Source organism: Leucoraja erinacea, chromosome 2, assembly GCF_028641065.1.
Source record: "Leucoraja erinacea ecotype New England chromosome 2, Leri_hhj_1, whole genome shotgun sequence".
Classification (NCBI taxonomy): Eukaryota; Metazoa; Chordata; class Chondrichthyes; order Rajiformes; family Rajidae; genus Leucoraja; species Leucoraja erinaceus.
The window spans coordinates 5715676-5787764 of NC_073378.1; the positions used below are offsets into that span (position 1 = coordinate 5715676).

At 43.3% G+C, this 72089-nt stretch overlaps 1 protein-coding gene across 2 annotated transcripts; it reads right to left on the bottom strand.

The window, feature by feature from the left end:
- Positions 1–6399: 6399 nt before the first annotated feature.
- Positions 6400–34606, bottom strand: LOC129706725 (small nuclear ribonucleoprotein-associated protein B'-like). 2 transcript variants are annotated; one of them, XM_055651162.1, is made up of 6 exons: positions 34149–34606; positions 23748–23859; positions 21056–21196; positions 15301–15424; positions 10117–10245; positions 6400–7801 (listed from the first exon to the last, which is right to left on the bottom strand). In XM_055651162.1, the coding sequence occupies exons 1-6, from the start codon at positions 34265–34267 to the stop codon at positions 7764–7766; spliced, it is 663 nt and encodes a 220-aa protein (XP_055507137.1). In that variant the 5' UTR covers positions 34268–34606; the 3' UTR covers positions 6400–7763. The 2 variants fall into 2 exon arrangements, with proteins under 2 accessions (XP_055507137.1, XP_055507128.1); XM_055651153.1 differs by lacking the exon at positions 6400–7801 and having other exon boundaries at positions 9985–10245.
- Between the last annotated feature and the right edge of the window lie 37483 nt (positions 34607–72089).

The following is a 72089-nucleotide window of genomic DNA, read 5'->3' on the forward strand; positions in this document are numbered from 1 at the left end:
ATTAATGATGCCCTGTGAATTTTAATGAAAGGAATGTGACGTCATTAATACTTGGTCAAAACACAATAACACTGAGGAATGTAGATCGATGCATTGACGACATTGAGAATTTCTTAAAACTCATCATCATGGTTGAGGGCTCAGACTCTTCTTCTTGGTTAGCAGGTTAGTCATTCACCTACCGACCCACGTTGTGTCTCTCTGTCTTTTGCTCTCTCCGTCTCTCCCTCCCTCCCTCCCTCTCTCTCTCTCTCGCGCTCTCTCTCCTACCTGCTCTCATTTCGTATCTCTCTCATTCTCTCTCGTTCTCTCACGCTCTCTCTCTCTCTCACCCTGTCGCCTCGGCATTCCCGGAATCATTGACGTTTTGTGGTGACGGCTGCAACTGCGGTTCCTTTCCATTGGGGGGTGCAGTGGGGGGGGGTCATTAACTTTTGTTGCCAAGGTTTTAGAGTAAAGCATAACTCACTTCCCCAATGTGCTGGACAAAACCAGAAGGTGCATTGCCCTGAACTGTTTCACAGACCTCCAATGAACTGGTTCAATGGTTGAAGGGTCTGAAGAAAGGCCTCAACCCAAAACGTCACCTGTTCCCTGTATCCAGAGATGCTGCCTGTCCCACCGAGTTACTCCAGCATTTTGTGTCAATCTTCGTTTCAATGGTTCAAAGCTTTCCATATTATTAGGAAAACTAGAGGTGAGAAAAGGTGCAGAACAGATCATTCTGTTCTGGGGTTTGATCTGTAACTTTTCATACCTCTAGTTTCCCTCTCCCCCGACTCTCAGTCTGAAGAACTGTGTGCAGGATAGTGTTCGTGTGCAGGGGTCGGTGCGGACTCGGTGGGCAGAAGGGCCTGTTTCCGCGCTGTATCTCTCAACTAAACTAAACAGATAATCTATGGAAAGAAAATAGAGCATCTTTGTTGGTTCATTATGATTTGACGGGGCTTTCAAATCTCGCACGAGAAACCTTAGCGGCACGGTGGCACAGCAGTGGTACAGTGGCTGCCTCACAGCGCCAGGGACTCGGGTTCTTTCCTGATGACCGGTGCTGTCTGTACGGAGTTTATATGTTCTCCCCGTGACCTGCATTGGTTTTCTCCGAGATCTTCCGTTTCCTCCCGCTCTCCAAAGACGTACAGGTTGTAGGTTAAGTGGCTTAGTACAAATGTAAATTGTCACTAGTGTGTGTGGAATAGTGTTTGTGTGCGGGGATTGCTGGTCGGTGCGGACTCGGTGGGTCGAAGGGCCTGTTTATATCACTAAACTAGAGCAGATAATCTATGGAAAGAAAGCAGAGCATCTTTGTTGGTACATTATGACTAGATGGGGATTTCAAATCTCGCACGAGATAGGTCGTCATATCAAGGTCGTCATATCAAAGCAATTGTTTTATTTTTGCTATCGTTCGAAGCTGGAAGCTAGCAGCTAGCTAGCTTTTCCCACAGCAGTGACTTGTTTGTCAAATTTCAACGCCGAGTCAAATATCACGCCAAGGTTTTTGACGTGAGGTTTGATTAATGGGGTAAGGTTCCAAGGCTGCCTCTATTGTTTTGATGGATTCCGAGGGGCCGAGTAGGATGACCTCAGACTTAAGGGCCTGGCCCGCTTGCATGCGATTGCGTGCGTTTGGCGCGACCAACCGGAAGCGGAGGTCACGCTAAGTTCGTGCATGACGTCATTTACGTTATGCTTACAAATCAGCTGGGCAGGAGGCGGGCCGACTGAATTTGGGCGTCGCATGGCGTTGGGCTGTGACGTCATCACGCAACGCCATGCGCTAGGCATATGCCGTCAAGACGCTGCATATGACGTCAAGAAGCTGCGTACAACGTCAAGACACTGCAATACCACTGCAATGCGCCTGCATGCGTACGCTGGCCGACAGGACGTTGGCGTGCGAAGATTTCGGTCACTGCAGGAAATTCAGAGCCCCGCACAACTCCATACCCCTCCATGCTTCGAAGTGGGACCGGCCCAGCGCGGACATACAGCGCCCACACGCCTCAAGCGACCACAAGGTCGTGTAATTTGTGAGCCAATGTCACGTAAGTGGGACAGGCCCTTTATTCTCGTTTAGTTGGAGGAAGTTCTGGGCCATCCAACACTTTATATCCTCGAGGCAGTGGGTAAGGCCGAGTAGATTAGATCATTTGTTGGGTTTGAGGGGGAGATAGAGTTGTGTATCATCTACATAGCAGTGGAAGGAAATGCCTTTGGTTGACTTGGCCTAAAGGTAGCATGTACAGAGAGAAAAGAATGGGGTTAAGGATGGAGCCTTGTGGAACCCCGCAGCAGAGGCTAGCTGGGGAGGAGAAAGAGTTGCCCATGTTTGTAGAGAAACTCCTATATGATGAAAGAATGGGTCGACTGGGCTTGTATTCTCTGGAGTTTAGAAGGATAAGATGGGATCTTATTGAAACATATAACAGTCTTAAAGGATTGGACAGGCTAGACGCAGGAAAAATGTTTCTGATGGTGGGGAGGCCAGAACCAGGGGTCACAGTTTAAGAATAAGAGGTAGGCCATTTTGGACTGAGATGAGGAAAAACTTTCACCCAGAGCGTTGTGAATCTGTGGAATTCTCCGCCACAGAAGGTAGTGGAGGCCAATTCACTGGATGTTTTCAAGAGAGAGTTAAATTTAGCTATTGGGGCTAAAGGAATCAAGGGATAAAGGGAAAAAGCAGGAACAGGGTACCGATTTTAGACGATTTGCCATGATCATATTGTATCATGGCTAGAAGGGCCGAATGGCCTACTCCTGCACCTATATTTCTATGTTTCTCTAGGCGAATCATGCATACTGGACAATGGCATGGACTGATACTTCTGGCAGCCTGTCTGCACGGAATCAACACCTATCTACCAACGTACACCGAGTGGGTATATGCAAATGTCCCACATCACAGTGACAATAGGACCACTCTGGGGCTAGTGCAGGCAGGACAGGCTTTCGTTGAGCGGCAAAACAAAATGAATGGTCGCCTTGCAGAATCGCATGGCCCTGGACTTCCTACTAGCCAAGAAAGATGGGGTGGGGGAAACAGACATACCATCCTAGAGAGAGAATGCTGCACTTACATACCAGTGAAAACATTACAAATCTCATGGCCCACTTGCAATAACAGGTTGAGGTCATGAATAAAGTTGGATGCACTAAAATAGTTGCACAACGAGGCCACAGAGAGCGCAGGGTGGAATTGGTGGTCTTGGGGGCATATAATGGCTGGCGAGTGGGCTTGTTTAGCAGTAGCTGGCACAATATCCTGCAATTGTGTGCTGCCCTACTGCCACGTGAGGAGTGCCACGAGGTGCCACGAATTTCTGCAGTTTGATAAGAAGGCATAAAGTACTGATATTGATTCAGTGCTCTTGCACATGTTTTTGCACTGCTACCAAAAGAACTCAATGAACCAATCTTGTGAAATGTCCAAACCAGAATATACCCTGTGGCATAAATGTGAATCTCTTTTATGTATTAATTAATGCTTGCCTGTGGCCCTAAAATGCTTCACTACATAATTATATGCGTGGAAATTATAATTGCAATAAAAGACTGACAAGATCAATCTACAGTTAGTGTTCAGCTTATACCTTGACCACAGGTACACTACAATGTTTATTTTATCCTCCATAAAATAGAAACATAGAAATTAGGTACAGGAGTAGGCCATTCGGCCCTTCGAGCCTGCACCGCCATTCGACATGATCATGGCTGACCATCCAACTCAGTATCCCATCCCTGCTTTTCTCTCCATATTAATACCCCCTGATCACTTTAGCCACAAGGGCCACATCTAACTCCCTCTTAAATATAGCCAATGAACTGGCCTCAACTACCTTCTGTGGCAGAGAATTCCACAGATACACCACTCTCTGTGTAAAAAAATGATTTTCTCATCTCGGTCCTAAAAGGCTTCTCTCTTATCCTTAAATTGTGACCCCTAGTTCTGGACTTCCCCAACATTGGGAATAATCCTCCTGCATCTAGCCTGTCCAACCCTTGCAAGAATTTTGTAAGTTTCTATAAGATCCCCCCTCAATCTTCTGAATTCCAGTGTGTACAAACAGAGTCTATCCAGTCTTTCTTCATATGAAAGTCCTGCCATCCCAGGAATCAGTCTGGTGAACCTTCTCTGTACTCCCTCTATGGCAAGAATGTCTTTCCTCAGATTAGGAGACCAAAACTGTACGCAATACTCCAGGTGTGGTCTCACCAGACCCTGTACAACTGCAGTAGAACCTCTCTGCTCCTATACTCAAATCCTTTTGCAATGAAAGCTAACATACCATTCGCTTTCTTTACTGCCTGCTGCACCTGCATGCCTACCTTCAATGACTGGTGTACCATGACACCCAGGTCTCGCTGCATCTCCCCCTTTCCCAATCTGCTACCATTTAGATAATAGTCTGCTTTCCTGTTTTTGCCACCAAAATGGATAACCTCACATTTATCCACATTATACTGCATCTGCCATGCATTTGCCCACTCCCCCAGCCTATCCAAGTCACCTTGCAGGCCCCTAGCATCCTCCTCACAGCTAACACTGCCCCCCAGCTTCGTGTCATCCACAAACTTGGAGATGTTGCATTCAATTCCCTCATCCAGATCATTAATATATATTGTAAATAGCTGGGGTCCCAGCACTGAGCCTTGCGGTACCCCACTAGTCACTGCCTGTCATTGTGAAAAGGACCCGTTCACTCCTACTCTTTGCTTCCTGTCTGCCAACCAGTTCTCTATCCACATCAATCCTGAGCCCCCAATATATGATAATGTTCTTGAAAATTGCACTTTTCTTTTGGTTTGCTGAGAACTCTTCATTGCAATAGGCTGATCAGTTATCTCAAAGGCAACACTGCTTGTTGTACGAGCTGAGCTTATGACCAACATCTATCTATTTTAGCAGTGGGAAGGGCTACACCACAGACATCAATAATCACAGTGGCAACTTTCATCAAAGTCAGAGACAAGTGCTGCCAGCACACTTCTGACTACAAGCTGTACAAGTTCTTAAACTTCAAAACCCAGATTTGAAGCCCTGTAATTGAACCTTAGTGACAAACTTGGCTGTCGGTAGTTTCATTCAGTCATAGCATAACCAAATATTTTGAGCCACCAAGGATCACCATCTAGCTGTTGCTACTATAAACTAATCTGATGATGGGGCTTCAAGAATTTCACTCCCTCCAGCCTCGTGGTCAGCTGTCAGCTCAACGCACTGACTGAGTTTACAGTTGAGAACCCATGAATGATTGAGCCACCAATCTTCTAACAAGCCATTCAATTTGAAACACCCACATTAAAGCAAAAACTGGGCCACCTCAAATACCTTAAGAAACGTCCAACAATAAACATCTCCCAGTGACAAAAGTTGAAATATTTAGTGAAATACAAAGTGCTGGAGAAACTCAGTGGGTCAGAATTCCTGGAAGACTGTGTGTAGACAACATTTCAGGTCAGGGGCCTTCTTCATAATGTCAGTCTTAAGAAGGCAGAGTCTGAAGAAGGGCCTCAACCTGAAACGTCACCTATTCCTTTGCTCCAGAGACACTGTCTGTCTGACCTGCTGAGGTACTCCAGTTTTGTGCTTAGATGTCTGTTCATTTTCCTCTACAGATGCTGCTTGATGCATTGAGTTCCTCCAGCACTTTGTTTTTAACAGAAACATCTCCAATTATATTCCCACTAGGGTAGAACCTTCACCTCACCTTATTCAGAAACTCCGCCTCTGAGGTATGATACAGGAGGTCAGTGTGAATGTTTATTGAGCTTGTGCAGGGATCGGGATAGGGAGAAATCAGTGATCTCAACTAGTATATAACTGTAATATAACTACAGCAACAAGGGGTTAGAAGAGGCCAATTGTTTTTAGAAATTTACGTTGTTGAATTTACTTCCAACAGTCGAGGCAAAAACCATCAATATTTGATGCTGGAGCGGACAAAAAATAATTTAAAAGACTGGGGATAGGTCATTTGGATTACTGCTTGGAAGTTAAAGCCCTGTCCCACTGTACGAGTTCGTTCAAGAATTCTCCCGAGTTTCCCCTGATTCGAACTCGGAGTTTTAGCGGACCCCGGCAACTCTAGGTACTCGGGGCTCCAAAGGACGATTTTTCAACATGTTGTGTGTCAATCTTCACGAGCGCTCCCGAGCTTGGCACTGCCTTTCCAGCGCTGCGACCTCGCCGACTCCCGACATACGCGCCGCTAAGAGACGTCCCCGAGCTCCGACGTACCCGCTACGTTCATTTGGAGCGCCTCGCAGCGAGGGGTGAGTTTTTTTTTTTTTTTTTTACAACTCGGGAGAGCTCTTGAATGAACTCGTACAGTGGGACAGGGCAATATCAACCATTTGAAGTATTGCTCATTGTGCAGCGATTATATACTCACAGTTTATGCTCATCCGCCCAGCTTACCCTTGAGCAAAACTGTATAATGCAGATGGCACCACTCAACCTAAAAGGTTGGAGTGAAAACTACATAATATAAAAGTCTATGCAAGATAACATTTAGCGTAAATTGTAACAGTACAAGGATAGGTGCATATTTCAGATTCTTATGGAACCAAGATGCATTTATTCAGGAATGTTGTTTCATCCAGAGTTCGTATGAATAAGTCATGATAATGTACTGAGAAAATAATTGGCCTCAATAGCAACATTGTATTTTTTGACACTGCCTTATAACTTTATCAACAACCTCTTAATTTTGGCTTTTGAATGGCCCCTTGTGGCTTGGAGGCATGGTAAGGTAAATATTTGGAAAATGGTCCAACCAAATTAACAAAACTCCAGGGCCCATTTATCCAATTACTTAATATTTTACAACAAAAATAGGTGATTATGCCCGTGTTTTTTAGTGACTCAGGTTCATTTCCCTCTGAGTTTAGCACTATCCCAACCCTGCTGAGTCAATACAAAACTTATGCATTTAATGCTAATTATTTCCTTGTTCTCCGGGATGGTATCACATGCCAGAATCTGATTCCAAGGCATTAACATTTCCTTAGTCAATGCCACTTTATTGAAAATGTAACAGTTACAGAGAGAAATTGAGTAGTCATTTCATTCCACTGAAGATACAATCAGAAACTGAGAACAAGAACATCAATTTAACCAAGGTACATTGAAACCAATTCAAGTGTTCTTGCCATTCTATAGAGCTGCCAACAGTTTGGAAGTGGAACTTTGTATCTTTCAGGTTTGTATTTTAGAATGGTATTAAATTGAAACTTGACCCTTCAACATCACAGCCAAAGTTTCATACAAGCTTTGGCGATCCCGAATTTAACTGTTCCATTCTAGCAGTCTGACAAAGCATGCGGTTTAAATGAACACTATTCCTCTTGTTTCTTTTACTATCAATCTATGCCAGGTTTAAAAAAATAATAAAATAAAACAAAATAAAAATGGGATAACTTTTATATTAAATACTCTTGTAATGCAGAGAATGTTATGAGTTCTGATTCCACGAAACAAAAATATAATAATTACGTTTTGCCCAATATTGTCAGAAATCTGCTGTTGATCAATGAAAATCGAAACAGATTAAAAAATCATGGCTGATTGAACCAGAGGACAAAACGGGGAGATCATCAGTCTCTCCTTGATGGGAAACATCTTTGTCGACAGGTGATTTTTCCCATTTGGAAAATCTCCAGCTCACATAAGTAAAGGGTAAATGAAAATAACTTAATTCCATGAACTATTCAGTTCACAGTTGAGTAAATGTTCAAAAAGTCCCTCGTCCCTTCTTCTAAGGCCTTGGAGGATTTGTTCGTGATCCAGGGAAACCTTGGGGAGAAACCAATAGACCTATGTGAATACAGCCATGCAATATAAAACACAGTAACAATACAGGTAGCAGCATCTATATATTTTCTGCTTTCTAAAGAACAATTTAGAAGTTTGGATAAGTAGAACAGCTAAATAAAATATTTCATGCATTTCATCTACCTTAAGTGAGGCAGCATAAATGGTTAATCAAGAGTGAAACAAAACAAGAACCACAATTGATCTGTAACATGGAAGTTAAATTACAATTAAAACACAAAGTATCTGTGCTATAACGCCAGGATCGGTGCTCAAGCAAGTAAACCAAACCCAAAACCAAAAAACATCTGAACATAATAACATTATCCATTTTGGTGGCAAAAACGGGAAAGCAGATTAGTATCTAAACGGTGGCCGATTGGGAAAGGGGGGAGATGCAGCGAGACCTGGGTGTCATGGTACACCAGTCATTGAAGGTAGGCATGCAGGTGCAGCAGGCAGTAAAGAAAGCGAATGGTATGTTGGCTTTCCTAGCAAGAGGATTTGAGTATAGGAGCAGGGAGGTTCTACTGAAGTTGTACAGGGTCTTGGTGAGACCACACCTGGAGTATTGCGTGCAGTTTTGGTCTGCAAATCTGAGGAAGGACATTATTGCCATAGAGGGAGTGCAGAGAAGGTTCACCAGACTGATTCCTGGGATGTCAGGACTGTCTTATGAAGAAAGACTTGGTTTATACTCTCTAGAATTTAGGAGATTGAGAGGGGATCTTATAGAAACTTACAAAATTCTTAAGGGGTTGGACAGGCTAGATGCAGGAAGATTGTTCCCGATGTTGGGGAAGTCCAGGACAAGGGGTCACAGCTTAAGGATAAGGGGGAACCCCTTTAAAACCGAGATGAGGAGAACTTTTTTCACACAGAGAGTGGTGAATCTGTGGAATTCTCTGCCACAGAAGGTAGTTGAGGCCAGTTCATTGGCTATATTTAAGAGGATGTTAGATGTGGCCCTTGTGGCCAAGGGGATCAGAGGGTATGGAGAGAGAAGGCAATACAAGATACCACAAGTGATCTGATGATCAAGTTAAATTACAATCATATTAAATGGCGGTGCAGGCCTCGAAGGGCCGAATGGCCTACTCCTGCACCAAAAAAAACTCTGAACATATGTTTCTATGTGAATTCAACACAAGAATGCCAGAAGGAATATCCAGAAGTTATTTAGAAAAACATTTGTAACTTGGGACCATTTCAGAAATGTAATCCTGAAGGGTTACATTTGGAGAGATGCAGGTATGGGGGTGCTAATTTCACACATTCAAAGACTGGAGAAAGGAACTGGAAGAGTAGTGTACCATACCAAAGAATGATGTCACTTCTTTCAACTGGCAAAGTTGGTTTTGATAGGATAGGGGTCACACACAACTACACACAAGAGTAGTTACTTACATTGAATGTGCTTTCCTTGTTCACCAACATGAAGGCCTGGTTGTGCAGCGGTAGAGTTGCTGCCTTATAGCGCCAGAGACCCAAGTCGATCCTGACTAGGGGTGCTGTCTATACCGAGTTTGGACATTCCCCCCGTGGCCACATGGGTTTTCCCTAGGTGTAGAAGATTGAGGGGGGGGATCTTATAGAAACTTACAAAATTCTTAAGGGGTTGGACAGGCTAGATGCAGGAAGATTGTTCCTGATGTTGGGGAAGTCCAGAACAAGGGGTCACAGTTTAAGGATAAGGGAAGTCTTTTAGGGCCGAGATGAGAAAAACAATTTTTACACAGAGAGTGGTGAATCTCTGGAATTCTCTGCCACAGAAGGTAGTTGAGGCCAGTTCATTGGCTATATTTAAGAGGGAGTTAGATGTGGCCCTTGTGGCTAAAGGGATCAGGGGGTATGGAGAGAAGGCAGGTACAGGATACTGAGTTGGATGATCAGCCATGATCATATTGAATGGCGGTGCAGGCTCGAAGGGCCGAATGGCCTACTCCTGCACCTATTTTCTATGTACTGGTTTCCTCCCACACTCCAAAGGTGTCTAGATTTGTAGGTTAATTGGCTTCGATAAAGATTGCGCGTAGGATAGTGCTCGAGTATGGGTCAGCATGGATTCGGTGGGCTGAAGGGCCTGTTTCCACACTGTACCTCTACACAAAATTAAGTCTGGGACAAATAGTGAAATGAGTAGAAAAAATGCACACTATTTACTGAGGAAAGAGATGTTAACAAAGACACACCATATCAGTGGAATCAAAATTAAGGTCCTCCAAACCCTTCAGAACAAACAAGATAGTCAGGAGAGAGCCACATAACCCAAGGTACAATACTATTTTGATACTTACCTCTCATCCTGGGCAACATTGGTGGTCTAATTCCAGGCAGAATTCCCATGGGAACTCCTCTGGCTGAAGGCATCCCCATTGGGAGTCCAGATGGAAATCTCAAGCCAGGAGGTGGCGATCCCAGAAAGCCTGCAGCATGAAGGATTGGACATTAATCGTCTATATTTCATGTTTTCTTTTTACATAATGTCACAAAAAGTTCAAAACTGACATGTAGGTACATGTGCTAGCTACCAGGCAAACAGCGTGATCTATGTTACTCTCAAACTTTTGATTTGTAGGTTTGTTTACCTTTTATAGAACCATTGCCTTTATGGCGAAAGTAGTTGATGTTCCAATGCAGAAATTAAAATTGGAGACGGTCATTGCTTGGCACCGTATGTGGTGTTGAGGTCAAGAATGGAGTGTTGAGGTCAAGAATGGAGTGTTGAGGTCAAGAATGGAGTGTTGAGGTCAAGAATGGAGTGTTGAGGTCAAGAATGGAGTGTTGAGGTCAAGAATGGAGTGTTGAGGTCAAGAATGGAGTGTTGAGGTCAAGAATGGACCCTCAGGCCTCCTCCTTTATTATAAAGGGTCCAGTTGGCCTCTAATGCTACTCCTCTTTCGAATTTTCTTATGTTTATGGCACAAAGGTATTGGCCACATGAACCCATGCCTGATACTGTCTTAGTCTTGCTGCATGGGAATAGAAGTGTGAATACGCACACCTTCAAATTCAGGGACAGTTTCTGCTCAGCTGTTCTCAGGCAACTGAATAATCCAACCACAACCAGAGAGCAGTGCCGAAATACTATCCACCTCATTGGTGACTCACAGACTATCCTTGATTGGTCTTTGCTGGCTTTACCTTGCACTAAACATTATTCCCTTATCATGTATCTACACACTGTAAATTGATCGATTGCAATTGTGTATTTAGAAGAGTGCTGGTTAGACTGCATTTGGTGAATTGAGAGAAGAATTTAGAAGATTGAGGGGGGATCGTATAGAAACTTACAAAATTCTTAAGGGGTTGGACAGGCTAGATGCAGGAAGATTGTTCCTGATGGTGGGGAAGTCCAGGACAAGGGGTCACAGTTTAAGGATAAAGGGGGAATCTTTCAGGACCGAGATGAGAAAAACATTTTTCACACAGAGAGTGGTGAATCTGTGGAACTCTCTGCCACAGAAGGTAGTTGAGGCCAGTTCATTGGCTATATTTAAGAGGGAGTTAGATGTGGCCCTTGTGGCTAAAGGGATCAGGGGGTATGGAGAGAAGGCAGGTACAGGATACCGAGTTGGATGATCAGCCATGATCATATTGAATGACGGTGCAGGCTCGAAGGGCCGAATGGCCTACTCCTGCACCTATTTTCTATGTTTCTATGTGTATTGTCTTTCTGCTGACTGGTTAGCACGCAACAAAAGCTTTTCACTGTACCTCAGTAAACTTGACAATAAACAAAACTGAACGGACCAATTCATTTGTGAAAGGAGTTGAAGATTGTACACACATCAGTAAACGTTTCACTTCAGATTATTTGATGAAAGGAAGGTCATTGATTAAGCTGTTGTGAATGGTTGGAAAAGCAGTTGATATATGATATGCCATTTATTGTCACTATACATGTACAATGAGATTAAAAGCAGCTCGTACTCAGTGCATACATATAATTTAGTACAAAAAACAAGAAACAGAAAACAAAACAAAAAGGGGGGGGGGAGATAGGTGCACAATTCTGCGGCGCTAAAATGGTGAAGGATGAATAGATAGTATTCTTAGGCAGATGTTTAAAGATTATATTAAAAAAAAATTTTTTTAATTAAAAATATTAAAAATTAAAGTTACAATACAGTTCCAAATTTCAGTACGTGGATAGAATAGATGGAAGTCCGGGTGTTGGGCTGTGAAGTCAGTGCATGTGTGAATTAAGAGTAGTTATGACTTTCGGAAAACAACTATTCCTGAGTCTATTTGTCCTGGATTTGATGCACCTATAGCGCCTTCCAGAGGGCAGCAGGTCGAACAGCCCAAACGCAGGATGGGAAGATAATTGTTGGATGGGGAGATAGTTGAAGATAATTAGTAATTAAAAAATGATACTGATGATCAAAATACAAACGGAAAATGTTGAAAATACTCAGCATATCAGGCAGCATCTGTGGAAAGAGAAACTGTTAACGTTCTGGATTGAAGACACTTCGTCAGAACTGAGAAAGTGAAAAATAGTGTAATAGCCCTGTCCCACGGTGCGAGTTCATTCCAAGAGTTCTCCCGAGTTTGCCCCGATTCAAACTCGGAGATTTATGGTAATGGCCACTCGTCGGTAACTCGGGGCTCTCGTGTTCATTTTTCAACGTGTTGAAAAATCTTCACAAGTCTTCCTGTGCTTACCTGCCGTTAGCGAGTCTTCCCGAGTACCTGCCGCTAGGGTTACGAGCCGGTAAGAGACGCCCCCGCTACGTTCATTCTCCGTGCTTACCACAAATTTGATTTTTTTTTTAAACTCGGGAGAGCACTTGAATGAACTCGCACTGTGGGACGGGTTTAAAGCTATAGAAAGGTGAAGGAAAGAACATGAGAGTGCACACTGTGGAAGTGAGTGTAGATGAACACCTTATCAAAGACGAGTAAGGAAATAGAAAGCAAGGATGACCATCACAAATGGGACAGATGTATATACCTGGATTCTGACAATGGGAACTCGATCCGAAACAAACTATTTTTCTTTTCATAAATGCCACCTGACCTGCTGATATTTTCAACAGTTAGTTTTTATTTCAGATTTATAGCAACTTGATATTTTGATTTTCAATCACTGTCCAACTCACAGCTAGGGATAAAAATCACCAATCTTGTAGTTCAACCTCTGTGTTTTCTTTCCCTTGTTTTTAGGAAGGTGTTGACCAAACGTGCACATTATTTATCTCGAGAGGACCAGAATACAAAAACAGGGGTGCAACGCTGAGGTTTTATAAGGCGCTGGTTAGACCGCATTTGGAGTATTGAGAGATATTTTGGGCCCCATATCTGACAATGGATGTGCTGGCGCTGGAGATGGTCTCGAGGAAGATTACAAGAATGATCCCAGGAATGATGGGGAGCGAAAATTGGAAGAGCAAATGTGTAAGGAGATAGTAGATATTAGTAGTAAGCACAAGGTAGTGATTGTGGGAGATTTCAATTTTCCACACATAGACAGGGAAACACATTCTGTAAAAGGGCTGGATGGTTTGGAGTTTGTAAAATGTGTGCAGGATAGTTTTTTGCTGCAATACATAGAGGTACCTACTAGAGAAGGGGCAGTGCTGGACCTGATGTTAGGAAATGAGACAGGTCAAGTGACGGGTTATATGGTTATATGGAATGAGTGGGTTAACATATGATGAGCATTTGACAGTGCTGGGGCTCTACTTGCTGGAGTTTAAAAGGATGGGGGTGGGGGGGGGTGAAGGCTTTGCTAGAGTAGATGTAGAGAGGATGTTTCCACTGGTGGGAGAGTCTAGGATCAGAGATCATAGCCTCAGAATAAAAGGACATTGCTTTAGGAAGGAGAATCTCTTTAGTCGGTGGGTGGTCAATCTGTGGAATTCATTGCCACAAAAGGGTGGGGAACCCAATTCAATTGATATGTTTCAGGCAGAGATAGGTAGATAGATTCTTAATTAGCATGTGTTTCAGGGGTTATGGGGAAGAAGACAGGAGATTGGGGTTAGGAGGGATAGATCAGCCATGACTGAATGGCTTAGTAGACTTGATGGGCTGAATGGCCCAATTCTGCTCCAATCATTTATGGATTTATAAATCGCATTCCATAGTAGATGTCCCCAGCTCCAATTAATTCCATGTAGATTCCACCCTCTCTCTAACCATCCTCATTTCACAGATTTTACATTATTAATGTTCTCTCTATTTAACCAGTCTTTAACCCATTTCTTTTCAACAGCTTATCCCCAGCATCCCATCAGAAATATTCCCTTTTCTATATTCAATACTGCCCCAACCACACTGTATTTCTTCAAGGTACAATTCTAATCACTGGAGTGATTTTGCCTCATTTCTCATTAAGTTCAGTTTTTCCAGGCCAGCTCGATGTTACACTGGGTCAAATACCAATTTGACACGAAGGGTAGTCATTCTCAATTCACCTCTGGAATATATCCGTTTGATCCATGTTTGGACTAGGGTCTGAAACCAAGTAGTCCAGGTGGAAACTCAAACTGGCTATTATTGAACAAGTTATAGTTGTGGAATTTGAGGAAGGACATCCTGTGATTGAAGCAGCGCAGCGTAGGTTCACGAGATTGATCCCTGGGATGGCGGGACTGTCATACGAGGAAAGATTGAAAAGACTAGGCTTGTATTCACTGGAGTTTAGAAGGATGAGGGGGTGGATCTTATAGAAACATATAAATTTTATAAAAGGACTGGACAAGCTAGGTGCAGGAAAAATGTTCCCAATGTTGGGCGAGTCCAGAACCAGGGGCCACAGTCTTAGAATAAAGGGAGGTCATTTAAGACTGAGGTGAGAAAAAACATTTTCACCCAGAGAGTTGTGAATGTATGGAATTCCCTGCCATAGAGGGCATTGGAGGCCAAGTCACTGGATGGATTTAAGAGAGAGTTGGATAGAGCTCTAGGGGCTAGTGGAGTCAAGGGATATGGGGAGAAGGCAGGCACGGGTTATTGATAGGGGATGATCAGCCATGATCACAATGAATGACGGTACTGGCTCAAAGGGCCGAATGGCCTCCTCCTGCACCTATTTTCTATGTCTATGTTTCTATGTTATAGGTGATCAAATAAACTTGGCAACACTGTTCTGAACTTGGTGCTAGGCTGCATCTCAGGAGGACTTGGATTTGTAACCTTTCAGGTCAGGATCCTTCTTTGGTCTGGAAAAGGGTTCCGACCTAAAACATCATGTGCCCATAGATATTTCCTGATTATACCCAGAGATATTGCCTGAACCACAGAGTTATGCCATCACTTTGTGTTCTGTGCAAGATTCTAGCATCAACATTTCCTTGTGTCAACATGGAGATCAGGCAGAGTCTGCAATAAGAAAATAATGTGTTCCACCATCTGAATCTGCAAACACGATGAAAGCATAGTTATTCACAATGCACCTTCAATTAAGCCCAGAAACTGATATTGGTGCCTTGTGCATCACATATGTGACAGGTAAATACTCATGTGCCCACCTGCTCTTGCTTCCACAAGATTCACAAGAGGTGGGACCCCTCTCATTAGTATGTGAGGTTGAGGGGCAGCAGAAAAACTAGGAACAGGTACACCTCCAGATTCTCCAGCCCGAGGTGTCATTACCTAAAGCAATAAACAAACACAAGGCAATAAAAGCTACAGAATCACCCAAGAACTTACTTCAAGAGGAATTACCCAACACAGAGAACAACATATCAATGTTGGCACAAATATTAAATTGTTCCCAGAAGACAGGGTTTTAGACAGAGACTGTACACTGCCATTCACAATCGTAAATAATTAACCAGCTTCAATCAATGGGTTCCTTTCAAAGTCATTGATACAATGTGTGCCATTTATACATAGGGTTGATTCACAAACAGCAATAAGATAATAGCATTGTTGAATGAGCAATAGTGATACTAGTGACAACTTCCCCATTCCCCAAAATAGTAGCATATAACCATATAATCATATAACAATTACAGCACGGAAACAGGCCATCTCGGCCCTACAAGTCCGTGCCGAACAACTTTTTTTCCCCTTAGTCCCACCTGCCTGCACTCATACCATAACCCTCCATTCCCTTCTCATCCATATGCCTATCCAATTTGTTTTTAAATGATACCAATGAACCTGCCTCCACCACTTCCACTGGAAGCTCATTCCACACCGCTACCACTCTCTGAGTAAAGAAGTTCCCCCTCATGTTACCCCTAAACTTCTGTCCCTTAATTCTGAAGTCATGTCCCCTTGTTTGAATCTTCCCTACTCTCAGTGGGAAAAGCTTTTCCACGTCAACTCTGTCTATCCCTCTCATCATTTTAAAGACCTCTATCAAGTCCCCCCTTAACCTTCTGCGCTCCAGAGAATAAAGACCTAACTTATTCAACCTTTCTCTGCAACTTAGTTGCTGAAACCCAGGCAACATTCTAGTAAATCTCCTCTGTACTCTCTCTATTTTGTTGACATCCTTCCTATAATTGGGCGACCAAAATTGTACACCATACTCCAGAATTGGCCTCACCAATGCCTTGTACAATTTTAACATTACATCCCAGCATGAAAACTTCCCGTCCAAATACGATAGGTACCAGATTGGGGTCTCAATTTAGCATTTTATCCGAAAACCTTGTGCCCTCAAGCAATCACCAAATCCACCCTTGGTTTTCAACAACAAAATTCAATAGACTTCTGACTTTGGGACAAAGACTTGAACCACAGATGACATAACACACCAAAACCTCTACTTCCTAAGAAGGCTGAGGAAGTTCAGCATGTCCATAACAACCCCCACCAACTTCTACAGATGTGCCGTACATATCTGGATACATCACATGTTGGTTTGGGAACAGCTCCATCCAAGACCGCAAGTAATAGCAGAGAATAGTGGATGCAGCCCAGACCATCACACAAACCAACTTCTCTTCCATTTACTCCCTTCATATGTCACGCTGCCTCGGCAAGGACAGCAGCATAATCAAGGATAAGTCGCACCATGGCCATTTCCTCTTCTCCCCTCTCCTAGCGACAGGTTCTTCCCATAGAAAAACATAGAAAAAGGTGCAGGAGTAGGCAATTCGGCCCTTCGAGCCAACACCGCCATTCAATATGATCATGGCTGATCATCTAAAATCAGTACCCCGTTCCTGCTTTTTCCCCATATCCCTCTAATCCTTTAGCCCCAAGAGCTAAATCTTACTCTCTCATGAAAACATCCAGTAAATTGGCCTCCACTGCCTTCTGTGGCAGAGAATTCCACAGATTCACAACTCTCTAGGTGAAAAAGATTTTCCTCATCTCAGTCCTAAATGGCCTACCCTTTATTCTTAATCTGTGACACATTTTTAAAGAATTTTACAAGTCTCTATAAGATAGCCCTTCATCCTTCTGAAATTCCAGTGAATACAAGCCCAGTCAACCCATTCTTTCATCACCCATTCTTTCATCATATGTCAGTCCCACCATCCCGGGAATTAACATGGTGAATCCTGGGAATTAACCCAGCGGTTATCAGGCAACTGAACCATCCTAACCTAACCAGAGATCAGTCCTGAACTACTATCTACTTTTGGGGAACCTTGGACTATCTTTATATAACCATATAACAATTACAGCACGGAAACAGGCCATCTCGGCCCTACAAGTCCGTGCCGAACAACTTTTTTTCCCCCATTAGTCCCACCTGCCTGCACTCATACCATAACCCTCCATTCCCTTCTCATCCATATGCCTATCCAATTTATTTTTAAATGATACCAACGAACCTGCCTCCACCACTTCCACTGGAAGCTCATTCCACACCACCACCATTCTGAGTAAAGAAGTTCCCCCTCATGTTACCCCTAAACTTCTGTCCCTTAATTCTGAAGTCATGTCCTCTTGTTTGAATCTTCCCTACTCACAGTGGGAAAAGCTTGTCCACATCAACTCTGTCTATCCCTCTCATCATTTTAAAGACCTCTATCAAGTCCCCCCTTAACCTTCTGCGCTCCAGAGAATAAAGACCTAACTTACTCAACCTATTTCTGTAACTTAGTTGTTGAAACCCAGGCAACATTCTAGTAAATCTAGTAACCCTTTGATGGGACATTGCTGGCTTTACCTCGCACAAAATGTTATTCCCTTATCACATTTAGAAGGATGGGAGGGTAACAAATAAAATTATAAAATAACGGGATGAGCTAGATGCAGGAAAAATGTTCCCAATGTTGGGGGAGTCCTGAACCAGGGGGCACAGTCTAAGAATAAAGGGGAGGCCTTTTAAAACTGAGATGAGAAAAAAACATTTTCACCGAGAGTTGTGAATTTATGGAATTCTCTGCCACAGAGGGCAGTAGAGGCCAATTTACTGGATGAATTTAAAAGAGTTAGATAGAGCTCTAGGGGGCTAGCGGAATCAAGGGTTATAGGGAGAAGGCAGGCACGGGTTACTGATTGTGGATGATCAGCCATGATCACAATGAATTGCGGTGCTGGCTCGAAGGGCCAAATGGCCTCCTCCTGCACCTATTTTGGATGTTTCTATGTTTCTATCATGTATCCACAGCTCGAGGTAATCATGTATTGTCTTTCCACTGGCTGGTTACCCCGTGACAAAGGCTGTTCGCTGTACCTCAGTACACGTGACCATAAATAAACTAAACATTTTCCAAATAGTCACCAGAGATGAAATACAAACCTATACACATCTGCCATTTGATCACTATGTGTGTGCTTCAAATTAACATATCAATACACCTGCAGTATCATCTTACATATGACATACCTCATCCTGATATTTGCTGCAGTGAATACAATTATCCTACGCTATGCTGGAGCAAGGCTCAAAACCCTTGACCATTTAACGCAGTTGGTGCAGACCAGGCATTGAAGAATGGTCTCGACCGGAAACGTCACCCATTCCTTCTCTCCAGAGATGCTGCCTGTCCCGCTGAGTTACACCATCAATTTGAGTCTGTCTTCTGTTTAGACCAGCATCTGCATTTCCTTCTTACACATTATAGTGTGTTCATTGTATGATTTATCATCATAATTTGGCTTTGTAAGCCACAGCTGTATTATACATATCTGCTTATTTTGAAAGTTGTGCCAATATTACAAAGCATTTCTCGCTCATTCCTTATACAAATATATAAAGACACCTTCTTGCTCATTTCTTCCCTCAACAAGAGTTCTGACCCAAAACGTTACCTATTCTTTGGAGCGCAGAAGGTTAGGGGGGGGGGGGGGGACTTGATAGAGGTCTTTAAAATGATGAGAGGGATAGACAGAGTTGACGTGGATAAGCTTTTTCCATTGAGAGTAGGGAAGATTCAAACAAGAGGACATGATTTGAGAATTAAGGGACAAAATTTTAGGGGTAACATGAGGGGGAAGTTCTTTACTCAGAGAGTGGTAGCTGTGTGGAATGAGGTTCCAGTGGAAGTGGTGGAGGCAGGTTCAATTTTATCATTTAAAAATAAATTGGATAGGTATATGGACGGGAGAGGAATGGAGGGTTATGGCCTGAGTGCAGGTAGATGGGACTAGGTGAGAGTAAATGTTCAGCAGGGACTAGAAGGCCCGAGATGGCCTGTTTCCATGCTGTAATTGTTATATGGTTATACCTTTTCTGCAGAGACTCTGCCCCCCCCCCCCCCCCCCCCCCCCCCCCCCCCAAAGTTACTCCAGCATTTTGTGTATCTTCCTGCTCACAAATCGTGTTTTCATTGAGAAACAGACTAGCAAATCTGAAGAAGGGTCTCGACCCGAAACGTCACCCATACCTTCTATCCAGAGATGCTGCCTGTCCCGCTGAGTTACTCCAGCTGTGTGTCTACTTTTAGCAAATTAATAGTGTGAATGGTGGATATTTATAAATGATTTTGGACTGGATTGCCAAGGTGTGAATTATATGTCGAGTATAGAATTAGTTCAGATGAAGTGAAATTCAGTTTCAGTGTACGTAAAAGAGTTATGATTGCAGTGTACAGAAAGATGTGTATGTTTACAATTGGCTTTTGATTTTATTACTGCTCCTTTTGTGGATCTGACGAAATTAAATTTCATCCACACCCCTTGGCTAGTTTGGAAATACCCCGTCTGACATGTAATAAGTAGAGCAAGATTGGTAACATTGTATTCAAAAGAACAATATACCACATGCCAATGCAAAATACTGCAACTGATAGATACTTTGATTAGATTGATTACCGAACCGAAGCTTTGGCTCCAGAACTTGTTGGTCACAAATTCTCATGGTGCAATCCTCATTTTCACACAAAATGCAGTGGGGTGTGTTGATTGAGGATGTAGCTGAGGCAGGGGCTATTGCAACTTTTAAGGAACAATTAGACAGATACATGGATAAGAAAGGTTTAGAGGAATATGGGCCAACACAGACATGAACTAGTGTGGCTGGAACATGTTGGTCGGTGTGGGCAAGTTGGGCCGAGGGATTTGTTTCCACATTCTATGACTCTAAGCAACCTGCACCTATCTGCATGGTGAACACCAGCAAGTTCAGGACTTTGACACATGCAGAGAAGTCTCCAACCTGCTGGCAGATATCGGTCACTCTGCTCTCCATGAAATCCAGCAGTGGAGGATATAATTCCTAACTTCCTCCTTTTTTGAATTCAGTGGCTGGTTAGAACTTGCAACAGATCCACGAACTCAGTCACCATCTGACTAGTTGATCAAATTAGAGAATCAGCGACTCACATTTAATTTGGTCAGCTTACAGCCGAGTGGTACGAATATTGAAGGTAGACAAAAATGCTGGAGAAACTCAGCGGGTGCAGCAGCACCTATGGAGCAAAGGAGGTATACAATGTTTCGGGTCGAAACCCTTCTTCAGACTGATTGAGGAGGGGGGAGGGAGAAGAAAGACAAAGGAGGAGGAGCCTGAGGGCTGAGGTAGAAAGGGGAGGAGACAGCAAGGTATGAATAGTGATTTCACTCAATTCACAGAGCCCTGACATTCCCTAACTCTAACCCTCCCCCACCCATTTTGACCCTACAAACGGATTACAATGGCCAGATTCCTTTATCACCATTACTTTTTTGCATATCTTTCATTGTTCTTTATTTCTCCACATCACCATCTATATCTCTCGTTTTCCTTATCCGTAACCACTGAAGGGTCTCGATCCGAAACGTCACCCATTTCTTCTCTCCAGAGATGCTGCCTGTCCCGCTGAGTTACTCCAGCTTATTGTATCTACCATTGGACGAATAAGTAAGGCGGTTATGGTCATGATTTACTCTTACCTCTTGTGAAGGACCGCCGACCCCCATTACTGGTCCAGCTAGACCTGTAGGTATCTGGATCATTGATATACTGACGGGTATTCCTCTCAATGCTGCTCTGCCAGCACCAGGACCACGGGCTGCAACTCTGGACATGCCAACCTGCGAATAAGCATTGAAAACAAAGATCACATACTTGTATAGACTTGCGAGTTAGCAAAACTTCCAAACATTTCATCAGAGTATTACCAACCGAAATTTCACAGTGACAGGGGTGCCAATTCTCACGCTCTGAGCGTGAGACTCACGTATTTCGCCCAATTCTCACGCTCGGTCGTGAGAAATTCTGTGATCAACAAGAATGTCAAAACTAATACCAATTGCTTGTGTGCGCGCGTCTGTTGACAAGACAGCAGCATTCTTATTCTCTGTTATTCTCACTTGACCGAACCATCACTCACCTCCAAACCATGTCCCCATGCACATTAACATTGAAAGACACGGACTGGGCAGTGAATGAGTTTCACCCGGCGCAGGAAGTAAGGCCATGTCCTGCTCTTGGCGGCAGACGGAATTTAAGGATTTGCGGGCAGCGGCTGACACGAGCGAGATCGGCGAGCGGCAGGAAAGAGGTGTTCACATGGGCCGCGGAAGCAGGGGAGCTGGGAGGGGCCCCACTTTTTTGGCTAGACATGTTTCAATATCTCTGGCTTTGGACGAGGCGCTGCTGTGCTCTGAGCAACCTGGTCGAGGGTGTTGGAGAGCCGGGATGGAGGGAGGGATGGAAGCAGAAGCAGCGGCGGGGGCAGATGCGGACGGGGTGCGGGGCTGGCGAGTGTTTGCCGGGCTGGCGAGTTGCTCACTGCAGCTCCGGCCATGGAGCAGCCTCAGTGCGAGAGTCCCGGGACGTCGGAAGCGTTGCACCGCTGCCGTGAGTCTCTCTGCCGAATTCGCCCTGGTGACTGGCATGGACCAAGCTGCGGCTTGGTGCATCCTGGAGGACAACCAGTGGCTGCTGGAAGTAGGTACCAAGCACTGGGTAGAAGCGGTGGAAGATAATGGCCTTCATATGGGGGTGGTTGGTGAAAGCATCCTGCTTGCCTACTAGATTTTCACTTACTGTAACTGCAGGAAAAATGTTCCTGATGTTGGGAGAGTTCAGAACCAGGGGTCACAGTTTAAGAATAAGGGGTAGGCCAGTTAGGACTGAGATGAGGACAAACTTTCTTCACCCAGAGAGTTGTGAATCTGTGGAATTCTCTGTCACAGAAGGCAGTGGAGGCCAATTCACTGGATGTTTTCAAGGGAGAGTTACATTTAGTTCTTGGGGCTAACGACATCAAGGGATATGGGGAAAAACGGGAAAGAGGTACTGATTTTAGATGAACAGCAATGATCTTATTGAATGGCAGTGCTGGCTCGAAGGGCCGAATGGCCTATTCCTGCACCTATTTTCTATGTTTCTATGCTTGAGTACATGGCAATAAAACTCGATCACGTGATTTTGAAGCATTCATGCATGGTGGAGGTATAATGTAGTCATAGAGTGATACAGTGAGGAAACAGGCCCTTCGGTGCAACTTGCCAACATGTCCCAGATACGCTACCTGGTCCATATCCCTCTAAAACTCTCCTAACCCTGTATCAGTCAACTGCTTCTTAAATGTTGGGATAGTCCCTGCCTCAACTACCTCCTCTGGCAGCTTTGTTCCATACACCCACCACCCTTTGTGTGGAAAAAGTTACCCCTTAAAAAGTTACCTTAAAAATACTTCAAACAAAAAACATTGAAATTATACTTTACAATGCACTAAAACACGATTTTAATACATGAAATTTCAAAAAGTCCCCACCATGGGAGGGTGGGGGGGGCAACCTCTCCCACACCCACCCCCCACTCCACTCCTTTGCCGGATACACCCAAGGCCAGCGATCAGTGATCGCTCAGCCCCCCACTTTCAAAAACGTTCCACTGCTCCTGGTTCAGACGGAGAACGCTGTCAGATGTGAGCGGGGAACTGAGGCCAGTTGGCTGTGATGTCTGGATCCCAATGCTCAGTGCTTCGTGTTTTGGAATTGGCTAAAGTTATTTATTTGTAATTAGCCCAATTTGTAATTAGTTGACAAAGCCTTAATTTATTAATCCGGAATATCCAGGGGGATGGGATAAGTGTAATATTATTAAATGACATGCAAGGTGTCAGGCTGTCTTTCACAACATACAGCCCCGACCGATAACCCATTATTTCTTTCAGTGAAATATTGGGAAGGTAGCACTATTGTCATTTGCCACTCAACTATAATGTTTGTTTACCTCACTGACTATTCCTAACTTCTATCTTCCCCAGCAGATATTAAGGCCTGATTGATGGTTGCCATTGGATCAAATATGAATCACGATTAATAGAAGACCGGTATAATTTCAGTTGGATGCAAAAGATTGGAATGATGCACGTGGACTAGGATTGGACTTCATGCTGAGGACCAAAGGCTTGCATCGTCCAAAACATCTATTACTCTATCAAGGTTTCAACCAAGGTCTTGTTTCGCACAGAAAACTCACTGATCTATTTCTTTGCTAATTGTATCATTCAGGTTATTTAAAGAAAAAACATCTAGGAAAAAACATCCATTTAAAGAAAAAGCTTCTAGGTTTTTTCTTGCGAAAGATCTAATTGAAGGGATTGAAAAAAAACCTATAAACTACACTTACATCTCTCACAGGAGGCCCTTCCACAGTCATTGTTACAAGTGTCTCTCCTCGAAGCAACACAAGTCCAAGCGACCTTCTTTCTTCCCGTTCTCCTAGCTTGGAATTCTTTGATCTACACCAATCCAGTCATTAGATAGGAAGAAAAATGCAATAACAAAATTTCGTTCACAACTTTTAAATTAAAGAACATTAAATTGTACACGCACGCAAAAAAATCCAATGTCTGATATTAAGTAGCTGAAAATGGAGAATATATTCTTAACTCTCACACTTTCTTACTTTTAATCTGTGGAAAATAAAGCCCTTCAGTAAGATTGAAGATAGACACAAAAAGCTGGCGTAACTCAGTGGGACAGGCAGCATCTCTGGAGAGAAGCAATGGATGACTTTTCGGGTCGAGACCCTTCTTCGTGGACAACTTGATTAGCCATCAGCAGAGGGTTTATTTTACTTGCACAAGGAGTGTCACTGTCAAAGGCTGTGATCACAACTCTAAAGTTACATAATGTTTGGGACAAAGACCCATCATTTACTTATTTGCCTCTGTACTCCACAATTTTACATTTGTAACAGGAAAAAAAACAAAAGAACATGTGGTTAAAGTGTACAGTGTCAGATTTTAATAAAGGTTATATTTATACATTTTGGTTTCACCAAGTAGAAATTACAGCAGTGTTTATACATAGCTACCCCATTTCAGGGCACCATAATGTTTGGGACACAGCAATGTCTTGTAAATGAAAGTAGTCATGTTTTAGTATTTTGTTGCATATCCTTTGCATGCAATGACTGCTTGAAGTCTGCGATTCATGGACATCACCAGTTGCTGGGTGTCTTCTCTGGTGTTGCTCTGCCAGGCCTGTATTGCAGCCATCTTTAGCTTATGCTTGTTTTGATTTGATTTGATTTGATTTAATTTATTTTCAGTGCAAAGAAATGGTTTAGCCTGCAGTCCTGCAGAATAACTAACAAATACTCAACACAGTTTAAAGTCCCAAAGTCATTGTCTCTTCCCTCCTTGCTCTCCCTCTGCGCTGAGGCAATCCAAGCCTCCGATGTTGTGACCCCGCCGGGTGATAGTAGGCAAGTCCCGCGGCTGAATCCGTGCTCCGCAAACGGGCCGGTTCAGACGACTTGATTAGCCATCAGCAGTGGGTTTATTTTATTTGCACCAGGAGTGTCACTGTCAAAGTCTGTGATCACATCTCTAAAGTTGCATCATGTTTGGGACAAAGACCCATCATTTACTTATTTTCCTCTGTACTCCACTAGTCCCCTTCAGTTTTCTCTTCAGCATATAAAAGGCATGCTCAATTGGGTTCAGATCGGGCGATTGACTTGGCCACTCAAGAATTTACCATTTTTTTAGTTTTGAAAAACTCCTTTGTTGCTTTAGCAGTATGTTTGGAATCATTGTCTTGCTGTAGAATGAACCGCCGGCCAATGAGTTTTGAAGTATTTGTTTGAACTTGAGCAGAAAGGATGTGTGTATACACTTCAGAATTCATTATGCTACTGCCATCAGCAGTTGTATCATCAATGAAGATAAGTGAGCCAGTACCTGCAGCATCCATACATGCCCAGGCCATAACACCCCCACCACCGTGTTTCACAAATGAGGTGGTATGCTTTGGATCTTGGGCAGTTCCTTCTCTCCTCCATACTTTGCTCTTGCCATCATTCTAGTATACGTTCATCTTCATCTCATGTCCACAAGACCTTTTTCCAGAACTGTGGTTGCTCTTTTGAGTACTTCTTGTCAAACTGTAACCCAGCCATCGTATTTTTGCAGCTAACTAGTGGTTTGCATCTTGCAGTGTAGCCTCTGTATTTCTGTTCATGCAGTCTTCTGCAGACAGTGATCATTGACAAATCCACACCCGACTCCTGAAGAGTGTTTCTGATCTATCAGACAGGTGTTTGAGGATGTTTCTTTATTATAGAGATAATTCTTCTGTCATCAGTTGTGGAGGTCTTCCTTTGCTATTAGTAAGCTCACCAGTGCTCTTTTTCTTCTTAATGACGTTTCAAACAGTTGATTTTGGTAAGCCTGAGATTTGGTTGATGTCCCTAACAGTTTTATTTTTGTTTCTCAGTCTCATAATGGCTTATTTGACTTTCATTGGCACAACTTTGGTCCTCATGTTGATAAACAGCAATAACAGTTTCCAAAGGTGATAGAAAGACTGGAGGAAAGACTAGGTGCTGCGAGCTCTCTTATACCTGCATTAAGGAGGCAATTAATCACACCTGAGCAATTACAAACACCTGTGAAGCCATGTGTCCCAAACATTGTGGTGCCCTGAAATGGGGGTATAAACAAACACATCTGTAATTTCTACATGATGATACCAAAATGTATAAAAATGCCCTGTAATACAATTTGACAATGTGCACTTTCACCCAGATGCGATTTCTTTCTATTACAAATCTCAAATTGTGGAGTACAGAGGCAAATAAATAAACGATGGGTCTTTGTCGCAAACATTATGGAGGGCACTGTAAGTACAGCAAGACATTTATACACCAAAAAAGATAACAACCAAGGAAGTGCAGATGTGAGGGAGATCGATATGTTACAGTAATTAAATAGAAACATAGAAAATAGGTGCAGGAGTAGGCCATTCGGCCCTTCAAGCCAGCACCACCATTCAATATGATCATCCAACTCAGTATGTACCTGCCTTCTCCCCATACCCCCTGATCCCCTTTAGCCACAAGGGCCACATCTAACTCTCTCTTAAATATAGCCAATTGTTGTAGTTCATCCATGCAGTCTTTAAATGCCTTCCATTGTATATCCGCCGTCAACCCTTTAAGAATCTCATACCGTCAAAGTTACCTTTCTTTAAGTTCAGGACCCTTGTTTCTGAATTAATTATGTCACTCTCCATCCTAATAAGAACTGTGACCATGTATGGTCACTCTTGCCCAAGGAGCCACGCACAACAAGACTGCTAACTAACCCTTCCTCATTACTCAATACCCAGTCTAGAATAGCCTGCTCTCTCGTTGGTTCCAATACCTGTTGGTTTAGAAAACTATCCCGCATACATTCCAAGATATTCGCTTTCTCAGCACCCCTGCCAATTTGATTCACCCAATCTATATGTAGATTGAAGTCACCCATTATATCTGCTTTGCCTTTGTCGCACGCATTTCTAATTTCCTGTTTGATACCATCTGCAACTTCACTACTATAGTTAGGTGGCCTGTACACAGCACCCACCAGCGTTTCTGCCCCTTAGTGTTTCGCATCTCGACCCATATTGATTCCACATCCCCCAAGCTAATGTCCTTCCTTTCCATTGCATTAATCTCCTCTCTAACCAGCAACGCTACCTCACCTCCTTTTCCTTTCTGTCTATCCCTCCTGAATATTGAATATCCCTGGATGTTCAGCTCCAAGCCTTGGTCACCCTGGAGCCATGTCTCCATGATCCCAACTATATCATAGTCATTAATAGCTATCTGCACATTCAACTCATCCACCTTATTACAAATGCTCCTTGCATTGAGACACAAAGCCTTCAGGCTTGTTTTTACAACACACTTACCCCTTATACAATTATGTTGAAAAGGCCCTTTTTGATTTTAGCCCTGGATTTGTCTGCCTGCCACTTTTACTTTTCACCTTACTACATATTGCTTCTACCCTCATTTTACACCCCTCTGTCTCACCGCTCACACGTTTAAGAAACCCTATCTCTTTTATCGCCAATAGTCAATAATCCTTCCTTTACCTTCTACTATAGTCAATCATTTGCACAATGTGAAAAGGATAGGTTGAATGAGACTTGTCCTGTTTTTGGAAAATTATTCTCATTTCAACAACTACAACTGAACCCCCAATTTGTGCCTTAATCAATATTTTAAATATCTTCAAATGTGTGGCTATCTGAAAAAGTACACAAAAGACTATCATAACATGACCCCAGATTTACTGGTCGAAGCAATGAAGACAAAGGCCAAATCAACAAACCTAATATCATACTTATATAACACTATTTTAAATATAGAAATACCTACAACTGACGGTATTAGAAGAGACTGGGGACAAGAACTAGCTATAAAAATTTCAAAAGAGAGCTGGGATAAACACTTACTATATGTGCATAAAGATCAACGCAAGACATACTCTAATTCAATTCAAAACATTACATAGACTATACTATTCAAAAACCAAAATAAATAAACTTTTCCCTAACGTCTCATCCATTTGTGATAAATGTCAGTCTCAAGAAGCTACCATAGCGCATTCTTTTGTTTTTTGTATAAAAATCCAAAGATTCTGGAACGAAATTTGAAATTTTCACAAAACTATTTAAAATAAAACTGATACCAAAAGCAGAATGGATTATTTTGGGAATAACGGAAGGTAGCCCTGAACTAAACAAGTTTCAAAATAATTTATTTAAAATTACAGGCTAATAACGGGAAAAAAGCTTATACTCAAATTCTGGAAAAACGCTCCTATACCAACAATAAAAATGTGGAAGGTACACAAAAATGCTGGAGAAACTAAGCAGCATCTATGGAGCGAAGGAAATAGGCGACATTTCGGGCCGAAACCCTTCTTCAGACATGTTTTGTGTACCTTCCACAGATTTCAAACATGTTCGAAACATTACACCTGGAAGATACGAGACTCCTCCTCATAGGCAAAGCAGACCACTTCCAAAAGACGTGGTCTGCATTTATGAGCTTACTAGGAGCATAAGGTGCAATAGTAATTTAAAAAATAAATGGTGCCAGGATCTGGTAACGGAGGGGGGGGATGAAAAATATGGTTGGTATATCCCTTTTTGCAAAGTTTTTTTTATAATAGAATGACTGTTTCCCTTTCTTTCTTTCTTTCCCAGGGTTTATTTCTTAACTTTCTTCTCTAACTCTCTCTCTAATGGGCTCTCTTTTTACAACACTTTCCTGCACTTTCACGACTCTTTCTCACTTTCCTTACTTCTTTTATGTCTATCTTTCTTAAAAAAAAAAAAAAAAAAAAAAAACCCTATCCCTTTAACTCCATCCTTGACTATCCTAATTGTGCTGGGCTTTTTCCATTGTACAAAAGTTGCGACTTTTCGGTTCCGCTTGCAACAAGGTACAAAGGTAAGCAGGTGGAAGAAGGAACTGCAGATGCTGGTTTAAACCGAAGATAGACACATAAAGCTGAAATAACTCAGATTCAGCTCGCGACCAAAAAATGCGACTATTCCTTCTCTCCAGAAATGCTGCCTGTCCCACTGAGTTACTGCAGCTTTGTGTCTACCAAAGGTAACCATGCTTAGTATGTTAATAATTTACACTGGATCATGACTTTTTGGGTCTTGGCTTAAGGGGGTACATAGATAAGGAAATAAATGTGTTAATATGCATGACTGAAACCTAGTTAAGGGAGGGGCAGGACTGGCAACTCAATGTTCCAGGGCACAGGAGCTTCTGGAGAGACAGAGGCGAGGGGAAAAGGGGAGCGGGGGGTTGCATTGTTGGTTAAGGAGAATGTCGCAGCTGTGTTCAGAGGCGACATTATGGATAGTTCGTCTCATGCGGATGTGTGTGGAGCTGAGGAACAAGAAAGGAATGATCACCTTGATGGGGGTCAACTACAGACCCCCGAATAGTCAACTGGAATTAGAGGAACAAATGTGCCAGGAGATTGTGCCAGTACAAATGTGCCAGTAGCCGCGCCGTGTGGGCGGCGCAGCTCCCGGCTGGAAGATGCTCCCGTGTCCCGTGTGGGATGGCCTGGGTCCCGGCTGGAAGATGCTCCCGTGTGGGCGGCCTGGGTCCCGGCTGGAAGGTGCTCCCGTGTGGGCGGCCCAACTCCCGGCTGGAAGGTGCTCCCGTGTGGGCAGTCCGTTGCGGGGCTGAGACACTGCCGTGTGGACGGCCCCGGTGCGGGGCGGAGACGGTGCTCCGGTGGCTGAGGCGGCGTTCTCGCGGCGGTAACCTGAATCCGGGGCTCGGCCGTGGGCCAGTGGACGACATCGTCGGGAGCTCGCGGGTCACAGGTTGATGCCTGTTTTCCGGAGCTCCCGTGGCAACAACTGCGTCCGCTGGACTGGAGGGCGGCAGCTTCGACCACCCCCGGGCCGCGGAGCTTGAACCGCGGGACTGACTTACCATCGCCCGGTGGGGTATCGCCTCAGCGCAGAGGGAGAAGAGGAGGGAAAAGACAGCAACCCTAAGACTTTTGCCTCCATCATAGTGAGGAAGTGCTTGTTGAACTCACTGGGGTGGATGTTAATTTGTGTTCATTGTGTGTTGTTATTATTACATGTATGGCTGCAGGCAACAACATTTCGTTCAGACCGAAAGGTGACAAATAAAGGATTCAAATTGCAGACAGCTGCAGGTCAAATTAGGTTGTTGTATAGGGGATTTTAACTTTCCCAACATAGATGAGGAAAATCATGGCATGAAGGGTTCAGATAGGGTGCAATTCCTCAAAAGTATTCAGGAGAATTTTCTTAAGCAGTATGTGGAGGCTCCCACACGTTAGAGGACAAAGCTAGATCTAGTATTGGGAAATTGGGAAGGGCAAGTTAATGAAGTGTGTGTGGAGAAGCCTTTTGGGACCAGTGACCACAGTTTGATTAGGTTTAAGATAACAACCATAGACATAGAAAATAGGTGCAGGAGGAGGCCCTTCGGCCCTTCGAGCCAGCACCGCCATTTATTGTGATCATGGCCGATCGTCCCCTATCAATAACCCGTGCCTGCCTTCTCCCCATATCCCTTGACTCCACTAGCCCCTAGAGCTCTATCCAACTCTCTCTTAAATCCATCCAGTGACTTGGCCTCCATTGCCCTCTGTGGCAGGGGATTCCACAAATCCACAACTCTCTGGGTGAAAAGGTTTTCACCTCAGTCTTAAATGACCTCCCCTTTATTCTAAGACTGTGGCCCCTGGTTCTGGACTCACCCAACATTGGGAACATTTTTCCTGCATCTAGCTTGTCCAGTCCTTTTATAAGTTTCTATAAGATCCCCCTCACCCTTCTAAACTCCAGTGAGTACAAGCCTAGTCTTTTCAATCTTTCCTCATATGACAGTCCCGCCATCCCAGCGATCAATCTCGTGAGCCTACGCTGCACTGCCTCAATCACAAGGATGTCCTTCCTCAAATTAGGAGACCAAAACTGTACACAATACTCCAGATGTGGTCTTACCAGAGCCCCATACAACTGCAGAAGAACTGCATAGTTATGGATAGGAACGGAGAGGATACACGTGTTAAAATGCTCAACTGAGGCAAGGCCAACTTTGAGGGTACGAGAGAAGGTCTTGCTCTATTTGACTGGAGCAGATTATTTGAGGGGAAAGGAACATCGGCCAAGTGGGATGTTTTTAAAAGTGTACTGAAGAAAGCTCAGGATGTGTACGTCTCCGTTAGAATGAAGGGCAAAGCAGGCAAACGTAAGGAAGCTTGGCTGATGAGGGAAATTGAGACGTTAATCAGTGGCAACGGTCCGTAAAGGCAGCTGTAATTCTGCCTTTACACCGTGGACTGCGTGCATGTGCAACGATGCGCACTGCGCATCAGTCTACTGCACGTGCGCACGTTTCTTGGCGGGTTTTTCCAAGATGGATAGTGATTACCTGAAGAGTTTCTCGAAGCAAACTAACGAGGAAAAGACCAAAATAATTAAAAATAGCAGACTAACGCCAGAACTTAAAGAAATTCAACAGCGCAAAGGAACAAAAATAATTAGAACATTTAAAACAGCTTGGTACAACAGGAAACAAAGAGACAAATGAGTTTTGTATACAAATAATATTTCTTTGAGCTATATGTTTTTAAATACTTTATTAAGAGATAGGGGCGATTGAAGACAAATTACTTGATAAAAGTCGAGAACAATCTGTTTAAGAAGGAACTGTGCAGATGCTGGAGAATCGAAGGTACACAAAAAAGCTGGAGAAACTCAGCGGGTGCAGCAGCATCTATGGAGCGAAGGAAATAGGCAACGTTTCGGGCCGAAACCCTTCTTCAGAGAGAACAATCTACGCATGCACGGTTTGCACGATTTATTTTTTAAAAGCCGACTGACAGCTCGCTGGGGAGAGAACAATCTGCGCATGCGGGGTTTCAAGATTTTTTAAAAGACTCTCCCTACCCTAACTAATTACTCATGGCACGTGCCTGTACTGAACGTACTGTCGTGTTTGAAGGCAAACAAATCTCCAGGGCATGATCTGATACATACGAGGACATTGTGGGAAACTAGAGGAAGTTGCGGGAGCCCTGGTTGAAATTTACAAGTCGTCGTTACATACAGGAGAGGAGCCAGAGTACTGGAGGGTGGCAAATGTTGTACCTCTTTTCAAGACGGACTGCAGGGAAATTGCTGGGAACTATAGGCCAGTGAGTTGTAGTTGGTAAGTTACTGGAGAGTATTCTGATGGATGGAATATACAGGCATTTGGATGGGCAAGGGCTGATAATAGAAAATAGGTGCACGAGTAGGCCATCCAGCCCTTCGAGCCAGCACCACCATTCAATGTGATCATGGCTGATCATCCACAATCAGTACCCCATTCCTACCTTCCCTCCATATCCCTTAACTCTGCTAACCATAAGAACTTTATCTAACTTTCTCTTGAAAGCATCCAGAGAACCAGCCTCCACCACCCTCCGAGGCAGAGAATTCCACAGACTCACAACTCTGTGTGAAAAAGTTTTTCCTCATCTCTGTTCTTCATGGCTTACCACTTATTCTTAAACTATGGCCCCTGGTTCTGGACTCCCCCAACATTGGAAACATGTTTCCTGCCTCTAGCATGTCCAAACCCTTAAAGGACCCGTCCCATGGGCATGCGACCTGCATGCGGCAAGCACGACCTAAAGGGCCGGTCCCACCAGCATGCGCCTGCATGCGGCAAGCGCGACCCAACGTGGTCGCTTGAGCCATACGGCATGCGGCAAGCACAACCAAACCAGAAGCGGGAGCCGCGCGGAGGTCAAGTGAGTGACACGGCGTCGAGGCGGCTGCGGGCCGAGTGGCCGTTACCGGGAGGAATTTTTAAACACAGTCAGTTTTTCGGAGCCCCGTGCGATGTTGGGACCAGCTCCGCACAACTCCATGCGGCGCTGGCGATCGAAGTGGGACCGGCCCCGCGAGGCCGTACGGCTCCAGCGACCACGTTAGGTCATGCTTGCCGCATGGAGTCGCATGCTCATGGGACAGGCCCTTAATAATCTTATATGTTTCAATAAGATCCCCTCTCATCCTTCTAAATTCCAGAGTGTACAAGCCCAGATGTTCCAATCTATCAACATATGAAAGTCCCGGGAATTAACCTCGTGATTAGACATAATCAGTGTAGTTTTGTACGAGGGAGGTCGTGCCTCATTAATCCGATTGATTTTTGAAGACATGACCAAAAAAGTTGATGAGGGCAGAGCTGTAGATGTTGTGTATATGGTCGTCAGTAAGGCATTCGACAAGGTTCCGCATGGTAGGCTGCTCTGGAAGGTTAGATCGCATGGGATCCAAGGAGAGATAGTTGAATGGATAGATTGGGCAGGTGGGCGGAGGAATGGTTGATGGAATTTAATACAGAGAATTGTGAGGTGCTGCATTTTTTGATATCAAACAAGGGCAAACCTTCACAGTGAATGGTAGGCCTCTGAGATGTGTTGTAGAGCAGAGGGATCTAGGAGTACAGGTGCATGGTTCCTTGTAGTTCGAATCACAGGTAGATGATGTGGTCAAAGAGGCTTTTGGCATATTGGCCATCAGTCAGAGTATTGAGTATAGAAGTTGAGGATTTGAGTATATGAGCAGGGAGGTTCTACTGCAGTTGTACGGGGTCTTGGTGAGACCACACCTGGAGTATTGCGTACAGTTTTGGTCTCCTAATCTGAGGAAAGACATTCTTGCCATAGAGGGAGTACAGAGAAGGTTCACCGGACTGATTCCTGGGATGTCTGGACTTTCATATGAAGAGAGACTGGATTTAGAAGATTGAGGGGGGGGGGATCTTATAGAAACTTACAAAATTCTTAAGGGGTTGGACAGGCTAGATGCAGGAAGATTATTCCCGATGTTGGGGAAGCCCAGAACTAGGGGTCACAGTTTAAGGATAAATGGGAAATCTTTTAGTACTGAGATGAGAAAAACATTTTTCACACAGAGAGTGGTGAATCTCTGGAATTCTCTGCCACAGAAGGTAGTTGAGGCCAGTTCATTGGCTATATTTAAGAGGGAGTTGATGTGACCCTTGTGACTAAAGGGATCAGGGGGTATGGAGCGAAGGCAGGTATGAGGAGAAAGGGGCGGTGGTTTCATGAACAGGAATAATGAAAGCCAGTTTACGAGCGACAGAGACCAAGGTCACAAAATAAATCTATTTTTTTTTCAAATCGTGAAATTGCACAATTGTAAGCATACATACTTCAACGTCCTGAATTCATCACAGTCACAAAGAATCAAGTTCATATGCCGGTCGAAAGCTTTTAAAGTTCCAATGAAAACACGGCTGTCCTGAAGAACACAGCGCATCCTGTGATCCATAAAACGCACCAATTTAGCACTTCTCCCAATAGGCTGAAAATAAGAGGAAACTATTATAGACTAATACAGCACAGTAACGTCTAAACTGACCAAGTTGTTGAATCAAACTAATCCCATTTGTCTATGTTGGGCCCATATCCCCCCCACACACACACAAATCTTTACTCATCCATGTACTATCGAAGAGTACCTTAAATATTGTAGTTGCATCCACTGCTAACATTTCCTCTGGCAGCTCTTTCCATATATTCAACCACCCTCTATGTGAAGAAATTACCTTCCGGTACCTTTCAAATCTTTTCCCTCTCACCTAAAATATATGCCATCTAGTTTAGCCATGGGCTAAATAATGTGGCTAATCACCTACCTATGACTGTCGATTTTATACACATCAGCCTTCGATGCTTCAACACAAAAGCCCTAGCCAAAATCATCCCCTCTTTAGAATTCCCTCTCCTCCAAGGATTCATCCAACTTCCCTCTATGGAGTGTTCCCCAAATCCTTGTGGAGTGACCCTCATTCCAAATCCTTTACATGTAATTACTTTTAAAATGTCCCATTGCATTTGTACAGAATTGTATCATTCTATCGGAAAGACCTGTAGATGTAATAACATATTTAACCCAAAAGAACTAGTCCAATTCAGTCGCCGTCGTTCCTGAGAATGTGGCTTTAAATCGGCAATATCCACAGTGCCACCGAGGGAGATACTCCAACATCTTGTCAACCGCTCACTCTCAGCCCACCCACCCAGCACACGCATTTTTCCGGGGGCTGCGCTCTCTCGCTGCCCGGAAAATGCGCGCACATGTGGTCGTGAACCGCGATATCACTCCACTCACCATCGTGGAACAGCCGCTGCGACTCTCCCCTGTACACACACACGCTGCAGACGAGATTGGACAGGTGGGTGGGGTGGCGTGAGTTAACAGTGGGGTGACACGAGTTAATCACAGCCCAGCATTGCTCCAGGTGCAGTCGGGGGTGGCCCTCTAATCCAGGTAACACCAATTTTAAGTGAACCAATTTTAAGTGAACAAATCAGCTGACAAATTTTGACTGGGACCATGCACGTTAAAATTTTTTTTTAATATGAAACATTCAAACAAAGTGCTCAATTGTGTGTTTAAAAAAAAAATCACACAACCAGCAGTAAATTCGGGGAAAAACATCCCACCAGTGAATGGGAAATGTTGCTGTGTCTGGGACCTTCAAGTTAGAAGTCTTCATTCAACATTGAGCTTTTCTAGTTCTGATCAACATCATCATTGGCATTTGCCTCTTGTAAGCAATTTTTGCATTCCATGCCCTGCAAAAAATTTGCTTATTTACTAACATAGAAACATAGAAAATAGGTGCAGGAGTAGGCCATTCGGCCCTTCGAGCCTGCACCGCCATTCAATATGATCATGGCTGATCATCCAACTCAGTATCCCGTACCTGCCTTCTCTCCATACCCCCTGATCCCCTTAGCCACAAGGGCCACATCTAACTCTCTCTTAAATATAGCCAATGAACTGGCCTCAACTACCTTCTGTGGCAGAGAATTCCAGAGATTCACCTGGAAAATGCGTGAAAAATGTTTTCCTCATCTCGGTCCTAAAAGATTTCCCCCTTATCCTTAAACTGTGACCCCTTATTCTGGAATTCCCCAACATCGGGAACGATCTTCCTGCATCTAGCCTGTCCAACCCCTTAAGAATTTTGTAAGTTTCTATAAGATCCCCCCCCCCTCAATCTTCTAAATTCTAGCGAGTACAAACCGAGTCTATCCAGTCTTTCTTCATATGAAAGTCCTGACATCCCAGGAATCAGTCTGGTGAACCTTCTTTGGTTCCAATACAGTGTGCTTTAAGTTTGTATACTAATCTCTTATGTGGGACCTTGTCAAAAGCCTTCTGAAAGTCCAGATATAACACATCCACTGGTTCTCCCTTTTCCACTCTACTAGTTACATCTTCGAAAAATTCTATAAGATTTGTCAGACATGATTTACCTTTCATAAATCCATGCTGACTTTGTCCAATGATTTCACCACTTTCCAAATGTACTGCTATCCCATCTTTAATAACTGATTCTAGCAGTTTCCCCACTATACATCCCAGAGAAAGGACAGGCAGGTGGGTAGAGGAGGAGGGGTAGCTCTGCTGGTGAGGGATGGAATTCAGTCCCTTGCATGGGAAGACATAGGGACAGACGAGGTAGAGTCACTGTGGATTGAGTTGAGGAATTGAAAAGGCAAGAAGACACTAATTGGTGTTATCTACAGACCCCCAAATAGTAGCCCGGATGTAGGGTGTAAGTTGCAGCAGGAGTTAAAACTGGCATGTAACAAAGGTAATGCCACTGTGGTGATGGGGGATTTCAATATGCAGGTAGACTGGGAAAATCAGGTTGGTTCAGGACCCCAAGAAAGAGAGATTGTAGAATGCCTCCGAGATGGATTCTTAGAGCAGCTTGTAATGGAGCCGACCAGAGAAAAGGCAATTCTGGATTTAGTGTTGTTGAATGAAACAGATTTGATAAGAGAACTCGAGGTAAAGGAACCGCTTGGAGGTAGTGATCATAATATGATTAGTTTTAATCTGCAATTTGAGAAGGAGAACGTTAAATCGGAAGTGGCAGTGATGCAGTTGAACAAAAGGGATTATGAAGGCATGAGAGGGGAGCTGGCCAAGGTAGACTGGAAAGGGATCCTAGCAGGAATGACAGTGGAACAGCAATGGCAGGAATTTCTGGGCATAATCCGGAAGACGCAGGATCATTTCATTCCAAAAAGGAAGAAAGATTCTAAGGGGAGTAGGAGGCAACCGTGGCTGACAAGAGAAGTTAGGGATAGAATAAAACTAAAAGAAAAGATGTATAACACAGCAAAGAGTAGCTGGAAGCCAGAGGATTGGGAAACTTTCATAGGAAAACAGAAGGAAACAAAACGGGCAATACGGGCTGAAAAGATGAAGTACGAAGGGAAGCTGGCCAGGAATATAAAGAAGGACAGTAAAAGCTTCTTTAGATATGTTAAGGGAAAAAGAATAGCAAAGTCAAGTGTGGGTCCCTTGAAGGCAGATATGGGTGAAATTATTATGGGCAACAAGGAAATGGCAGAAGAGTTGAACATTTACTTTGGATCTGTCCACTGAGGAAGACACAAACAATCTCCCAGATGTACTGGAGGACAGAGGATCTATGGAGGTAGAGGAACTGAAAGACATTTTCATTGGGCGAGAAATAGTATTGGGTAGGCTAATGGGACTGAAGGATGATAAATCCTCTGGGCCCGATGGTCTACATCCCAGGGTCCTCAGGGAGGTGGCTCTAGAAATAGTGGACGCATTGGTGATCATTTTCCAATGTTCAATACATTCAGGATCAGTTCCTGTGGATTGGAGGATAGCTAATGTTATCCCACTTTTCAAGAAAGGAGCGAGAGAGAAAACGGGGAATTACAGACCAGTTAGCCTGACATCGGTGGTGGGAAAGATGCTGGAGTCAATCATAACAGAAGTAATAATGGGGCATTTGGATAACAATAAAAGGATTAGTCCAAGTCAACATGGATTTATGAAAGGGAAATAATTCTTGACTAATCTTCTGAAATTTTTTGAGGATGTGACAAGTAAAATGGATGAAGGGGTGCCAGTGGATGTAGTGTATCTAGACTTTCAGAAAGCCTTTGATAAGGTCCCGCATGGGAGACTGGTGACTAAAATTAGAGCACATGGTATTGGGGGGTAGGGTGTTGGCACGGATAGAAAATTGGTTGGCAGACAGGAAGCAAAGAGTAGGAGTGAACGGGTCCTTTTCAGAATGGCAGGCAGTGGCGAGTGGAGTGCCGCAAGGCTCGGTGTTGGGGCCACAACTGTTTACCATATATATTAATGATTTTCGGCTGTGGTATAGGATGAAAGGTATATGACCTAATCAAATCAATGTATCTGAATAATAAATGTGGCGTTAAAATTGGGGACAAATGCACTGATCTCTTCGCCCAGAGAAGAGGTGTCCGGCAAGACTGCAATCTGAGCCCAACACTGTTTAATGTATATATCAACGATTTGGCAGTAAAGTTGGACCAGAGCACAGCGCCGGGCCTCTGTCTTCTGGACGGAGAGGTAAAATCCCTGTTTTATGCGGATGACTTGGTTCAGCTGGCCCCCACAGAACAGGGACTGCAGCACCTACTTGATGAGTACTGCCAAAATTGGGCCCTGGCAGTAAATCTAAAGAAAACCAACATCATGAAGAAATCCAACATCATGATTTTTCAGAAAAGACCCAGATGTCAGGAAGATAAATACAAATTTACTCTCAATGGTCTTGTTATCGAATACACTATGAGCTATACTTACCTTGGTCTAACTGTTTCAGCATCAGGGAACTTCAATATGGCAGTGAATGCACTAAAAGAGAAAGCTCGAAGAGCTCTGTATGCAATAAAAAGAAGATTCTACAACATCCAAATCCCAATTAAAATCTGGCTTAAAATATGTGACAGTGTAATCCGGCCTATTGCGCTTTATGGTAATGAAGTATGGGGTCCGCTCAGTCACCATAGTTATAGTAAATGGGAAAAACATACAACGGAGGCCCTGCATGCGGAATTTTGTCGGAACATCCTCCGTATCCAAAGGAAAACACCAACAAACGCATGTAGGGCGGAACTAGGCAGATACCCACTGATAATAAATATCCAGAAAAGAGCACTACATTTTTGGAATCACCTTAAATCTGGCCCCCCAGATACCCTCCAGTTTAAAGCCCTTCAAACACAAGAGGGGAACCCAGAAAAGAGTTCCCTGTGTCAGTTGGTACTGAGACTAACTACCCCTATTCAGTTAAACCCTATCCAGTTAAACCCTGACTGGCCCCAGATCAATACTGACCCCCAATCACCAGTTAGAGTGAACCAAATTACCAAACAATGTAAAGAAACGTATATTTGGAACATTGGGATAAAGAAACCAAAAGCCAAAGCAGATTAGAATGTTACCGTTCCCTAAAAAGAGATTATAAATTGGCAGACTATCTCTCAACTGTTAGAGACATAAAGCAGAGACAGACCCTCACCAAATACAGGTTAAGTGACGACTATTTGGCAGTTGAAAAAGGAAGACAGAAGAGATTCTGGCAACCAAGAGAAAACAGAATATGCGGCCACTGTTTGACAGATGAGGTTGAAACAGAGGTGTAACTTCCTCCTAAAATGCAAAAAAATATTGACAAAACAAGGAAAGCATACTTTGACAAACTCAGTGTGGCAACCCCTGATTTTAAAGAACTAGACGATACATCAAAACTAAGAATAATCCTTGGCGAAGGAAATACGGCCCATCTTGGTGCACAATACGTAACAGCATGCCATAACCTGAGAGACAGTGAATGACCAACATGCACATATGTACGCACACACTAATTGACATTAACTGACACGTGTCATGGTACACCAGTCATTAAAGGTAGGCATGCAGGTGCAGCAGGCAGTAAAGAAAGCGAATGGTATGTTAGCTTTCATTGCAAAAGGATTTGAGTATAGGAGCAGAGAGGTTCTACTGCAGTTGTACAGGGTGTTGGTGAGACCACACCTGGAGTATTGCGTACAGCTTTGGTCTCGAAATCTGAGGAAGGACATTATTGCCATAGAGGGAGGGCAGAGACGGTTCACCAGACTGATTGACTGGGATGTCAGGACTGTCTTATGAGAAGAAAGACTGGATAGACTTGGTTTATACTCTCTAGAATGAATTAGAAGATTGAGAGGGGATCTTATAGAAACTTACAAAATTCTTAAGGGGTTGGACAGGCTAGATGCAGGAAGATTGTTCCCGATGTTAGGGAAGACCAGGACAAGGGGTCACAGCTTAAGGATAAAGGGGAAATCCTTTAAAACCGAGATGAGAATAACTTTTTTCACGCAGAGAGTGGTGAATCTCTGGAACTCTCTGCCACAGAGGGTAGTTGAGGCCAGTGCATTGGCTATATTTAAGAGGGAGTTAGATGTGGCCCTTGTGGCTAAGGGGATCAGGGGGTATGGAGAGAAGGCAGGTACGGGATACTGAGTTGGATGATCAGCCATGATCATATTGAATGGCGGTGCAGGCTCGAAGGGCCGAATGGCCTACTCCTGCACCTAATTTCTATGTTTCTATGTTTCTATGACACCAAGAAATTAATATTGAATAGCTAAACTTGCTATTGTGTTGTACTGCTTACAGCTGCAAGAACGTGTAGCAATCAATAAAGGGCTATAGGCCTATTGCGAGTTTATGTACAGGGACATATCTATCCATGCACTGTATACTTGTATTTATACTTATGCATTTTAAATATGTATGTCATGTTTTATACTTTGGCAATATAACAATGTTTTTATCATGCCAATAAAGTTTTTTAAATTGAAATTTGAAAATTGAAATTGAAAATTGAATTGGAAGTGGGAATTAGAAGCAACATTAGCAAGTTTGCGGATGACACAAAGCTGGGTGGCTGTGTGAGCTGTGGAGAGGATGTTAGGAGGTTGCAGGGTGACCTGGACAGGTTGAGTGAATGGGCAGATGCGTGGCAGATGCAGTTTAATATAGATAAATGTGAGGTTATCCACTTTGGTGGAAAAAACAAGGGGGAAGGTTATTATCTCAATGGAGGTTATGTTAGGTAAGGGGGAGGTACAGCGAGACCTGAGTGTCCTTGTACACCGGTCACTGAAAGTTGGCTTACAGGTACAGCAGGCAGTGAAGAAAGCTAATGGAATGTTGGCCTTCATAACAAGAGGATTTCAGTATAGGAGTAGAGAGGTTCTTCTGCAGTTGTATAGGGCTCTGGTGAGACCACATCTGGAGTATTGTGTACAGTTTTGGTCTCCTAATTTGAGGAAGGACATCCTTGTGATTGAGGCAGTGCAGTGTAGGTTCACGAGATTGATCCCTGGGATGGCAGGACTGTCATATGAGGAAAGATTGAAAAGACTAGGCTTGTATTCACTAGAGTTTAGAAGGATGAGGCGGATTCTTACAGAAACATATAAAATTATAAAAAGACTGGACAAGCTAGATGCAGGAAAAATGTTCCCAATGTTGGGCGAGTCCAGAACCAGGGGCCACAGTGTTAGAATAAAGGGGAGGTCATTTAAGATTGAGGTAAGAAAAAACGTTTTCATCCAGAGAGTTGTGAATTTGTGAAATTCCCTGCCACAGAGGGCAGTGGAAGCCAAATCACAGGATGGATTTTAGAGAGAGTTAGATAGAGCTCTAGGGGCTAGTGGAATCAAGCAATATGGGGAGAAGGCAGTTATGGATTGGGGACGATCAGCCATGATCACAATGAATGGCGGTGCTGGCTAGGAGGGCTGAATGGCCTCCTCCTGCACCTATTTTCTATGTTTCTATGTTACATTTACCTTTCAGATTATGGGAATTAAACTAAACCTGGTGAAATTTTGCAATATGACAAGTTGTGCATCAACTACCTCCATAGCTACTTCATGCAGGATCTAAGCATGCAGATCATGAAGTCTTGAGAACGTATTGATTCTCAGTTCCATTCATTTCTCCAAATCAATTTTTCACAGGTATTAATTTATTTCTCAGGCATGTTACTAGCAAGGTTATTCTCAGTTGTGTAAATGATGGCATTCAACTGCCTTCCTTGACTGTTGAAGTCTCTTATCAAAGATCATGCTCTTTCAGTAACTAACTACTTGGCAGTCCTACAAGTTGGGGATCTGTTTCAGGAGATACTGAGGCTAAGGAAAATGGTGATATGTTCTAATTGGAAGGAAGTGATCAGGATCTGCTTTGATGGGCAGGGATCATCAATTATTCAGTGTGTTCATTAATGTCTTGTTACACATCAGATATCAAAATGTTCACATTTACCATTGCGGAAAAATTGTAAGACATATATTCAGGACAAAGAGTTGTTGAATTATTATATAAACGGGCAAAACTGAGCCAGAAACCTTTCAGCATCCATAAATGTGAAGTCATCTATCTTAGCAAAATGAATATCAGATATAAGTATAAAACAGATGGTGAACGAACTAGATTAATGAAGACCTAAATAGGTTTAAGGATTAATGTGCCGACATCGCTACAATGTACAGTCTGGATTCAATAAAAATAAAGACAACATTTTGAAAGAATGGTTGGATTTATAATATACGAAACCTAAATTCTTCCAACAGCTGCAGGAAATCCTGGACAGACCGCATGTGGAGTGGAGCGCTGTGTACGCACTCACATAGACATCACACCTTGTGTAGGATGCATCGGAGCTGCAAGGAGTGCAGCACAAGCCACTAGGTTATTGCCAGGATCTCACACTTTAGATTGTGAGCTATGTGAACCAAGCTTGTAGTCCCTGGAGTGTAGGCGGAGTATAGGCCCCTGGAGGGGGTGACACGACACGGTGGCTTAGCGGTAGAGTTGCTGCTTTACAGCGCTTGCAGCGCCGGAGACCCGGGTTCGATCACGACCAAGAGTGCTGTCTGTACCGAGTTTGTACCTTCTCCCTCTGACCACGGGGGTTTTCTTCGAGATCTTTGGTTTCCTCCCACACTCCAAAGACATATGTAGGCCAAAGGGCCTGTTTCCGTTCTGTATATCAGTTTGGAGTGTTTAACCCCAGGATACAAGTTCAAGTTCAAGTCCAAGTGAGTTTATTGTCATGTGTCCCCGATAGGACAATGAAATTCTTCTTTGCTTCAGCACAACAGAACATAGTAGGCATTGACTACAAAACAAATCAGTGTGTCCATGTACCTCATATTCCGCCTGGGGACCTTGCATCCTGATGGCATTAACATTGAATTCTCCCAATTTTGCTAGCCCTTGCTGTCTCCTCCCCTTCCTTAACCCTCTAGCTGTCTCCTCCCACCCTCCTATCCGCCCGCCCTCGGGCTCCTGCTCCTCCCCTTTTCCTTCCTCCCTCCAACCCCACCCCCATCAGTCTGAAGAAGGGTTTCCGCCCGAAACGTCGCCTAATTCCTTCGCTCCATAGATGCTGCTGCACCCGCTGAGTTTCTCCAGCACTTTTGTGTACCTTTGATCTTCCAGCATCTGCAGTTCCTTCTTGAACACATATGTAGGTTAATTGGCTTGGTGTATGTGTAAATTGTCCCTAGTGGGTGTAGGATAGAGTTAATGTGGGGGGATCGTTGTCAGTGCGGACTCGGCGGGCCAAAGGGCCTGTTTCCATTCTGTATATCAGTTTTGCAGTGTTTAACTCCAGGATACAAGTTCAAGTTCAAGATTCAAGAGAGTTTATTGTCATGTGTCCCCGATAGGACAATGAAATTCTTGCTTTGCTTCAGCACAACAGAACATAGTAGGCATTGACTACAAAACAGATCAGTGTGTCCATATACCGTAATATAAATATATACACACATGAATAAATAAACTGATAAAGTGCAAATAACAGATAATGGGTTATTAATAATCAAAGTTTTGTCCGAGCCAGGTTTAATAGCCCGATGGCTGTGGGGAAGTAGCTATTCCTGAACCTGGTTGTTGCAGTCTTCAGGCTCCTGTAACTTCTACCTGAAGGTAACAGGGAGATGAGTGTGTGGCCAGGATGGTGTGGGTCTTTGATGATACTGCCAGCCTTTTTGAGGCAGCGACTGCGATAAATCCCCTCGATGGAAGGAAGGTCAGAGCCGATGATGGACTGGGCAGTGTTTACTACATTTTGTAGTCTTTTCCTCTCCAGGGCGCTCAAGTTGCCGAACCAAGCCACGATGCAACCGGTCAGCATGCTCTCTACTGTGCACCTGTAGAAGTTAGAGAGAGTCTTACTTGACAAACCGACTGTCCGTAATCTTCTCAGGAAGTAGAGGCGCTGATGAGCTTTCTTGATAATTGCATTAGTGTTCTTGGACCAGGAAAGATCTTCAGAGATGTGCACGCCCAGGAATTTGAAGCTCTTGACCTTTTCAACCATCGACCCGTTGATATAAATGGGGCTGTGGGTCCCCCATCCTACTCCTTCCAAAGTCCACATTCAGTTCCTTGGTTTTGCTGGTGTTGAGGGCCAGGTTATTGTGCTGGCACCATATGGACAGTTGCTCGATCTCTCTTCTATACAGAGCCATTGCATCATTTAAAACTAAATTCTTAATTTTAATAACCAAACATTTTGAAATGTAGATGTCAGTTATAAATGGACCAGAGAAATGCAAACTTATTCCATTGCCATATAATAAAGCTCACTGATCAAATCCCCCCAAACCTGTTTCATCAAAATCAATATTTGCATGACTAATATTCATCTCTACTTCAAGTATACAATTATCTCGCATCAATGCAAATGTAGTTTTTTTGTTATTTTTTGTTAGGGTATGTGTGTGTGGGGGGGTGGGGGTGAGGTGGGAGGGAGGGGGTAACTTTTAATCTCTCCCTGCACGGGAGACCCGACCTTTTCTTTGTCGGGTCTCCGTTGTCGTTGGGACTGCAACGAGGAGCGGCCTCCAACAGGAAGACCGGGGGCTCTGGTGCCGACTACTCACCTCACCGTTGCGGAGCTGGTCGAGTCCAGAGCGGGTGGAGCGGTGGTGGAGCGCTGCTGCGGCCCGACCTCCGGAGATTCGGAGGCTGCAACTGCGGGTCTGGCGGACGGCGGCACCGGGAGCCCGCGGGTCCCTGGAGGGAGACCGCTTTTCAGGGCTCTCGCAACGACGACTTCTCCCGCCAGATTTGCGGGGTTGAAGAGCTCCTGGAGCGGGGCCTGACATCACCACCCCGCGCGGCTTGGAATGGCCGCGGGACTCTGCGAGCGCATGCCGGGGGCTCCAACATCAAGACACGGTGTGCGACCTTGCATCACCCGGCGTGACTTTAATGCCCGCGGGACAATCGCCATCGCCAGCCGGGGGCTTTGACTTTGACTCTGACATCGGGGGGGGAGAGTGCAGTGGAGAGATAAGTTTTTTGGCCTTCCATCACAGCGATGTGATGGATGTTTATGTAAATTATGTTGTGTCTTGGGTCTATTTGTTTGTAATGTATGGCTGCAGAAACGGCATTTCGTTTGGACCTCAAGGGTTCCAAATGACAATTAAATTGAATTGAATTGAATTGAATTGAATAAAGTTAAACTGCAATTGCAGAACAATGATATTTGGTCGCAATGGAGATGCCCAAAACCACGTAGATGCTTGAATCTTGAGCAAAACACAAAGTACTGGAGGAACTCATCGTATCAGGCAGCAACTGTGGCCGAATCGACAGACAATGTTTAAGGTCTGGCTCCTTCTTCAGACTCCATCATTCAGATGAAGGGTCCCAAACTGAAACTCCCTCCAGAACCCCCTGAGTTCCTCCGGCAATTTTTGTCTTGCTCAAGATTTAGTCACAAATTTGTTTATTCAGCGATACAGAGTGGGCCCACCGAGTCCGCTCCAACCAGCGATCCCCGCACACTAACACTATCCCACACACAAACACTAGGGACAATTCAAAATGATTCCAAGCTAATCGACGTACAAACCCGTATGTCTTTGAAGTGTGGGAGGAAACCAGAGAACCCAGAGAAAACCCACACAGGTCACGGGGAGAACGTACAAACTCCGTACCGACAAGCGCCCATAGTCAGGATCGAACCCGGGACACTGGCGATGCAAGTCAGCAACTCTACCGCTGTGCCCCCATTGAATTGTAGCTGTTGGCACAATATGGAACAAGGGGCTCAAATCGGCCTTAATTATTTAATCCCTATTCAGTTGGCAACGGCAGCATGGACTTGGCAGCTGACGCAGAAAACAATGTTTCAATTCAACTGGATCTCCAGTCTCCTACTCTAGTGAGGGAGATTTCACCCACCCTCTCTCCCCTGGCAGAGATTTAGCGAGGGTCGGCTCCAAGACCGGATCATGCGTGTTTATGAAAATATGACACCAATTTAGCTTTTTATGTATTTATTTGGTTTGTCACGTGTACCGAGGTACAGCGAGAAGCTTTAGTAGCGGGCGAACCACAAACATAAACAGTTATTGATACCTGAAGTAACTTTCAGTTGAAGAGGTGGGAGACAAAAACTCTGAAGTAATTAAGTAATTAACAGTCGACTGTTGTAATGGTGAGATATTTTCTTTTGGAACCAATAAAAGACGCCTCCTCACTGATATTCAGATGATAGTTACAGAGCAGTTACCGGAGGTTTTTGTCAGTCTCCCTACCTGCTTCCACTCCCTGCAATCTCCGGGAACCGCACGGAAACCTTGGGTGGGGCGCAAAGTCTCCAGAGGTTTCCGTTCAGGTTTCCTAAGTGGGACAGGGGTAACTTGTTCAACCACAAATTAGGTAGATGTACTCCACAATTACCTCATCAACTATCTGAGAGGAGGGGAAAGACGTGTTTGCCAATACATTACAATCAAACAGCATTTATCAACTTTAATTTGAATTCATCCAATTGAAGGAAGATATCTATCCAGCAGAGGGCACTGTTGTCCAGAACCTTGTATAAAAACCAGGTTTACAAATTAGATGTATCAAAGATCGATGGCAGTCGGCAAACATTGTTTAAGATGCCGTAAAAAGATGTTTTAATACTGCTTATTTATTTCCAAAGTGGTTTTAATTTGACAGATATAAAATGTTCTTAATTTATTTCCCTTGGCATGGAGGGGTGGGAGCACCAAGAACGAAGGGGGGCCCAGCGTGGGGGCTGCTGGGAACAAAGAGAGACCACTGTGGCCTATCATGAGTACTTTGTATTTAAGAAGGAACCACAGATGCTGGAAAAAACGAAGGGAGACAAGAGTGCTGGAGAAACTCAGCAGGTGCGGCAGCATCTATGGAGCGAAGGAAATAGGCAACGTTTCGGGCCGAAAAACACTTCTTCAGGCTGAACTTTATAAGTGCTTTGTAACTGTGTCAATGCCCTATGTGGCGAATCTTTGCATACCTTGTGAATGGTATGCAAAACAAAGAATGATTGGACAATGTTTGTACTTGGAAACCTAGCTTAGATTGACTAGTGGATCTGCCTAATTCAGCTTTACACGTTGAGAGGGGAAAGGGATGGAATCATTGACCTAGCAGTAAATTGGAATGAAGCTCATGACATACAGCTGTTTTGGGAGGCATGTGGGCATTTTTCACTCAGAAGATGGAGTTATATGGAACGAGTTGCCAGAGGAGGTAGTTGAGGCAGATACTATAACAACATTTAAAATACACTTAGATAGGTACATGGCTTGGAAAGGATTAGAGGGCTATTGGCCAAATGCAGGCAAATGGGACTAGCTGAGATGGAGCATCTTGGTTGTCATGGACGAATTGGGCTGAAGGGCCTGTTTCTGTGCTGCACGACTCTATGACTCTCGACCTATATACAGCACGGAAACAAGCCCCTTAGCACGCCTTGTCTGTCCATGCTGACTAAGTTGGCATACTGGGCTAGTTCCATTTGCCTATATTTAGTTCACAGCTCGCTAAACCCTTCCAATCTACAGAAATGTCCAAATATATTTTAAAAGTCATAATTGTCTCCACTCCTATGGTTTTGTCTTCTGGGAGTTTGTTCAAGAAATAGAAACATAATCATATAACCATATAACAATTACAGCACGGAAACAGGCCATCTCGACCCTTCTAGTCCGTGCCAAACACATAATCTCCCCTAGTCCCATATACCTGCGCTCAGACCATAACCCTCCATTTCCTTCCCATCCATATAACTATCCAATTTATTTTTAAATGATAAAAACAAACCTGCCTCCACCACCTTCACTGGATGCTCATTCCACACAGCCACCACTCTCTGAGTAAAGAAGTTCCCCCTCATGTTACCCCTAAACGTCTGTCCCTTAATTCTCAAGTCATGTCCCCTTAGACATAGACATAGAAACATAGAAAATAGGTGCCGGAGTAGGCCATTCGGCCCTTCGAGCCTGCACCGCCATTCAATATGATCATGGCTGATCATCCAACTCAGTATCCTGTACCTGCCTTTTCTCCATACTCCCTGATTCCTTTAGCCACAAGTGCCACATCTAACTCCCTCTTAAATATAGCCAATGAACTGGCCTCAACTACCTTCTGTGGCAGAGAATTCCACAGATTCACCACTCATCTCATCTCTACCACAGATTTTCTCATCTTGGCCCTAAAAGATTTCCCCCTTATCCTTAAACTGTGACCCCTTGTTCTGGACTTCCCCAACATCGGGAACAATCTTCCAACATCTAGCCTGTCCAACCCCTTAAGAATTTTGTAAGCTTCTGAGTGAAAACGTTGCCCCCTTCAGTCCCTCTTGAATCTCTCCCCTCTCGCCATAAGCCTAAGCTCTCTAGTTTTAGAATCATCCACCCAGGGGAAATGACTGTGAGTGGTGGATGATGTTCTACACCTCAATAAGGTGACCCCTTAGCCTCCTACACTGCAAATGAAAGGTCCCAGCCTATCCAACCTCTCCCGAAAACTCAAACCTGTGAGCCCAGTGAATCTCTTCTGCACGGTTTCCAACTCAATGGCATTGATCATATAACTGGGTGACCAGAACAGCACTCCGAATTCACAGTACTCTATGTATTTAAGTGGGGAACATTGCTCACATTTCTCACATCCAATGCTGGAGACAAACTGTATTACAAATCAAAAGGAGATATTAAGGGAGATGGTAGCATGTATACAAAAAAAACATGCTCCTGAAAATCTCCTTCCCAAGGTAATGACAAACTTTACATTCAACTTTTGTACAATTGTTAATGCACAAATAAAATAAAATCATGCACATACTGGCAATCGTTGGCCTTTCGGATGATTTGTGATTGGAGAATTTTATAGGATTATAGAACACAGATATTGAATAGTACAGTTTTTTTTAATTTTTTATGATACTGCCTTAAGGGAAATTCATTTTGTTGTCTCAAATTGAGACAATGACAATAAATTTGAATACAAAATACAAAAAAAATTTAAGAAGGAACTGCAGATGCTGGAAAATCGAAGGTAGACAAAAGTGCTGGAGAAAGTCAGCGGGTGCAGCAGCATCTATTGGCAGTATCTTGCAATAGAGGGAGTACAGAGGAGGTTCACCAGACTGATTCCTGGGATGTCAGGACTTTCATATGAAGAAAGACTGGATAGACTCGGCTTGTACTCGCTAGAATTTAGAAGATTGAGGGGGGATCTTATAGAAACTTACAAAATTCTTAAGGGGTTGGACAGGCTAGATGCAGGACGATTGTTCCCGATGTTGTGGAAGTCCAGAACAAGGGGTCACAGTTTAAGGATAAAGGGGGAATCTTTTAGGACCGAGATGAGAAAAACATTTTTCACACAGAGAGTGGTGAATCTGTGGAATTCTCTGCCACAGAGGGTAGTTGAGGCCAGTTCATTGTCTATATTTAAGAGGGAGTTAGATGTGGCCCTTGTGGCTAAAGGGATCAGGGGGTATGGAGAGAAGGCAGGTACAGGATACTGAGTTGGATGATCAACCATGATCATATTGAATGGCGGTGCAGGCTCGAAGGGCCGAATGGCCTACTCCTGCACCTATTCCTGGCCTACTCCTGCACCTATCTTCTATGTTTTTATGTTTGTAAGTCTACTGGGCCATTCAATTGTGGCTGATCTATCTCTCCCTACATTTGCTTCTATCGGGTCTCCCCTCCTCCTCCTATATGGGGGGGGTTACTTTGGCGAATGCACTCCAAGTAGATGGATGTTACAGTATGGTGAGCATTAAGTTTTTTTGTTACATGTCCAACACTTGCTCCACCATCGGATAAAACTATTTAAAATGCCGTTGTTGGAAAGATGTGTGGGTAGTTGGCTTCCATCCAAATTCGGAGTCATCCAGTAACATTGAATATATTATTAGTTCTAATACCATTTGCAAATCAAGAAAGTCTGAAAAAAAAAAAGATAAACCGGGCTGCAGTTGCTGGTTCTCTCAATGTCTGGTGAGTTTAGTTTCAGTGGCGTGTGTGTGTGTGTGTGCGCTGTTCTCTCTCTCTCTCTCTCTGCACTCACCACTCTGGCTAGAGTAGTGGATGACATTGCGTGCAAAGCTTCTGATGACATTGAATAGGATCCGGTACCTGAAATATAAGGAAGTGAGGCTCGCATTGTTTGGGCTATTTAGTGCGGCAACAAAAAAAAAAAAAACCATCACTACACATGTAAAACCTCACGATGATTAGCATCAACATTGAGCAGATGTGTAGATACCCGCGTGTGTTGTTCAGTGTGAACTAGTGAGTGAGTGGGAATTGCAGACTGACAGCAACACGAATATCGGCCACTCGCAGCTCCTGGGGTCAGGTAAGTGGCTTGCACTCTGGAGATGGTGAATTACAGAGGTTAGGGCAGTGGATTCCACCCAGCAGGTAGTGTCTGGCAGTTCCACGTGTTATTCCAGATGCAATCGGACCCCGCAAAAAAAAAAATGTATTTACGTTTTTATAGTCAATCCAATATCTGTTTCTCCAAGCGCACCAGAGGCTGGGTTGCTTCCCCGAGCAAGCTCAGAGCGGACTCGCGGTATAGACACAGCTTATGAAAGTTTCTTGACGTGGTGGTTGGTAGTGCCCTGTTTGGGAGAGATTCAAGTATAATGGGGTTGTGTCTGCACCGTGGCGGGTACTCACTGTAGGACGGGCGTGGAGTGGTGGAGTGGACCGTACTAATGTAACACCTGTACCTGTTTAGCAGGGGCCAGAGCCATGATCCCCCTCGGAGAGTGTATGTACGCGGGCAGAAAACGGAGGAAACCGATCCAGAAACAGTGAGTATCGCAAAAGTTTTTGTCCTAAAAGTCAAACGATTAACGCCAGGGACCCGGGCAGCGATCGCTGAAATTCGCCGTTTTTTTTTGCATTTCACTGTAAAATATCCACTGACAGATACTGGTAAACCTTGCTGAGAATTGAGCCATGACAAACAAGGACGTTGAGCGTTGAAAGATCCGAGACTTTTTAAGTAGTCAGATTTGGGATCATTGACTTATTTGTATTGGAGAGTTTACTTTCTACTTGTAAGAAACTTAAAGCGATTTTAACTTGTCAAATTGATCATTATGTGGATATCCGGCATCAATTGTAAGAGTTTCTAATATATAGTTAGGAATATATTCCATCTACCGAACTTTAAATATGTATATGCATATCAAATTCTAAAATATCTTAATGTATGTTTCACCATTGAATGTGCAGATAGATGTCTATTCCACTATTAATTATACTCTATGTGGGTATTTGCAATTTATGAATTCATTTATTGATATTCATTCACTGAGCTAACTGCTTGAAAACATAAGTACATGAAGTTTCAGGATAAAATCTTTAAGGTCATTTTTTTTAAGACTAAAAGATTTTAAATATTCATAAGCAGTCAAGGTTTCAGGTTATTTGACAAAAACACTCGTAATTCCATTATCATAGGATAATCTTTGCAATAATTAGAGTCATGCAATAAGTCAGGAAATCGTGGAATTATATCATGAAATATATCTTCACAAGCATAATTCTTGCAAAGTGGTTCAGAAAAATCTCTTCAATATCTTTTTGACTTCTTGCCTGCTTGCGGAGATTGACGTTGCATTAATTTCTTAGCTGAAGTTACTGTTTAAATCTTTTTTACTAAACTTTATTTCGGACTCAAGGTCCCGACAAGGGGCAACATTACATAAAAATATACATTGCATATAAAAACATCGTAAATACATATAAAATCTCAGTATATCACTTATAAAAGCATCGTAAATTATATATTTAAAAAAAAACCACAATACATTAATTAAAATCCAGAATAAAAAAAGAATGATCAATGTCCGACAACGAGACAGAGATCCCAGTGTCTCCACAACTGGGATTTGTAGCGTGTGGTGCTACACCTTATGTTTGACAAGGCCACAATAATTACATTTTTAGAGTCATTTTTAGAATCCTGCGAATGACTTTTTTACATACGACTTCTTAGGATAGCTTCTAAAGTACCTGATTTTACGCAAACTTTCTCCAGTTGCGAATCACCACTTACATTCTCAAGATATGGATGCTGAAGGTTTTTAGTTCATTTTTGACCAGCTGTCTGCTTTCTTTCACAATATGAAAGTTAGGTCTTTATTCTCTGGAGTGCAGAAGGTTAAGGGGGGACCTGATAGAGGTCTTTAAAATGATGAGAGGGATAGACAGAGTTGATGTGGACAAGCTTTTCCCTTTGAGAATAGGGAAGATTCAAACAAGAGGACATGACTCAGAATTAAGGGACAGAAGTTTAGGGGTAATATGAGGGGGAACTTCTTCACGCAGAGAGTGGTAGCGGTGTGGAATGAGCTTCCAGTGGAAGTGGTGGAGGCAGGTTCATTGGTGGTATTTAAAAATAAATTGGATAGGCATATGGATGAGAAGGGAATGGAGGGTTATGGTATGAGTGCAGGCAGGTGGGACTAAGGGGAAAAAAATTTGTTCGGCATGGACTTGTAGGGCCGAGATGGCCTGTTTCCGTGCTGTAATTGTTATATGGTTATATGGTTATAATATGAACAACTTGTCAAACTAGTGCGGGGATCTGGTGATTTGAATTTGAGTCGAAAATAAAAGAAAACACAATAAGACAAATTGACTCAGCTGCGATTCAGATATAAGCTTTGGAAGGAATAGCGGCAGGTCATTTTATTGATTAATGAGTCGTTATTGAACCCAATCCAGAACACAACTGGCTCATTCATGCCTTCTGCCCATTTCATTCATACCTTGCCTGATCTCGCTCTCTGCTGAGCACAAGAGCCAAATGCCACGTCAATCACCTCACAGTGGCAAGACAATTAATACCCGCCATCTAGGAGGATCGCCACTGTCACACTGCTTGGCAGAAGTTGGGAATATTTTGAAAGAAACCTGGGGATGTTTTCCCAGAACACCTCTGCTAAGAAGTGGCCACTTTAACATGCAAAAAGTAAGTTTCCTGTGGCATAGATGGGCAAGAGCCTGTGCCATGCTCACTCCGATCCACTCCACAGGACAACACCATGCATCACTGTGATAGAATATTGCGGGGGGGATCTTATAGAAACTTACAAAATTCTTAAGGGGTTGGACAGGCTAGATACAGGAAGATTGTTCCCGATGTTGGGGAAGTCCAGAACAAGGGGTCACAGTTTAAGGATAAAGGGGGAAATCCTTTAGGACTGAGATGAGAAAAACATTTTTCACACAGAGTGGTGAATCTGTGGAATTCTCTGCCACAGAAGGTAGTTGAGGCCAGTTCATTGGCTATATTTAAGAGGGAGTTAGATGTGGCCCTTGTGGCTAAAGGGATCAGGGGGTATGGAGAGAAGGCAGGTACGGGATACTGAGTTGGATGATCAGCCATGATCATATTGAATGGCGGTGCAGAGTATTGAGAGTTGGGGGAAAATAGGAGCTTTAAAAGGTTGCCCTAATGTTGTTTGGTGTAGGTTTTATATATACTGAACATTTATACTGACATACAGTGTACAGTACATTGTCAGTGTACTGTACACTGACAATGACAATTAAAATTGAATCTGAATCTGAATCTGCAGGTTCGAAGGGCCGAATGACCTATTCCTGCACCTATTTTCTATGTTTCTATGTTTCTATAGTTCCCACTCCTACCAGTACACACATACCTTATACATCAGCTGATCACTGAAGCCCATACACCCTGCACACTCCTCCTCATTGACAAGTATTGCCACCCATTGATGTTATACATTTATAAGGTTGTGTCCAGAACTCTCCATGGTCTCACCTTACTCAACCTCAAGAGAAGATTCAAGAGTGTTTTATGGTCACATGTTTCAAAACGGAACAATGAAATTCTTACAGCAGCACAACAGATATATAAACATAGTACTCAGTAAACACCATAATAAACAACAACAAAAATGTTCAGTATATATAAAACCTACACCAAACAACATTAGGGCAACCTTTTAAAGCTCCTATTTCCCCCCGACTCTCAATACTCCAACACTACTCACTTGTCCAAATGACTCATTTTAAGGTAGACAAAAGTGCTGGAGAAACTCAGCGGGTGCAGCAGCATCTATGGAGCGAAGGAAATAGGCAACGTTTCGGGCCGAAACCCTTCTTCAGACAAATCTCATTTTAAGATTGGGTTCAGAAACGCATTAGCATCTCCTTGCCACCTTAAAAGCATGAAATACATATATGCCATTGTTGATGATAGACCTGTTCGCTGTGAGCTGTATGAAACAATTATTTAACACCAAATTGATAGGCTCTCTGTGTAAATAAAGTACATACAATTAATCAAAATGTAGAATCAACCATGGACCATGATGTTAGGCAAGGCTACACACCAATATTGGTCTCACATCCTGTTTTTGCACAAACTTAGATTGCAGTTCCCTGTGGAATAAGGTGATGAGTCTGCATGAAATAAACTCACGTTTCCATTTCCCAACAAATTTCCGCCTTAATTTTTCAAGCCTGGGTGTAAATTTAGCAATGGGATTTTCATAGAATCATTTCACCTCAACTAAGTTTAAAACATGGTGAGATATTTAATGGCTGCCTGACTTCATCTCCTGCTTTCCCCATTATTTTCCTCTGGAGCAGCTGAGGGTGAAATTGCTTTAAGACTCTGTCCGCAATTGTTATCATTCTCCTGTCCTACATCTCTGGAGTGGAAAGGTCCCAACATTTTTCATGTGTGCCCGTGAGTAAACAAGGCATTGGGAGAGTGGAAGGAAAGGAGTGTTGAGATCATTTTGAACTACACCAATTGGTTGCCAATAATCTGCTCAGCCAAATTTCAATGATTGAGCTATAATCTACAAACCATGTTTTCAGAATATGATGTGTTCCTTGTTTTAGTTGGAGGTTGCAACTCTTGGATTGGGTCTACTGTTTTCCCTTTAGGTCTGCAGCCTGTCCCTAAATTCAAGTGCAAATCCGGATTACTTTACTTTCTGCTTATCATGAAAACCCTCTTTTTTTTGGATTTGCTATTCAGATTCCTTGACCCCCCTTATCAGAACTGCTCAGGGCCTGTGTGTACTCAAGCCCCCTTTATCTTGACATGTTCAAGGTCCACACATTTTCTAGGTCTCCTTTATCTCACCTTCAAAATACTTTAACCGGACTGAATAAGCAGCTTTCAGCAGCACCTCATTCAGCCTCTCTATCTCTCTATGTCCTGGGTACATTAAAACTAGACTATTTCATTTAGCAATCATTAAACTTACAAAATTCTTAAGGGGTTGGACAGGCTAGATGCAGGAAGATTGTTCCCGCTGTTAGGGAAGTCCAGGACAAGGGGTCACAGCTTAAGGATAAGGGGGAAATCCTTTAAAACCGAGATGAGAAGAACTTTTTTCACACAGAGAGTGGTGAATCTCTGGAACTCTCTGCCACAGAGGGTAGTTGAGGCCAGTTCATTGGCTATATTTAAGAGGGAGTTAGATGTGGCCCTTGTTGCTAAGGGGATCAGGGGGTATGGAGAGAAGGCAGGTACGGGATACTGAGTTGGATGATCTGCCATGATCATATTGAATGGCGGTGCAGGCTCGAAGGGCCGAATGGCCTACTCCTGCACCTAATTTCTATGTTTCTATGTTTCTGTGAGCCACTCCAGAGTTCCTATTCTGTTCTGCACTCAGAAGCTTGTCTTAAATATATGATTTGTCTGCTTTTATCAGGTAAACCATTTAATCTAAATCTGTTTAAAATACTGAGAAGATCTACATTTATAAATAGAAATGAATTGAGGGGAGGGGAGGTGGTGAATGTTCAACGTTCAATCTACTCGCTGAGTTCCTCCACACCTTGGTGTTTTGTTTTGTTTTCATCAGTCTGAAGAAGGGTCTTGACCTGAAACATCACCCATTCCTTCTCTTCAGGGGTCACAGTTTAAGGATAAGGGGGAAATCTTTTAGGACCGAGATGAGAAAAACATTTTTCACACAGAGAGAGTGGTGAATCTGTGGAATTCTCTGCCACAGAAGGTAGTTGAGGCCAGTTCATTGGCTATATTTAAGAGGGAGTTAGATGTGACCCTTGTGGCTAAAGGGATCAGGGGGTATGGAGAGAAGGCAGGTACAGGATACTGAGTTGGATGAACAGCCATGATCATATTGAATGGCGATGCAGGCTCGAAGGGCCGAATGGCCTACTCCTGCACCTATTTTCTATGTTTCTATGTTTCTATGCTGCCTGTCCTGCTGAGTTACACCAGCATTTTGTGTCTATCTTTGGTGTCTTGTTCAATGTGTCTGTGTCTGGGTCTAAGTTGTACAACTTCTAAATTGCAACTCCTGTTGTAATTTAAAGTATTAATCACATCCATTTTATTTTTTTCAATGATAGAGAGATTGTTAATTGACTTACTGTGCATATTGAATTGTATACAGTTGCATTGCCTACTGCACAAACCAAGCAGAGAGGATTACAAAACTGAACTGAAATTTACGAGACTGAATCTTGCGATAAGGGGTTTGATCTGTGATAAACATTGAGGCCTATGCCTGATGGAGTTTAGAAGAATGAGAGAGATCGCATTGACATATACAAGTTTATAATCGATTGAGAAGATAGATGTCAGGCTGAAATGACTTGAGCAAATAGAGCAACAATCTCAACAAATATGTTTAACTATTTGGGGTTGACCAGATGAACAGTTATGCATGAAATTGCAAATATTTGAAATAAAAACTACTAAAGAGTAGTTAATGGTCAGTTGAGTGTATTTCGAAGTTTACAGTTGTTATTCCTGATTCAGTTCAGGGGTGTTTTTAAGCTTTAATTGTTTGGAAAAATTGGTAACTTCTGAATATTAAAACAGAATTAAGCAAATGTTCAACTTTTATTTTCGGCAATAAATTGCAACTATATTTGTAAAACCAATGATATTGTACACTGAAAGTCACATCAGTGGTTCCCTTGCATTGTGTGGCCTGGTCATGTGACTTGTGTGGTCTGATCATGTCACTGCTCAGCCCCTTACAAGCATGATTGGATATTAGGCTCTGTACCATGTACCATCAACTTTGTAAAATATATTGCCAACACACCATTTTATTTTTGTACAGAAAATCAAAACAGCATTTTGTGTAAGCCGAAAGGGCAGCATTTTATATTTGGAAATTATTAGTTATATCATAGAAACATAGAAACATAGAAATTAGGTGCAGGAGTAGGCCATTCGGCCCTTCGAGCCTGCACCGCCATTCAATATGATCTTGGCTGATCATCCAACTCAGTATCCCGTACCTGCCTTCTCTCCATACCTCCTGATCCCCTTAGCCACAAGGGCCACATCTAACTCCCTCTTAAATATAGCCAATGAACTGGCCTCAACTACCCTCTGTGGCAGAGAGTTCCAGAGATTCACCACTCTCTGTGTGAAAAAAGTTCTTCTCATCTCGGTTTTAAAGGATTTCCCCCTTATCCTTAAGCTGTGACCCCTTGTCCTGGACTTCCCTAACATCGGGAACAATCTTCCTGCATCTAGCCTGTCCAACCCCTTAAGAATTTTGTAAGTGTCGATATCGAGACCATCGAGAGCATCCTTACCAATTGCATCACAGTATGGTATGGCAAATGCTCTGTCTCCGACCGGAAGGCATTGCAGAGGGTGGTGAAAATTGCCCAACGCATCACCGGTTCCTCGCTCCCCTCCATTGAGTCTGTCCAAAGCAAGCGCTGTCTGCGGAGGGCGCTCAGCATCGCCAAGGACTGCTCTCACCCCAACCATGGACTGTTTACCCTCCTACCATCCGGGAGGCGCTACAGGTCTCTCCGTTGCCGAACCAGCAGGTCCAGGAACAGCTTCTTCCCGGCGGCTGTCACTCTACTCAACAACGTACCTCGGTGACTGCCAATCACCACCCCCCCCGGACACTTATTATTATTTATTCAAATCATATTCTATGTCGCTCTTCCAGGGAGATGCTAAATGCATTTTGTTGTCTCTGTACTGTACACTGACAATGACAATTAAAATTGAATTTGAATCTGAATCTGAATCTTATAACAAAATATAACTCAACTAATACTTACATTGAAGACTGAGGTTGGCACAGTGGTTCAGTGGTAGTTAATTTCGTTTGGACTCAATGAGGTTCAAATGACAACAAATAATTGGTATAATTGTATTGTATCATTGTGGAATTGCTGCCTTACAGCGCCAGAGACTCGGGTTCGATTCTGACTACGGGTGCTGTCTGTACGGAGTTTGCACATTCTTCCTGTGACCGCGTGGGTTTTCACTGGGTTCTCCGGTTTCCTCCCAGAGTCCAAAGACGTACAAGTTTGTAGGCTAATTGTCTTTGGTAAAAATTGTTTTAAAAAAATGTTCCTAGTGTGTAGGATGGAGTTAGTGTTCAAGCGATCGCTGGTCGGCGGCGCGGAATATGTGGGCAAAAGGGCCTGTTTCCGTGATTAATCCCTAAAATTTAAAATCTAATCTAAGTCCAAGGGAAAAAAAATGGGATCAACAACGACTTCACTGAATGGTGCGGCACACTCAAGGGACTGTATGGCCTACACCTGGTTTTGGTTCCTTCGTCTTTATATTTTCTTCAGTTTATTTTAAAGCAAAATTACGATCTTTCTTTTGGCAACTGATCAATTTGCCAGAAAATGATTTATGATGCCTACATTTTCCAGTTGGCTGTGCCAAGTGTGGAGTTTTTATCACAAGGAAAAAACAACCTTAGATTTACTTAAATGAACTGAAAATCTTCATCTGTGCATGAGTATCGGAAGTTCCATTACAAGAATGGGAGTCGCATGCTGGGAGATACACACTTCAGAGTCGGTTGTGTATCCTCAGCAAAATACGATTGCTTTTGTATCATCTGTCTGGTGCACCACCAATATCCAAGGTGTTTGGATACTTTCAATACTTACACAAAATTGCACAGTGGCCTGTGCTCTCTCCTCTAAGACAACAGGTCCGGGATTTGGGTACAGTTGCTTAGTGGTTAATTTAGGAATCTGGACTAATGATCCGGAATTCAAGTCTTACTTTAGCAGCTGTATGATTTAAATTTAGTTAATTAAAAAAATCTGGACGTAAAATGGCTCATGTCTGTAACGTTGTTCGTGAAACCACCAGATTATCATTAAAGAACGACTGGTTCACAAACTTTTTTTTCAGATAGAAATCTGTCATTCCTGCCTCTTTATCTCCGAACGTGATTCCAGACTCACAGCGATGTGGTTGACCCAATTGCCCGGTGAAATATCCAGTTAGCGAAGGGCAATAAACATCAGCCTTGCTGTCAATCGCTAAATCCTGCGAGTAAATAAATGGATTCAAATTCTGCCTCAGTAAATTGATCACAAAGTCTTGTCCATGCGATAACTCCCAGCTGAGATTCATCGGAAGAAGTAACCCATTAATGCAGCACTTATGAAGACGATCATCAGCCAATACATTCACTGATTAATTTAGTTACGATTGAAAACAGGAAATGCTGGAAATACGCAGCAGGTCAAGAATTATCAGTGGAAAAGATATCGAAAAGAAAACACAAGGTGCTCGAGTAATTCAGTAGCTCACACAGCGTCAGCTTGTACTCGCTAGAATTGAGAAGATTGAGGGGGGGGGGGGTCTTATAGAAACTTACAAAATTCTTAAGGGGTTGGACAGGCTAGATGCAGGAAGATTGTTCCCGATTTTGGGGAAGTCCAGGACAAGGGGTCACAGTTTAAGGATAAAGGGGAAATCTTTTAGGACCGAGATGAGAAAAACTTTTTTTACACAGAGAGTGGTGAATCTGTGGAACTCTCTGCCACAGAAAGTAGTTGAGGCCAGTTCATTGGCTATATTTAAGAGGGAGTTAGATGTGACCCTTGTGGCTAAAGGGATCAGGGGGTATGGAGAGAAAGCAGGTACAGGATACTGAGTTGGATGATCAGCCATGATCATATTGAATGGCGGTGCAGGCTCGAAGGGCCGAATGGCCTACTCCTGCACCTATTTTCTATGTTTCCATGTCTCTGCAGGACATGGATAGGTGACGTTTTAGATTGGGACTATTCTTCAGTCTGATTGCACTGGGGGGACAATTTGTGTCTTGAAGTGCAATACCATGTTCCATCTCATACCAATTCTCTAATAACTTTCCAACCACAGAGGTCAGGCTTACTGGCCTGTGGTTCCGAGGCTTTACCTGCAGCCCATCCTGAATAACAACTTTAGCCTCCGCCCAGCCATCCGGCACATCATCTGTGTCTAATGATGATTCATATATCTCAGCCAGAATTTCTTCTCCAGCTTCCCATAGTGTCCTTGGATATATCTGATCAGGCCCAGGAAAATTATCTACCTTCAATGACGGACACACAAAAGCTGGGTTTCAGTCTGAAGAAGGGTTCTGATCCGAAATGTCACCTATCCATATTCTCTGGGGATGCTGCCTGACCTGCTGAGTTACTTCAGCATTTTGTGTCGAAGTGCATTGCCTTGTTGTAATGTTGGAGGCTGAGTAATGATCAAGCGGGGCTGTGTCTGTTCATGCAGTTAGAAACATGGAAAACAGGTGCAGGAGTAGGCCATTCGGCCCTTCGAGCCTGCACCGCCATTCAATATGATCATGGCTGATCATCCAACTCAGTATCCTGTACCTGCCTTCCCTCCATACCCCCTGATCCCTTTAGCCACAAGGGCCACATCTAACTCCCTCTTAAATATAGCCAATGAACTGGCCTCGACTACCCTCTGTGACAGAGAGTTCCAGAGATTCACCACTCGCTGTGTGAAAAGTTGGTTGGAAAAGATGCTGTGCTAGTCCATCAAAGATGATGGGGAATATTCCTTCTTGTATCCTCAATATTATTTACCTCTCAGGCATCACCAACAACCAGATGATCCGGCCGATCTCATTATTCTTTGTGGATCCTTGCTCTGTGTGTAAATTTTCTTTTGTATTTCCTCTATTTGGATAGTGCCTATACTTCAATAATACTGCAATGGTGAGTGCTTTGATAATCCCGAGTTTCACAGAGCTCTTAATGTGTCCAAGTCTTTCTTTTATAACTTATGTGGCAGAGCCAATTTTGCCCCGTAATTAACTGGCTAATAAAATTGTTCAAATGAAAGTCACGCTTTCCCCAATTTCATCAGCTGGTCTTTGATTTTGAAGAGAGTTGCTTTCATCAGCAGCACCTTGGCTTATGTACAATGTTTCCAGCACGGAGTCATAAACACTGCAGAAGCAACACTAGTTACAAGGCAGTAATAAACTTACCTTTAGTTCTTTGTACTTTAATTTATTAAATTTTCAATATAAAGTTGTTGAAAGGAAGACCTTCCATTATTGCGCATCTCTGCTTGCCCTTCAGTAGATTCTGGTTGGCTGCTTTCCTGACCTGTTACAGTCATTTAGTTGAAAACACTTCCATAATGCTGTTGAGCAGTGTTCCAGGATTTAGTATCTGATCTGGTATTTTGTTGGTTCACATGCTTGATCAATGGTGTTTTATTATTAATGTTTTATTATTATTAATGTTTAGTGTTTTCTGAGTCATTCGTAACTGTCACTGTATGTCATGTTGTTACTTGTGTGCGGAGCACCAAGGCAAATTCCTTGTATGTGAATACTTGGCCAATAAACTTACTTACTTACTTACTTACTTATACCCAGTGGTATATTCCCAAATCAGGATAGTATGAAGATGGTGGTGTTCCCATGCACTTGCTGCCCTTGACCTGGGCACTGAGGAAAACTTTTTTCACTATACAGAGAGTGGTAAGAATCTCTGGAATTCTGCTCCCGCAGAAGGTAGTTGAGGAGACCATGGACCTTCATTGGCTATAAGAAGAGACGGGAGTTAGATGTGGCCCTTGTGGGTCCAAAAGGGATCGGGGGGTATGGAGAGAAGGCAGGTACAGGATACTGCCGTTGGATGATCAGCCATGATCATATTGAATGGCGGTGCAGGTTGCTCGCAGGGCCGAATGGCCTACTCCTGGACCTCCTCCCTTTCTACGTTTTCTATGTTTCTATCATTTCTACTTATGATAGAGGAAAAGTCAGTGATGAAACAGTTGAGGATAATTGGGCCAGTGGGTCCTGTGTTGTTCAACACTGTTTTGCTTTTCCACTATATTCATAATAAGATTCGGAGACAATTTAAAGGACCCTCCATTGTGTGACTTTGAATGGGATATAATGAGGCCACATTGCTAACATTTTCCCATTTCAATTTCAAACTTGAAAAATCGTTTCAGATTAATTAGTCATAGAGGCCATACAGCACGGAAACAGACCATAGGCCCAACTTGCCCAATCTGAGCTAGTCCCATTTGCTTGCATTTGACACCTATCATAGTTTTAATTTTGTTTATTTTATTGTCACGGTATCTCTAAACCCTTGCTAACCGTTGTACTCGCTAGAATTTAGAAGATTGAGGAGGGGTCTTATAGAAACGTACAAAATTCTTAAGGGATTGGACAGGCTAGATGCAGGAAGATTGTTCCCAATGTTGGGGAAGTCCAGAACAAGGGGTCACAGTTTAAGGATAAGGGGGAAATCTTTTAGGACCGAGATGAGAAAAACATTTTTCACACAGAGAGTGGTGAATCTGTGGAATTCTCTGCCACAGAAGGTAGTTGAGGTCAGTTCATTGGCTATATTTAAGAGGGAGTTAGATGTGGCCCTTGTGTGATCAGCCATGATCATATTGAATGGTGGTGCAGGCTTGAAGGGCCGAATGGCCTACTCCTGCACCTAATTTCTATGTTTCTATGTTTCTATGGTTGTGGCTAAAGGGATCATGGGGTATGGAGAGAAGGCAGGTACAGGATACTGAGTTGGATGATCAGCCATGATCATATTGAATTGCGGTGCAGGCTCGAAGGGCTGAATGGCCTACTCCTGCACCTATTTTCTATGATTCTATGTTTCTATGTTTCTATGTTAACCACATACCTGTCCAAGTGTCTTTTAAATGCAGTATTCTAGTCTTCCTTTTCCCTTCCAGCGTTGATTGTTTAGACAGTGAGAAAGCGTTTTATTAAGCGCCGTATCACAACTTTCAAGATGTCTTCAATGCGTGCCCACGGCACAGTCTCAAATCACTGGGGAAATTGACTGTTTCATGGGGAATTGGCTGCTTATATGATCATTCCACTAGGGAAGTTGGCAGGATAAAATCCAGATTCAACTCTCCGAGTTTTGCTCAGTATTCATAAAGTGTGAAGTGATTTGAGCTCCAGACCTCGAGGAGCCTCCACTCCGAAGCACAGTCACAATTTTCATTACTTTTCGTGAACAGATTAAGGATTGCATTTACTAGGCTAATATTCCCTTGCATTTTAAATATTGAGGTTGATCTAATTAAGGCATTTAAAAACCAATCCAGGCATTGGGAGGGTAGAAGTGTTTATGAACAGCCCCTGTTGCTCCAATATGAAGCATGTGGAAATTGGTCATTTTTGGTGGGGGAATGCAAATGTGGTGATTTCCAGGTCAAATTGCAGCACATCACAAGTTCAACAAGACCCTGTGTCTTGCCTGTTGTACATGTGCAAGTAATGGGCTCTTCCGGCTTATGCTGGGAAATTATGTCAAAATTATGTCGCCAGACACTCTCCGAACAACCACATTTTAATAACAAAACTCCATCTTCTGGAGGAACTCAGCGGGTTGAGCAGCGGCTGTTGGTGGAAAGGAATGATCTATGTTTTGGGTCCAAATCTTACATCAGGGTTTTCAGCCCATGGCACGCATCGAAGGCATTTTGAAAGTTATGAAAAGGGGCTTTAATGAAATGCTATCTCCCAATCATCACTTTTAAAATAGTCGATGCTGTAAAGGGAAAGTAGGTCTAGAATAAATCCGAAACAGTTTTTAAGTTTCAAGTTGAGGTGGGAATCTTGTGGTTCCTTGCAGAAATTGAGAAGGATTCATTTCACTGCACATCTCATATGTGTATGTGACGAATAAACTTGACTTGACTTGACTTGGATGTCCAATCCAAGAAAAGACTTTGCCTTCCATCACAGCGAGGAGGAGATTCACTGCGATGGATGTTTGTGTAAATTGTGTTGTATGTATGTCTTGTAGGAATTGTCTCTGTTTGTATGGCTGTGGAAACTGAGTTTCGTTTGAGCCTCACTGAGGTTCAAATGAATATTTAATATTCAATCAATTCAATGAATGTAGTCACCTGGGATAGAAAGCGAGGATAATGGGAACTCTATCCTTGTTCAGGAGGAGAGGTGTTGAGATCTGAATGGATGAGATATGATCAAGTGTTCTGTCCTCTATGGTAGAGTGGAACTTCTGCTTCAGAAAGATCAAAGACTTTACAGAAACACCAGCGTGGAAAGTCTCATTATCAAAGCTAACAAGGCACAGGCGGGCCAATTGGAAGATTGGAATAGTCCTTTACATGAGGCTGGTTGGGAGGAAGTAGAATCATGGAAGCTGAGGGGCTTTGTGGGTTTGGAATCCATTTTTGTTGTTGTCCTATCTCCTGGGATGATGATAGAGATATCCAGAAAGAAAAAAAGGAAGGGTCTCATTGATGTGTTCAAGAAGGAACTGCAGATGCTGGAAGATCGAAGGTACACAAAATTGCTGGAGAAACTCAGCGGGTGCAGCAGCATCTATGGAGCGAAGAAAATAGGCGACGTTTCGGGCCGAAACCCTTCTTCAGACCATTGATCATCTGAAGGTGAGCGCAGGGTGAAAATTGGCAGCTAAAATAATGACATTTTTGATTTCTATATGAGCGCAGAAAGCAGAAATAAAGAAATCATTTGTAAACCAAAAAAAGATTTCAGGCTGTTGATCCAGTAAGGAATAAAACAAAAACTGTTCCATGCAAGTTCAAGTTCAACTTTATTTGTCACATGCACCATAAGGTGCAATGAAATGTAATTTATCATGCTGCGTTACAATTATAAAAGGATACAATACACAACATAATTCGACACAGCCATCCACCGCAGCATTCTTCACTGTGGTGGAAGGCAATACAGTTTGGACAGTCCTGCTCCTCTTCATCCCTTGTTCACCTATGGTCGGGGACCTGACCCTCCATAGTCACCGCTACGGATGACCCGATGTTCAAGCCGTCTGGTCAGGATGTTCGGAACGCCAACGCGAGAGAGGTCGACCACACCCAGCGGCCTGGAGCTCCCAATCTGCCACCTCCTTACTGGAGATCGCGGCTTGCAGATGTTGTTGGCCGCAGGCCGGCGATCGGATCTCTCCTCCGGCGTCTCCCGGCGAGGGATCGCCCGCTCCACGATGGTAAAGTAAAGTAAAGTCCGCTCCACGCCAGCCGCCAGAAGCTCCACAGACCGAGGCTCCAAGATGTTGTAGGTCTCAGGCCAGAGTGGTCGGAGTGCTTCTCCGATGACCCCCGGCAAGGGGGTCCGCGATGTCCACGATGCTTCCTGCAAAAAGGTGCCTGTCTTTCCATAGCCGCATCTATGACCTTGACCTATGAGCATCACCATGCTTAATGTCTTACAGCAATTCTTCATGCAACTGGAGGAGATGCAACAAGTGTCTTTTCATCTTTTTCCTTTACACTATCTAGGGGCCAAAACAGTCTTTCCAGATGAAGCAGCCATTCACTTGCAGTTCTTCCAATCTATTGTACTGTATTCAGTGACCACAATGTAGTCTCCTCTTGTTTGGTGAAACCAAATTCAAATTGGGTGAGCTCTTTGAAGATAATCTTCATTCAGTTCAATAAATCAGCTCTGCCATTCAATAAGAGGCAGAATGTTAACCAAATAACCATATAACAATTACAGCACGGAAACAGGCCATCTCGGCTCTTCTAGTCTGTGCTGAACATTTATTTTCCCATAGTCCCATCTACATGCACTCAGACCATAACCCTCCATTCCTTTCCCTATCCAATTTATTTTTAAATGATAAAATCGAACCTGCCTCCACCACTTCCACTGGAAGCTCATTCCACACCGCTACCACTCTCTGAGTAAAGAAGTTCCCCCTCATTTTTACCCTAAACTTCTGTCCCTTAATTCTCAAGTCATGTCCTCTTGTTTGAATCGTCCCTACTCTCAATGGGAAAAGCTTACCCACGTCAACTCTGTCTATCCCTCTCATCATTTTAAAGACCTCTATCAAGTCCCCCCTTAACCTTCTGCGCTCCAAAGAATAAAGACCTAACTTGTTCAACCTATCTCTGTAACTTAGTTGCTGAAACCCAGGCAACATTCTAGTAAATCTGTGAAACATTGATGATTCCTTTGCCTTCTCATACGCTGACTGACCCGCTGAGTTCTTCTAGCAGTTTGCTTTTTTACTCCAGATTCCAGCATCTGCAGTTTATTGTGTCTCCATAGATAAAAGTTCAGAATGTGGAGGGGGAGGCGGAGGCATTTTTCCAATTAAATGTGGGTTTTAACTGTTTAGTTTTCCTGATTTGTAAAACTGACTTTTCCATCTGAGTTAACTTATGAAGACAAGCCCCTTCTGGGCTAAATATTTGTAAAATTGCAATGTACTCATCCCTAATATGGTGACCACAAACCCAACTGTTTTGATCTTGTAAGATAAGTCCATCTGTGTGTTATTTTCTCCTTGCCCATTACCATGTAGTGCTTTTAAAACAAACCATTCTCAGTAAAGAATATTGAGTCCAGAGGTTCCAAGTGCACAATACTGTTCAAATGAATACAATTTCACAACATCGCCTGCAGCTTTGAGAATTTTTAATTCGAGGCTGAGTAATCGTTTAAGACAATGGTGGTCAAAGAGTGGTTGTGGAGGGATCGTTTTTCTGCTTGGAGACCTGTGACCAGTGAAGTCAATAGTCAATAGTCAATAGTCTATTTAATTGTCATTTGGACCCCTGGAGGTCCAAATGAAATGCCGTTTCTGCAGCCATACATTACACACAAATAGACCCCAGACACAACATAATTTACAATTTACATAAGCATCCATCACATAGCTGTGATGGAAGGCCAAAAAAAAACTTATCTCTCCACTGCCGCAGAGGCCGCAGAGGCCACAGTTATGTCCATTGCTGTTTGATATCTTCACTTATGACTTGGATGACAATGTAGTTAGCCTTGTGAGTAAATTTGACACCAAGATCGGTGGTATAGTGGACAGTGAGGAAAGATATCTATATTTACAGCAGGATCTCGATCATTTGGGAAGGTGGGCCAAGGAATGGCAAATGGAATTAAATTCTGACAAGTGTCGTGTGTTGCCATTTTGTTTGTCAAACCAGGGCAGCCAACCGAGAGATTCACTGGGCTTGGAGGCTCAAGTTATTGGGAGAGGTTAGATAGGCTGAGGCATTTTTCATTGGAGCATAGAAGGCTAAGAGGTGACCTTAAAGAAGGTGTACAAGACCATGAGGACATGGTTGGAGTGAATGCTTAGTCTATTGCTCGGAGTAGAGAATTCTAAAACCAGAAGGCATACGCTTAAGGTGAGGGGGGGGGGGGGGGGGGGGGGGGGAGATTTAAAAGGAACCTCAGATGCAACGTTTTCATTCTTGAGGGCATCAATATTTGGAATGAACTGCCAGAAGAACCCATAGAAGTGGATCCAATTATGATTTTGGACAGAAAAGGTTTAGACGGCCATGGGTCAAATACAGGCAAATGGGATTAGCACAGCTTGCTACCTTGGCCAGCATGTACTAGGTGGGCCGATTAGTTAGAAAGGTGAACCAAGAAATGGCAATTGAAATGTAACCAGGTTTGAGGCACAGGTTTGATCCTGACCTCGGGTTCTGTTTCAATGGAGTTTGCACATTTTCCCTGGGACCACGTGAGTTTCCTCCGGGCGCTCCGGTTTCCTTCCACATCCCGAAGATGTGCGTGTTTGTGGATTAATTGTGCACTGTAAAATTACTCCTAGTGTGTAGGGGATGGATGAGAAAGTGGGATAACATCGAATAAATGCGAACAGCTGATCGACAATTGGTGTGAACTAGGTGGGTTTCCATGCAGTATCTAACTAACTAACCAAGGACCAGTCCATTTGGCTGAACTGGTCAATGCCAGTGTTTTATGCTCCAGATTTACTAGAATGTTGCCTGGGTTTCAGCAACTAAGTTACAGAGAAAGGTTGAATAAGTTAGGGCTTTATTTTTTGGAGCGCAGAAGGTTAAGGGGGGACTTGATAGAGGTTTTTAAAATGATGAGAGGGATAGACAGAGTTGACGTGGAAAAGCTTTTCCCACTGAGAGTAGGGAAGATTCAAACAAGGGGACATGACATGAGAATTAAGGGACTGAAGTTTAGGGGTAACATGAGGGGGAACTTCTTTACTCAGAGAGTGGTAGCTGTGTGGAATGAGCTTCCAGTGAAGGTGGTGGAGGCAGGTTTGTTTTTATCATTTAAAAATAAATTGGATAGTTATATGGATGGGAATGGAGGGTTATGGTCTGAGCGCAGGTTTATGGGACTAGGGGAGATTATGTGTTCGGCACGGACTAGAAGGGTCGAGATGGCCTGTTTCCGTGCTGTAATTGTTATATGGTTATATGGTTATATGGTTACATGTTTCTCCAAAAGTGCTTTTACATATAGCTATCACACTATCTTTTGACTACATTCTTTTCCGCAAATTGCTTCCCTTTAAATGCATCTGTGCTATTCATCTCAATCACACCATGAGGTAACAAGTTCCACATTCTAACCGTGTAGGAAGGAACTTCAGATGCTGGTTTAAACCGAAGATAGACACAAAAATACTGGAGTAACTCAGCGGGACAGGCAGCGTCTCTGGAGAGAAGGAATGGATGACATTTCGGGTCGAGACCCTTCTTCAGACCGAAAGTCACTGGAAAGGGAAATGGGAGATACAGACAATGATGTAGAGAGATATACAGTAGTACAATGAATGAAAGATATGCATAAAAGTAACGATGATAAACGAAATTAGTCACCAATGAGTTACCAATGCATTTCGTTGTCTCTGTACTGTACACTGACAATGACAATTAAAATTGAATCTGAATCTGAATCTGAAACATAAAGGACATTGTTAGCTGTTTGTTGGGTGTAAACGAGAAGCTGGTGCGATTAGGGTGGGGGAGGGATGGAGAGAGAGAGGGAATGCAGGGGTTACTTGGAGTTAGCAGAATCAATATTCATTGATTTGGTCTGAAGAAGGTTCTTGACCAGAAACGGCACCCATTCCTTCTCTCCAATGATGTTGCCTGTCCTGCTGAGTTACCAAAGCATTTTGTGCCTATCTTCAATATTCATACCACTGGGCTGTAAGCTGCCCAAGCAAAATATGAGATGCCGTTCCTCCAATTTGTGTTTAGACTCACTCTGACAATGGAGGAAACCTAGAACAAAAAGGTCAGTGTGGGAATGGAAGGGAAATTAAAGTGTTTAGCAACCGGGAGATCAGGTAGGTCTAGGCGGACTGCGCAAAGATGTTCCGCGAAATGATCGCTCGGTGTACGTTTGGTCTTGTCAATGTATAAGAGTCCACAACTTGAACAATGAATACAGTAGATGGTGTTGGAGATGGTGTGTGAATATCTGCCTAACCTGAAGGGACTGTCGGGGTCCATGGACAGAGTCGAGGGAGGAGGTATAGGGATAGGTGTTGGATCTCCTGGGGTTGCAGGGGAAGGTACCTGGGGAGGGGGTGGTTTGGGTGGGATGAGTTTCATCATTCTGCTAAACCTCCTCTTCACCTTTTCCAAAACCTCTATATCCTTCCTGTATTGGGGTGACCAGAACTGCACGCAATACTCCAGATACGGCATAACCAAAGTTAACCACTACAAGGCTGCTTCATAGTTTCCTGACTCTTACAGTCAGTGCCTCAGCATTGGGAAGTATGGTCCTTCTGCAAGTTATTGGGTGATATGAATGCAAACATACCAAATGTCTACTTCCCTGCTCTTCCATGTAAACCATGTCGTCTCTTTTGAATGGTTCTTTCCCCAATGTGCTTTCAATTTAAAATAATGGGAACTTTTTCTTACCTACGAACCTAACATTAATAGATTTTTGTTGTATATGGATATTGAGAGTTAGTGAACTAGTATGGGTTGATAAGACTCTGAGATAGATCAACTGGAACTTAACTGAATGATCAATGACTTAACTGAATGATCTTGTTCATGATCAAGAGTTAAGTGCCCTTTTTCTGTAATCTATTTATCCGTTACTTGACATGACTTCAGAATTAAGGGACAGAAGTTTAGGGGTAATATGAGGGGGAACTTCTTTACTCAGAGAGTGGTAGCGGTGTGGAATGAGCTTCCAGTGGAAGTGGTGGAGGCAGGTTCATTGGTATCATTTAAAAATAAATTGGATAGGCATATGGATGAGAAGGGAATGGAGGGTTATGGTATGAGTGCAGGTAGGTGGGACTAAGGGGGAAAAAAGTTGTTCGGCACGGACTTGTAGGGCCGAGATGGCCTGTTTCCGTGCTGTAATTGTTATATGGTTATATGGTTATATGGTTACTATTTATATCTTATTAAAGCACAAACCTTAAAATATTTTACTTTCTGATCCTTTCTACCATCTCATTTAATGTGTAAAAATCTGAATTTTAACTGGCCAAAAAAACTCTGAAATAGGGCATGGATTAATTTGTAATTCGTTAAATATTGACATACGGTTAACATTTACATATAGTGTTAGGAAGAATATGTCAAGTGTTGGATTGCTCTAAAATGTACCTCTATTCTTTTGTGGTTTGCAATTCTTATTTCTTTGAATCTTAACATTTTTTTCACTCCCTTCCACCATTTCTGTATTTTTTTCATTTGTCCTCTAGCTAGCTTTAATTTTCAATGTATTATTCTTGTGTTCTTTGTCACTTTATCAGCTCTGCATTGGCAATCAATGCTCCATTGGACTTGCAAGCTTATGCCCCTGTCCCACTTAGGAAACCGGAACGGAAACCTCTGGTGACTTTGCGCCCCACCCAAGGTTTCCGTGCGGTTCCCGGAGGTTGCAGGTGGTTGCCGGAGCTTGCAGGTAGTGGAAGCAGGTAGGGAGACTGAAAATAACCTCCGGGAACCTTGGGTGGGGCGCAAAGTCTCCAGAGGTTTCTGTTCAGGTTTCCTAAGTGGGACAGGGGCATTAGTCAAAAGCAAGAACTGGAATTTATAAATTGTCTTTCACAGTTTTAAGATGTTCTGAAGTGATTTAGAGATAATCAAGTAATTTCCAAGGGTTTTCATGATTGAACTGTAGGATGCATAACCTACCAATTTGTGCACGTTGGTATTCCTAATGGTGACGTGCTTTATCAATAGCAACATGAAATAACACGAAATTGAGTCTGAAGAAGGGAGTCAACCCAAAACGTCACCTATTCCTTTGCTCCAGTGATGCTGCCTGAGTTATTCCAGCATTTTGTGTCCATCTGGTAGAGTTGCTGCCTGGCAGTGCCAGAGACCCCAGTTCTCCGTTTTCCATCCAATCTCCAAAGACGTACAGGTCTGAAGTTTAATTGGCTTGGTATAATTGTAAAATTGTCATTAGTGTGTGACTAGGATAGTGCTCTTCTTCTGTCGTGTGTCTTTTAGACCTGCAGCTCGGTTGAGGCGAGCCAGGCCAACGTGGCATCGTCCAGGTCAATCAGACCTCGTTCACCATTGGGTGGCCAGTGTTTGGGGCAACTGGTGACGATGTTTCCATAGGGTTGCAGGTGCAGCAGGCAGTAAAGAAAGCGAATGGTATGTTAGCTTTCATTGCAAAAGGATTTGAGTATAGGAGCAGGGAGGTTCTACTGCAGTTGTACAGGGTCTTGGTGAGACCACACCTGGAGTATTGCGTACAGTTTTGGTCTCCAAATCTGAGGAAGGACATTATTTGGCATAGAGGGAGTGCAGAGACGGTTCACCAGACTGATTCCTGTGATGTCAGGACTGTCTTATGAAGAAAGAC

Excerpts from the sequence above, each read along its gene's own strand:
- LOC129706725 (XM_055651153.1), bottom strand. The coding sequence starts at position 34,267 with ATGGATCACAGGATGCGCTGTGTTCTTCAGGACAGCCGTGTTTTCATT. Across the intron at positions 23,860-34,148 it reads GATGAATTCAGGACGTTGAA|ATCAAAGAATTCCAAGCTAG; the intron begins GTATGTATGCTT and ends GGATTGGTGTAG. Across the intron at positions 10,246-15,300 it reads TCTTGTGGAAGCAAGAGCAG|GCTTTCTGGGATCGCCACCT; the intron begins GTGGGCACATGA and ends TTCATGCTGCAG.